The sequence below is a fragment of the Anticarsia gemmatalis genome, chromosome 23 (assembly GCF_050436995.1).
Source record: "Anticarsia gemmatalis isolate Benzon Research Colony breed Stoneville strain chromosome 23, ilAntGemm2 primary, whole genome shotgun sequence".
Lineage (NCBI taxonomy): Eukaryota > Metazoa > Arthropoda > Insecta > Lepidoptera > Erebidae > Anticarsia > Anticarsia gemmatalis.
Window position 1 is genome coordinate 318,925 of NC_134767.1, and position 53,302 is coordinate 372,226.

The 53,302-nt window shown below is 36.0% G+C and overlaps 3 protein-coding genes across 6 annotated transcripts; all 3 read left to right on the forward strand.

The window, feature by feature from the left end:
* Positions 1-1,079: 1,079 nt before the first annotated feature.
* Positions 1,080-26,032, forward strand: LOC142983257 (uncharacterized). 3 transcript variants are annotated; one of them, XM_076130177.1, is made up of 10 exons: positions 1,080-1,239; positions 13,650-15,362; positions 15,776-15,940; positions 16,639-16,837; positions 21,799-22,009; positions 22,361-22,488; positions 22,986-23,131; positions 23,660-23,750; positions 24,152-24,195; positions 25,169-26,032. In XM_076130177.1, the coding sequence occupies exons 1-9, from the start codon at positions 1,188-1,190 to the stop codon at positions 24,168-24,170; spliced, it is 2,724 nt and encodes a 907-aa protein (XP_075986292.1). In that variant the 5' UTR covers positions 1,080-1,187; the 3' UTR covers positions 24,171-24,195; positions 25,169-26,032. The 3 variants fall into 3 exon arrangements, 2 of the variants coding, with proteins under 2 accessions (XP_075986292.1, XP_075986291.1); XM_076130176.1 differs by lacking the exon at positions 24,152-24,195; XR_012960041.1 differs by lacking the exons at positions 1,080-1,239; positions 13,650-15,362; positions 15,776-15,940; ... (4 more) ...; positions 24,152-24,195; positions 25,169-26,032 and adding an exon at positions 18,291-21,465 and having other exon boundaries at positions 21,799-21,936.
* A 5,057-nt stretch (positions 26,033-31,089) lies between these two features.
* On the forward strand, positions 31,090-43,489 carry LOC142983234 (ATP-sensitive inward rectifier potassium channel 11-like). 2 transcript variants are annotated; one of them, XM_076130143.1, is made up of 10 exons: positions 31,090-31,962; positions 34,664-34,814; positions 35,272-35,463; positions 38,309-38,380; positions 39,478-39,588; positions 39,955-40,061; positions 40,407-40,556; positions 41,951-42,070; positions 42,368-42,469; positions 42,798-43,489. In XM_076130143.1, exons 1-10 carry the CDS (start codon positions 31,484-31,486, stop codon positions 42,919-42,921), a joined length of 1,608 nt encoding a protein of 535 aa, XP_075986258.1. In that variant the 5' UTR covers positions 31,090-31,483; the 3' UTR covers positions 42,922-43,489. The 2 variants fall into 2 exon arrangements, with proteins under 2 accessions (XP_075986258.1, XP_075986259.1); XM_076130144.1 differs by having other exon boundaries at positions 34,673-34,814.
* Positions 43,490-45,065: 1,576 nt separating this feature from the next.
* Positions 45,066-53,098, forward strand: LOC142983239 (G protein-activated inward rectifier potassium channel 3-like). The gene is made up of 9 exons (XM_076130150.1): positions 45,066-46,049; positions 47,143-47,269; positions 47,945-48,133; positions 48,736-48,807; positions 49,606-49,713; positions 50,003-50,109; positions 50,768-50,920; positions 51,404-51,523; positions 51,988-53,098. Exons 1-9 carry the CDS (start codon positions 45,505-45,507, stop codon positions 52,307-52,309), a joined length of 1,743 nt encoding a protein of 580 aa, XP_075986265.1. The 5' UTR covers positions 45,066-45,504; the 3' UTR covers positions 52,310-53,098.
* The last annotated feature ends 204 nt before the right edge of the window (positions 53,099-53,302 follow it).

Below are 53,302 nucleotides of genomic sequence, written 5' to 3' on the forward strand. Positions count from 1 at the left end.
ATGTTACATAATCAGGATTTAGACACATCAGAAACGGCGGCTTATGCGGCCTAAGGTAACCTTTTGCGTTGCTACTTTATTTAGACAATACCCAGAATAATTTTTACTAGTACCTATCCGCCTGCCATTTTGGCCACGTGCATTGATTATCCGTGTAAAATGTATCCTATTTATTAATCCAGGTTTGAAGCTATATATGATTTAAATATTATTAAAATACATCTTGTAGGTTTTTCGTGAAAGAGTAACAAACACCGGCCATTAAATACCGCATTCAGTAGGATAATCTACATAAATTTTGTCTGCCAAGGCCCTCTGCTAAGTTATTTAAAAAAAAAAATCCCAAACAATAAACATGTTATTCTGGTTTTTAGTGTTATTTAGTGTCGATTATAAGAAATTGGCTAGACGTATGTATCGGATATGTTTATGTCAAAGTCTAATGATAACGCTTGATAAGATGGCGGTACGAAGAAGTGCTGATAACCACTCTATCATTTGTTTATAAAGGTGAGCGGACATTTGAGCGTAATGTGCGTCGTTGATTTCAAAATGTTTGTTCCCTCGGCTGATATTTTTTTTACTGAAATGCAACTAATTGTGATCTTAATAGCTGTAAGGATACTGCTTACAGTTTGTACGTCACTCTCGCAATCTGGTAGGACGACAGACTAAATGTGAAGTGAAATGCAAGACCAAGGGTTAAACATGATTTTCTAGGCATGGATATTCATGGTAATATCTATATTCTAACTTATTAGATTACAAACAATCAATATGGATTTATAGTACTATATAAATAGTTTAACGATCAAGAACAGGACTTTTTGTCAAGAAATTTCATGTGTGAGGAAGCCTTATTCGTCTCATTTACTTATCCAAAAACTGTACACAATAATATCTAGCATTGCTTATTTAAAACCTAGAAACACATAAAAGAAACAACAAAACAAAAACTACAAACTATCTAACTACAAAACAACTTCAAACTGCAGACATCCACGTGGGCGCGAACGGCACTAAAATATAAATAGTCTCATCCGTTCCGCTACAGTGTACGAGCACGTTTATACGTTTATCAAAACATACGGTTTTGTAGCCAGTCCAGTAGTGTTGGTGAAAACATCGCGAGTGATACACGTATATGAATATTATTTAAATTATATACAAATGTTTTAGTGTTGAAAATGAAGCTTGTGTTATGTGTCATCGGTTTCGTGTTAGCGGCGAGTGTACAAGGTAAATAGAAGTATATACAATTCTTCTGTAAGTGTGTATGTCACTGAACTTCTCTTAAACGTCTGGACTGATTTTGATGAAATTTTTTGAGTGTGTTCAAGGGGATCTGAGAAAGGTTTAGATTCACAATTTTGTCCGCTGGACAATGTTTTTTTAATTATTTTTTATAAATTAAAGACGTGTAGACAGGACAACGTCTGTCGGGTCCGCTAGTAGAAATATATAATATTCTCGCGTCACAGTTTTCGTTGCCATACTCCTCCGAAACGGCTTGACCGATTCTCATGAAATTTTGTGAGCATATTGAGTAGGTCTGAGAATCGGCTAACATCTATTTTTCATACCCTTCAGTGACACTATTTTTTTTTAATTTATCTGGCAAAGCAACGATTTTCGGGTCAGCTAGTAAACATATATACTTATGTACTGATTTCAGTTTTTAGTATTTTGTAGCGTCATTCAAAGATATGAATGACATTTACTGTATTGTGTATAACATATTCAAATTAGTTCGAAAATGAGTTTTGTGACGAGCAAATTTGTAATGAAAATTACTCAGCGGTCGGTAAATGATTATGTTAAGTGGAGTTTCGAACGGACATTCCAAAGATGGGTGACCGAGGCGATTAGTAATGTTTGAGTTGAGCGTCTCCATGTTTTTAAGGGGATGCGCGCACGTTGTTTTTAATAAATAAGTTGGTAAGGTCAAAGACTGGTCAAAACATTGACTCTATAGTTTGACAACTTAGTAGAGACCCTTGACAATTTACATATATTGTTATGTGTATTGCTGTGTATTTCCAAAACAAAGTTAATATATTAGAATAGTATAGAATAATCAGGCCACCGTCGGCTGCACAAGTCTGCCGATCAGCAATATCTCTCTACTAAGTTGTTAGCTGAGCGTCTCCAAACTTCCAACCCTCGGTTTCTGAGGTACTGGCTTCAATCTTCTCTTACCCCTGATTTCTGGGTTCATTTAGCGGTAGTTTATCTATTCAATAGCGTTTAATATTATATCAAAAACGCAATTGAATAGATAAATTACCGCTGAATGTACCCAGAAATCGGGAGTAAGAGAGGGTTGAAGCCAGTTTTTGTCAATTGACAACAGCTAGCTGTGTCAAATACTGGTCAAAATATTGACAATAGATTCTAAAAATTTACGGTATAACCATATAGGTATACGGCTTTATCACCTGTAGATAACTATCGGTTAACTAAACAAGTGAAATATTGATACAATTCTCTTTACCTTTGCTGTTATTTTATCTATATCCGTAGGGGAAATCACCGTAAAAGTGATTTATCCTTAAAAAGACAACGTTTAAAAATATTTGAATTAAATATTTACTTATGATTGTCAAATTTACTGATGATAACATTATAATAGCCTACGTCGAAACGAGTAATAGGTGGCCAAAAGCATGATCGGGTTCTTTTGATTTTGAAGGTATGTAAAGTCTCCAGCCCGCATTTGACCAGCGTGTTGGGCTCAAGGCCTAACCCCTCCATCATTACGGGAGGAGACCCTTGCCATAAGGACAATTAATGGGTTAAATTTATTATATAAACTTGCTTTTGCCCGCGACTTCGTCTGCGTGGTTTGTGACTTAAGACAGAAATTTCATACAAACTTTCATCCCCTATTTTATCGCCTTAGAAGTGGAATTTATCAAAATCCTTTCTTAGCGGATGCCTACGTCATAACATCTACCTGCATGCCAAATTTCAGCCCGATCCGTCCAGTGGTTTGGGCTGTGCGTTGATAGATCACTATGTCAGTCAGTCACCATTGATTTTTATATATTTAGATAGTAATTTCATGACTGAATAAAATAACTTTAGAAAAGTTTCTCATCCGGGAATCGAACTCAAGTCAAACTGACTTCAAATCTACTGTTTTAGTCTAGTATAAACAAATAACAATTACATCATAACACATTAAGTTAGTAATTTATACAAGTAGGTATTAGTTATGAGCTAGGTATTAAACGTGACCTCGACTGAAATAGATCGTTTGAAGGAAGTCGACATGTTTTATAGGTTATCTAGCGTTTACACAACTATGAAAGAAGATGCAGGGATTTTTTCTTATTTTATCGTATGGTATATCAGTGACAGTCGAGTGGCTTGAGTTGTGCCTCCCACGCAAGTTGTCGGGGGTTCGTACCCGGGACAACACAGCAATGACTTTTGGAAGTTATGTGTGTATTAAAAATAATTATCACTTGTTCCAACGGTTAAGGAAAACATCGTGATGAAAAATTGCATGCCTGCATTCTTTGGAACAGTTCTTGAAGGTCTGCAAAGTCCCCCACCCACAATTGGTCAGCGTGGTGGACTCAAGGCATAACCCCTCCCTCGTTCCGGGAGGAGACTCTTGAACAGCAGTGGGACAGTACTTAATGGACTAAATTTATTATTTTATTGTATGGCTAGTGGTCAACCTAGTGTCAAAGTTTTTCATGCCGCCCGAAAGGTTTTTGACATAACTTTACGCTGGGTATCTTAATTGACAACAACCGTAGCGCAATTTTGTACAATCGGTACTATCGAGTATCGAGAATTTGACAAATAAATTGTATTGCAAAAAAATAGTTCTTACGACGCACGCTAGAGGCGCTGATAAAATTTTCATACAACATTTCTCGATAGACGGTTGTTGAGAGTCGATATTACCGAGAGCGACTTTTAACATGTCCTCCAAAGCACGGAGACTGTCATTTCAGCTTCAAATCCTGGGTCGAGTATTCTATTTTCCAGGAAAAATTCAGTTTTAGTTAAAATATTTGAGTAACTTAAAGTTTAGCAAAGTACCCGGAAAATGGCAATAAAGAAAACGTAGGTAGTGCCAAACACCTCTGTCTTTACCTCCTGTAGCAAGCGTGATGTTATGAAAACCTTCCAATTAATTATTTTAAACAATTAACTAATAAACAATAAACCACAATTTACATTTAAGTATACATCCTTAAGTTTCATATTTAGGCTAAACATTTTCCTGTTTAATGAGTCATCAAAATAGTTAATAATTATGAATAATTTATTGTTGTTTGTTAAATATATTGAATTTCTGAGAATATGTCTAACTCTAGGTGGTGACTAGTTTTGAGTAACTGTTAGTGAAAAACATAAGGCAAACCAAGGTAACTTGATTTATAGCGTTAATTTTCATGAAATATCCTACTAATATTATAAATGCGAAAGTTTGTGAGTTTGTGTGGATGTTTGTTACTCTTTCACGCAAATACTACTGAACCGATTACGATGAAATTTGGTATGTAGGTAGCTGAAGACCCAGAATAACACATAGACCTTTTTATCTAGGATTTCGCAAGGGATTGACACGGGAAGGGTTTCCACGCGGACGAAGTCGCGGGCGGCTTCTAGTATATTCATAATTCTGTACTAATTAGAACGCCTGTTTGCTACGCGTTACTGTAAAACCGTAAAACTGATTTTCATGTATATAGCTTACAATATCCATTGTTTTGAGGTCTGGGGTCTCATATAGGCTACATTTTTGTAAAAATCAACCTCTAAAATAGGGAAAGGGACTTTGAAAAGTTCAAATATAATCTTGCAACGCGATATTTCAAAAATTTAATTTCTTGAAGTTTCAAATGCAATAGAAAATAGCCTGTAGGAATATTTTAATTTATTTTATGTTTTTTTCTTTGTACATCTTTTTTATAATTGTATTTTTTTTTCTTTTAGTCAATTAGTCATAGTTTAGTTTAGTATAATTATTATTTCCCTCTTAAAATAGCCTAAGCAATAATGATTCGATTGGGAATCAAATCTATAACAGTCCTAACAATGGAAATAACCACTCGGAAGCGTTGACCACAGTAGCAGTAGCCGCAGTACTTGCGTGACAGTTGTAAACAGATCAATATAAGTTTATAGTGAGTCCCCAATCGTGCCCGGATGACACCGTTATACCAATCTAAATAATGTCTCACTCACGCAGCATAGTTCGCACTAGACTAGTGATTTAGTGCAACAAAAATTACTTATAGGTACGTAAATTCACCAGCTGTCCTGCATGACAAGATGTATGGGTGTGAATAAAGTTAGGGAAGTTTGTAGGGATCGTAGAAGGGGAATCTTTTGGTCTCTGCATACCACCTCTATGAGAAGATAGGGTATAGTTTGGATGTATGTACAAAAGATAACGCCTATTTTACCCCAAGGTGGAAAAAATCCGTGTAATATTGGCGAGCTTATTGTCCCACTAATATATCGGACTAATGAACCACTCTATTAATCTAGTTTTAAAGGGTATTTAACGTAAAAAAGGAATCTCCCGTTGATTGCTTAACTTTTAGGCGCAGCTCAAACTGGCCGTGGTCGCAAGTTTGCATTGATTCCTAAGTTATATACATAATATAGTAAAACCAAACAGCAAATAATAATATTGTCATAGAATTGAAGAAGCATTTCTTCAGTTTGCAAACCCTAAAATAAATCTAGATTCATTTGATTGCAAAGGAATGGTTTCTCGATGCAATGCATTTCAGCGTCTTTTCAGTAGCACGACACTACAATAGGAACCATCGAGTATCGAGAGTTTGAAATGTACTGCCGAAATAGTTTCTACGACGCTAGAGGCGCTGAACCGAATGTCATACAAAATTTTTCGATATCTAGCCGTTTGTCGGTAGTCGATAGTATTAGAGAATTGAGCTACTGATTACTTGCTATCCACTACTGTATCACTGGCATAAAGGCCCACTTGTACAGTGTGGACTGGACATTAGTGAGTCACACGTGTCGTGTAAGATCTACGACGTACTCTCATAATGCTTCGATCAATCTAGAAACACGTTGTGTACCACACATCACAACATATGTATGTACATACTATCTTCATAAACCTTTCAATGACAAATCTTGCTTTTACAAACATACATACAATGGACACAAAGTACTTAAAAGCGGTTTATATATGTATATAGAAATGAATCCCTATTTCCCTTGGTCACGCCATTACACGTGAACGGCTGGACCGATTTCACTAATTCTTTTATTATAAAGTTTCTTTGAAGTACGGGGATGGCTCTTAAGAAAAAAAAAACAATTATTTATAAAAATCAGCCGTTGGGCGAGACGAAATTTGTGGGGTCAGCTAGTTCCTGATAAAACGTAATTCTGAAATCATCAAGTTTGGTTCAAAATAAAGACTCAATACTAAATTATACTCTAAAATTGTAGACAAGCCCTTGATAGAACAGTGCAAACAATGATATAAAATAGAAAATAATATTAAATAGTGTAAATAAATGGTGACTACGCTATGAATGGTATTTTAAATGACTCATAAGATAAGATGGTTTTTATACTTATAGTTACTAGCGAACTTCGTATATTATTATAATATTTCATCACCTAATTCAGTCATTTCAGTTCAGTTTCAAAGGATTATTTTTGGATCTTTATGTTTACTTGGATCTTGAACTATCTCCTTACTAAATATTATCAAAATCAGTACAGAGACTTAGCATTGAAATACTATGTATTAGTCTTACAGACAAGTTTTGACATTGATAATACTAGTTTCTGCCCGCAGCTTCGTCCGTGTTGAAATAATTTGCTGGAGCAAAAGTATACATTTATGTTAAGGCGACATATTATTAGTTACCTAAGCAAAAAAAATTGTGATGATTCACCTGAATTATCTGCGATTATTAATAGTTCGACACAGGCCAATGATAATGAAGCATAAAAAAATACTCAAAATCCATTCAGTAATATTAGGTGAATGACTAACAATATTAATAGAATAAAATATGTATCTAAACCGTTTTACAAGTGCAGCTAAATAAATAGCGTTATGTATTTGTCAATATAAGTATAAAAATACAATGTAATTATGAGTAATGCTACAAGTTACACAACAATTAACGATTGCATTGTCTTACAAGAATATAACGTTTATTTTGTAAATAACTTTGAAATATTTATGAGTCAAGTCTTCATTGATTCTGTGGCGTGGTCGGTAGTGTATCTAACTGTTCGTCATAAGGTCTTGGGTTCAAATCCTGGGTTAGGCATAGTTCTTTTAGTCTTCTCTTATTTATATAAGAAAGTTTTTCGGTTGTAACCTGGAGTTTGGTACCGTAGCCGGTAAATGACAATCAGCTGGTCCACATGAGACTAACGTCGTTCATGACAATACCGGGTAACCGGGTGTGTATTTTATACGCAGGGTTAAACCGGCGTAATCTTCTATCTTAATCTAAAATCACGATATTTTCCAAAGTGGTAGGCAGAGACCAACGAACCTCAATTGGTACCGACTCTACGATGATTGCTTGCTTACTTCATTTTATTTTACCCTTGCTTCATACACATCCATATATCTTGTCATACAGGACTGCCGTTTGAAAGCGAAATGTGGGTGTATTTCGTTTTCCCAACTCAGTCGTGTTCAGTAGCTGACAAAATACAGCGATCGGCATCTGCTAGTGTGTGGGATGCATGGATCGGTCGCTGCATCTATCTTCCGAAAAGCGACTAAATCGCCGATGATCAAAGTATCTAGTTTGCCTCCCATAGTCTACTCCTTTGTAAATAACAAGCGTGATGTTATTGTTATTATTTCGTAAACAAATATGAAATAATTATGACTCAATACATTTTGCTTAGAATTAATTTAATTAGAAATACTAATTATAAGTATCGCTGAGGTTTTGTTCAGCTTACCAACTTTAATTATAGACATTGATGTGGTTTTTAATCCACGAATGTTCTAAGCTCTAATTGCTATTGTTCCACTCGGCTTTAAGAGTGACATAGGCGTGATACTAAGTAAAATAAAATGGTCTATATAAAGATTTAGGCACGATTCGCTACTACATGGGACATAATATTATTAACCGGGAAACATGGCTGTATTTCATATAGCCTTAGCCTAATATTATCACCTAGGCACAGTGGTTAAGGTGGTCGACATACCACTATTAATGGGTCGGGTAGTCGCAAATTCGATTTCCACGTTGGACAAAAAATTGTTTTAGTAGTTGATTCAGGCTGTAATTGATGTCTGTTCTTTGTATTATAGTATTCGTGATACAAGGACCATTTCAAGTGAGGTTAAGTTATAATTTATCATTGAACTAATAAATGAAGAAGGATATATAACCTCCTTAGAATATTAATATACTATCGCAAATATCTTAATATCACGTAATTCACTATCAGCGATAAGGGGTGATAACGACTGTTTTCGTCGACGGCTCGATTGATAACATCACAACGTGTTATCACCGCCTTTTGTCAAATAACTACTTTAAATTTCCGTTTAATAAAGATATATAAACGTTATGAGCTCAATGATATTTGTATTGTATAAAGCCTAATACAATAAATTCATGACTATAAAAAAACGCGCGTTTCACGCAATGATCGAAGGTTTGGTTCGAACCCGAGGCAACACACCAATGCCTTTTCGAAGTTATGCGTATATTACAAATAATTACCACTAGCTCCAACGGTGAAGGAAAACATCGTGATGAAACTTTGCATGCCTAAAAGTTCTTTTACACATTTCTTTAGGGCTTGCAAAGTCCACTTCGCAGTAGACCAGCGTGGTGGACTCAAGGCCTAAACCCTTCTTCAATTCGGGAGGACACCTTTGTCCAGCAGTGGGAAAGCCACGAGTTAAAATAGAAAAGAAATACATAGTTATAGTTATGTAGGTTTCAGGTCCGGTTATAGGTACTATAACCTCGTAATCCTACTAATATTATAAATGCGAAAGTTTCTGAGAATGTATGTTTGTACGTATGGATGTTTGTTACTCTTTCACGCAAATACCACTTAACCGATTACGATGAGATTTGGTATACAGCTAGCTGAAAGCACAGAATAACACATAGGCTACTTTTTACTTTACTTTACTTTTTTCCTGGAGTACCCGAGGGATCGACATTTACACGGTAAGGGTTTCCACGCGGACGATGTCACGGGCGGGCTCTAGTTTGGTTATATTATATACAAAAGTCCCCTGATAATTGCTGGTGTAAATCCGCGTTAAATTACCGACTAGTGGAACGGTAGCGTTGTGTCACTGTATGATATATTAATACGCATAATAAAATGTTATTTCTTTATCAGTGTTATCAAAAATAAACAGAATACGAGCGAATGTTGCGATAATCTTTTCTTTGTGCATTTAAATACATATTTGTTGAAAGGTTATTGACGGGAAGGACAGTCTGACTACTAAGTAGAAAGCGGGGATTCAGAATTTTTCTTTAAGAAAATTTTATTTTACATAATTACAAACATACATAAAATCACGCCTTTTTCCAAAATAGGTAGAAACTAGAGAACGCCTCTTGGCCCGATCTTTACAAACTTTTCTAGGCTTGTTACAAGTGCTATGCACCTGACTTTTTTGCAAGACATTTAACTCTTGTTTTTTCAAAGAATTCTTATTTAGAGTATTTTTTTTAAAGTCTAATGGCTAACTATTCTTAGGCCTTACTAATCAACAAATTCGAATCCCTCAAGGAACAAATATTTGTGCGATCCATTTATACTTGTTTCGGGTCTGGTTGTACTTTGTGTCCGTTGTTTGTATGTTTGTAAAAGTCCCTCAACACAGAAGCAATTCTTAGTTCGGGGATTTTCTTCTCCTTTTAGAAGTCGGTTAAGAACTGTTTAAATAAAACTTATGTATACAAGGTTTACTCACAATATTTTCCTTGAACATAAACTAGATAAATATAAATGAATCATTTTACTTATAGAATGTGATGGAGGCCCATAGCCAGTTGCGCTCACCGGTCGGTAAACGATCTGTGGGTTAAGCAAACCTTGGCACGGTCATTTGATAGATGGGTGACCGCCTAGAGGTATCTAAACTGGGCGTCTCCGTGCTTCGGAGGGCACGTAGAAAATTGGTGCCGGTTAAGATAACAGTTGTTAAGCCACGTCAAAAGCCTTCGGGCAGCTTGAACAACTTTGACACTAGTTTGACCACTAACTATACGATAAGAACATACAGAATGTAAGGAAATTTTGCTATTTACATGTTTAATTCGTCGCGCTATCTCGCTTGACATATGACCTGTGACGTCACGCTTGTTAGCTCTCACTCTAGGCTATTTAGGTCTTGAACTGATAACCTAGTAAATATTGATACATTTATCTGTGGTTAATTCCCCTATACTGTATACTATCACTTGCAAATGAAGATTAAACAAGTCTTCCAGAAAGGAAAAACCAAACGTATTTCTTAATGCTCAGTTATTTTTTTATAAGACACCGCATAAGAATTGCTCTTGTGTCGCGGGGACTTTTATAAACATACAAACAACGAACACAAAGCACAACTAGACCCGAAAAATTGTTCCCTGTGGGAATTGAAACCACGACATTTCGACGCAATGGAAGCGGCGGCGGCGTGGCGACCTAAACCATGGCGCCACGGAGGTTACTTTGTGTAAAAATGTGGTCTTCATGTGTGTGATTTAAACAACAAACATATATGATTGCAATATGACCTATAGGTAATCGTGTGTCTAGCATTCCAGCACTGTATCGAAAGTTCACGATTGCACTGAAAGATACTGATAAAATTAATTATGTTCTCATCACATTTACAACATTGTAACGGTAGAGAGTTTATAACTCACGTCTTTCAACCTTCAACAACTCATAAGTATCATGGTTTTTGTAGTTAAATAGAAAATGTTGCACAATACTACCCCACAGCTGACTATTTGCCTTTTTTCCTAATACGGGGGTCTGATCGTTGAGTACACCACTCTGGCCGAGTTGAGGACTATTTAACTCATAAAAATAGACTTACTTCCAGGCTGGCAACATTTTATTACGATTTTTTTACCGCCAGAAAAAGGGATAATTGGGTAGTTAACTAGGTTAACAAAAAAACGACTTGTACTCGTAAAAGGGACATCTAAAATTTATGGCTACGATTTTTTTTTTCATTTGACAGAAAGACTTGTTTACTAGCAATGAATATTTTTTCGGCACTCATTTGACACAAACGACAATACGATTACTAGTGCCGTCCCTACACTGTATTTCTATTTCTATACCAAAATGTGTTTTTTGACATTTTATAAACAGAAGCTGATTTGAATGGTAGTATAATATATTTTATTATACACATCACTTTGAAAAGTCAGTCCTCCTTTGAGAAGTCAGTATCTTAGAATTTTGCGTAGAAAGCAAATGCCTAAACTACTATCTCTTTTATCCATTAGTCTAGACTTGAGGAATAATTATAATTAATTAGTAATGCATCCGAGAAATTAATTGAACGTTGAGACAAAGGTCGGCGTTATCTTCATTATAATTAGCAAATACATGTGTATTTGATAACACTGCAAATTAAACCAGTCTGTGAAATTACTAGCAATTTCTATTACATGTTAAAGAAAGAAGGCTTATACATAGTTAACGGCCGCATAGTGTTTGATCTGAGCGTATACAGCTTTGCAAGACACGTAAAAGTTCTATCAGTCTATATCAGTTATTAAACTATGTTAAATCCGGCGGCAAATACAACAAGGAGATCGTGGCTAAGAAACAACAGCCGGCGTGGATCGATTTTTAAGGTTAAGATACGTTTGCCGATGTTATTCTGTGGAAGGGTTACCATATTATGCATACCGAGTTCTTCCGTGTTTTGGAAGGCACGTTATATTGTGGATTCTGGTATTCAGCTGCATTCGGTGAGACTGGAAGTCGACTCCAACATAGTAGGAAGAAAGGTTAGGCGGGGGCATTGGGTATTAATAGTCATCATGGTCTTGACTTATAATATTATGTATACAAGTCGCGAGTGATTCTTAGCAATAATACCCACCTTTACACACTCTATTGCGCATGAAACAACAATCGCGCATGAAAGAGTGCGCGTATAAATGACGTGCAAAGGGAAAGGAAGGACCACGCGCCGTGCTCATCTGTCAAGCCCGCGAAGAAAATCGCGAGCGAAGAGCGCGCTGCTTTCCCGCGCGTAACCCTGCACGCTCCTAAGAACATGCGATAGAGTGTGTGTGTAAGGGCGCATTCCTACTATGTCGTGACGACAGATAATCGTGTAGTTTTAAGTGGCGTGGCTTATATGTTTAAATGGAGGTGTTCACATATAGAACGACACGACTAACTGTCGTCTACGACATTTTTTGCGGTGACGACAGATTATCGTGACAGTGGGGACGGCTAGATACCACAGTCACTAAACGATTCAATTTTTTGACGGCAAACAATAGTTATAATGGGAACAGCTAGTCCAACGATAAATTAATCGTTACGACATAGTAGGAACGCGCCCTAAAGGTGGTTATTGTCCAAGTGGATCTACGGCACTCTGCGTAAACAATCTTCGTCATTCTCAGTCCAATTAACAGTAACAACGTACAAATTAATCAGTAAATTATTGTTTGATTATCGTCGAATGATCTAGATGCATAATCCATCGGCTTTCTTTTATCGATTACTTTCCGTGTTAAGGACAGATAAGAGCACTTTAATATTAGGAATAAAGAAAAATCGTGACTTTTCAAGACAAAGAAATCAATGTTCTTTTTAAAATGTTTTGGTTTTTGGTTATTGTTAGAATAATATCTATTTATCGGACATTATACTTAATTACTTGTTTAAATAAGATCCTAGCAAATACATAATAATTGTGGTAATTTTTAAGACTACTAATCACAAGATTTGATGCTTCGGTTGAGTATTCATTTTTGGTTCAGTGCTTACATAGGTATTTTTGTTTTCAAGGAGGCTTATAGTAGTGTTGATAGTATAGATACTGGCTAGGTACAAGTCTTCAGTACATTAAAAACCTATTTATTTTTTACTAGATGTACTCTTATCTATTGTCTGACAACTTCGTATATCTATACTAATAGCTGAAGAGTTTGTTTGTTTGTTTGTTTGAACGCGCTAATCTCAGGAACTACTGGTATGATTTTAAAAAATCTTTCAGTATTAGATAGTCCATTTATCGAGGAAGGCTATAGGCTATATATCATCACGCTACGACCGATAGCAATAGGAGCAGAGTACCAGTAAAAAATGTTACAAAAACGGGTAAAAATGTTACCCATTCTCTCTTATGTGACGCAAGCGAAGCTGCGCGGGTCAGCTAGTACAAAATAAAGAAGCTGTATCAATCAAGCCGTCTTCGTCTGCGGTTCGATGAAATGCCAAATTCTGAATTTGTGCAAAAACAATGTTCTCTACTAGTCTCTTCTGTGTTGATGAACTACAGCTTAGCTTACCAAATATGGTGAAATTAAGACAGATTTTATCATACACTCGCTATCTCGTTATCAATCGAAATCTCTATATGGAACAGGAATTTGAAAAGTATTACGTGTTTTTTCAAATTTTTAATACAAATGTTTTTGTTGCAGCGCAAGATGACTACTACGATGACTTGGGATACCAAGATCTTCAAGATGACACCATAGACGAACTAGTCAAAGCAGAAATACAAGAATTCAGACATGAAAACGAAGAACAGAGTGATGAAGATGTGTTCGACGACTTAGCTGATTATCAGATTGAAGATAACAGATCTGTAGGAGACAAGGGCGATGCACACAGTGAAGAGAAACAGGAGCCTATGCCTGATGATGCTCCTGAAATGAACCTCGATGATTTAGCCATACAACCGGTCAAAAATGACGATACTGCTGCTGATGATGCCGATGACGAGTTCTGGAACGATCTATTTGAAGATGGAGATGACGCATCTCTCTCTGAATCAGATGAAAAGAAAGAAACAGAGAATGATCCCGATGAGGGCATTTTTGAAGATGTAGTTGAAGCCGATGATATTAAACCTTTACCAGTACCTGAGAAACCGCAAGAAATGTCAGTAGAAATTCAGAAAGAAGATACGGAAGTAAAAGAAAACTCTGATGAGAAGTCATTGGATAAAGTGAGCGCAGAAAGTGCTGAGGTAGCTATAGATCAGCTAGAATTAGACAAAATCATCGAAGAAACTGGCAAACTTCTTGAAGAAAGTGACGATGATTTCAAGGCTGATTATGATTACGCGCTTGTTTCTGATGAGGATGAAAAGAGCGAAGAAGATGTGTTCTCAGAAAACAATGACGATGATGAAACTCCAGAACAAGTGTTGAGTGACCTCGATGCTGATCTCGACAAACTGTTCGAGACACTCGACAAACTAACCGATAGCGATTCAGCAGCGGCTGAGAGTAACGAGAAAGATGAATCAGCCAATGACGTCCAAGATTATGAAGAGAAATATAACCGACCATACAAAGAAAACAATATTCTGCAATTGAGAGAGGAAATGGAGGACAACCTATCAGAAATATTCAGTGAAAACGCCAAGGATGATGTTTCTGACGAAGACGATGATGATCAAAGTGTTGAATCAGATGCGGTGGTTAATGACAACCAAACTGGCTCCACAAAGGCTACAGCAGAAAACGCAGAAGCCGACCTTAAAGCCTACGATGATTTCGACTATTCAGAGGAAATGAAAAAGCTTTTCGATCTTGATGATGAAGAGATTGACAAAGCTGATGAAATTATGGATAAAATCTTGAAGCATTCTTACGGAGAAGACGGCTTGGTTGATAAGGACCAACCAAAGAATGATGATGCTGAGGTATTTTTGACTACCGCTAACACTGAAGGTTTGGAGGCTGCCGCTGTACCTAGTACAACGACCGAGGCAGTACCCGAGTTACAACCCGAGGTAGCAGCTACCACCGAGGACATAGAGGCTAAATCCGATACAACTACTAAAGTGGAGTCTACAACGAACATCGAGCCTTCAACAACGCAAGTTCCAGTTGAAACTACCAGTGAACCAGAGCTCTCCAATGTTAAATACGATCAGATAATGAGAGATTTCCGCGCTTCTCACAGCGATGACTTAGAAGTCCAATCGGATGCTAATACTCCTATACCAATTACTCTGTCTGTTGATAAACCTACTGTTATTACTTCGCCGAACTACCCGAATGCTTTCCCTGCGAACACGAAGGTGGACTGGATCCTTGAGGGTCCGGGAACTGGAATTGAGTTCAATGTCACTCATCTAGCTCTTAACGGAGTTAGGGACAGTTATCTACTTGTGAAACCAGGTAACTATCTTATACCTATTTAAGTTAGGTTCATTCGATTGAGCTGAATATAGGTGAATATATTTACAACCAAGCTCAGAACAAATACTCGTGTTCATCACACAAATATTTGTCCCGGGTGGGATTCGAACCAGCCGAACGCGGCGCTACGGATACTGCGGCGAGGTGACCACTTATAACACTGCGCTAAACGTGCAGTAGCTCGATTCTCTACTACTATCGACTACCGACAACCGACCTGTCATCGAGAAATTTTGTATGAAAACCAGATCAGCGCCTCTGACGGGTGTCGTAGCAACTTTTTTAGCAGTACATTCTAAATGTCAAAATTTCGATAGCTAGCCGGTTGTCGGTAGTCGATAGTGGTCGAGGTATAGTTTATAAGTTCTAAATATGTTGTTTTGTTTTGCCAGGTGGTGTGGACGCTAGCGGCACGGACGGTCTGGTATTCTCATTTACTCTGCGCTCTGAGCGTAGATACCGTTTCACGAACGTCAACCGTTTGTTCATGAGGTTCGACTCCGGGTCGGGGCTTTTCATGAACGGTTTTGGCGTCGTCGTCAGTGCCAGAATGCTTTGTAAGTAGCCTTACTAAAATTGTATGAAAGTAGTCGATGTAATTCGTTAAACTAATTACGGGAAAAATTATTACAGTCGAATTGAGAACCTCCTCCTCTTTTTGAAGTCAATTAAAAATAAACAATCTCGTCGCGTCTGTCTGTTCGCAAAATACTCAAAACCTCCTTAGCAATTTTTCAATCAATAAATAAAGTGATTTTAAAGGAAGACTAGAGGCTGCCCGCTACTTCATCCGCGTGGAACCCTTCTCGTGTTAATCCCGATCCTTCGGTACCTCCGAGATAAACAGTAGCCTATGTGTGACTCTGGATCTTCAGCTACGTATACATATACCCAATTTCATCGTAATCGGTTGAGTAGTATTTGCGTGAAAGAGTAACAAACATCCATACATACTCACAAACTTTCGCATTTATAATATTATAGTAGAATTAGTAGGATTTTATGTTCTTTACCAAGTTTAATGTCATTCGTGTATTATATAGTGTTTATTTATGTAATTGTTAATATAAAAATAGTATAAACGTTATTAATTATTAATATTATTATAGTCGCACTTGGCCAGCGTGGTGGACTCATGGCCTAACCCTTCCCCTTCGTTTGCGAGGTGACCCCTGTAGTGGGACAGTAATGGGTTAAAAAAATATATAGTCATGTAAAATCTAGTAATCTTAACAAAGGTGATGATATATTTCAGGGCCACTTCCAGAAATAGATGAAGACATGCCAGAACCGGAGCCAGTGCTGCGTCACCCCGAGGAGACGCTGACCCTCAGCCTCGCGGGCCTGACCCTGGCCCAGTTCGAAGACATCAGACCGGTGTTCAAGGAGCTCATCGCTGACATGGCTGAAGAGTACATCGTTGATAATAATATTAACCGGGGACTGAATACCACGTGAGTTATCTATACTAATATTATAAAGCTGAAGAGTTTGTTTGTTTGAACGCGCTAATCTCAGGAACTACACTTCCGATTTGAAAAATTCTGAGCGTTAGATAGCCCATTTATCGAAGAAGGCTACGGTTAATTAACATTACGCTAGGGCCATTAGGGGCGGAGTAGCAACGGAAAATCTTACAAAAACGGGGAAAATTATGACCCATTCTCTCTTATGTGACGCAAGTGAAGTTGTGCGGGTCAGCAATTATATATTAACAGCTTTAATGTGTAGTTCAAAAAATACAACTTTTTCTTCGACTTTTACAAACATACAAACAACGGACATAAAGCATAACCAGACTCGCACAATTATTTGTGGATCGCACAAATAATTGTCCCATGTGGGAAACGAACCCACGACCTCCCGACGCAATGGTAGCGGTGTGGTGACTTTCACCACTGCGCCACGGAGGCAGTAATTTTAAGATTACCTAAATATTACACTTTTCTAATAACTGGTTTAATATAATGACAGTAACTAATCAATATGACAATTAAATTACGTCGCAGTGTGACAAAACACTAGGTAATGTACAGGAATGTAATATTTCACATCGGTATTACAATTCAATGGCTGTGTCGATAACTTATCTATTTATTGCTTTATTAGATTAATATCGTACACAGTAACACTATCAAATATTACAGAAACAAATATTTCATTTTAACTTTAAATATAACTAGCTGACCCGCGCAACTTCGCTTGCGTCACATAAGAGAGAATGCGTCAAAATTTTCCCCGTTTTTGTAACATTTTTCGTTGCTACTCCGCTCCTAATGGCCGAAGCGTGATGTTATATAGCCTAAAGCCTTCCTCGATAAATGGTCTATCTAACACTGAAAGAATTTTTCAAATCGGACCAGTAGTTCCTGAGATTAGCGCGTTCAAACAAACAAACAAACAAACAAACAAACAAACAAACAAACAAACTCTTCAGCTTTATAATATTAGTATAGATAAAAGAAGTTTCGCAATTTTAAACAAATATTTTCGTAAATGTATAAAAAGATGTGAAGAAAACTTTTGAAATAGACATTGCAACTGATTTTCGACATTAGATTATGTTAATAAAAATAGTCCATTTAAAGTATCATAAAACAATGAGTAATAATTTTTTGATGCTCAAACAAGTGATTGTACTAACATTCACCTAAATAACCAAATAAAATCAATAAAAATATTTTTTATGCGAATTAAAACCACTTAAAATAAAATATAGTGTGTGTATCTTTATCATGCTCGCACTTTTAAACGTTCGCTGATAAAAATAAAATTTGTCAACGTGATAGTTAATATCGCGGACAAATCTTGTTCATTGTTACTTCTACTACAAGAAAAACACGAATAAGCCGCGGAAAAAATTACACTATAATAATAATAAGTTGTGCTATTCTTTCTTCTGTAGTAAAACAAAAACGACGATTGCGTAAATCATCCCTTAACGAAGTCGCTACATAAACAATGCCTAAATGGCTTTAAAATATTTCAAGGGGTTTTTTAAAGAGTGACGTACGTATAGATTTGGTTGTTTGAATCATAAAACACCGATATAATCTTAATCTCTTATCAACAAACGTACAAAGTAACACGTATTTGCTGTTAAAGACAAAGGAAATGACAAAATCTATCATAATCTTGCGCAAACAACACCAGTCTATCGTTCATACAATTTTATTATTATATTATTTATAGTTGTTTTCTATTGATTTGAAGTCATAACCTAGTCTAAGAGGACCTCGTGACTACTGTAAGAACAGCGGATCGATCTCTGAGGTTCTGCTACGCTTTCCGAGGTTATTCAGTGGATGGGTGCCCATATGCTGTCATTTTCGAATTAATCATTAAAGATCTTATGAATCTGAAAATCTGTTTCTACACGCAAATCTTAGAAGCTACGGAAACCTTTAAAAAAAATACTTTCTCAAAAAGAAATTAGCTACATACCTAAAAGCTCTTTTTTAATGAAAGTAAAACAGAGAATCGTCTAGTAGAAATGTATCGCATTGCAAAAAAAATAAAATAATAGAAGTACATGAATTTGAAGTTACAAAACTTTGGGTTATATTACGTTTATTACATCCGTATTGTTTACAATTACTGTTTTACCAAAACATTGTACCTACTTGGCTAATTTCCAAGCAAATCTAACTCATACAAGATTATTCAGTTACATCATGAACTTCTGCCTATTACATATACACAAAGCGTGAAGTTGTGTTCCGACAGCGACGTGGAACAATTTCTATTTATACTTGCGACTGACTCAGTTTACGGACTGACCTACATACTTTACACTGAACGTTTCGTTACACAAAATATACTAACACTAATTGTATCAATCGTAAAACATCTTCACATGTTCCTCTTTTAATACAAATCAAGTTCAGTGAAATAATTCTGCAGATTATTTTGTTGTTGATCGGCATCAGGCCCCGCGCATGCGTGCCTCGCCTTCACCTCGGAACATGCGCGCTACAAACGTCAAAGTCTATTTCAGTACAAGCTTACGTGACGAGCTTATAAAACCGCTTATAATAACCAAATAATATACAAAATATAATTTTAAATACATAAAATACGTGTAGTGTGTAAATCTAGTGGAACACAGCGACTATGTGCAACACAAACGAGACTTTAACTACCATAATATAAGTGTGATATTAGAAAATGCAGCAATGCGCCAACGAATCGATTCGAACGTTCCCTGATGCCAAATACAGAAACTAGTGTCAAATATATACACGATGGAGCCTCTGATAGACAGGAACAACTTCGCGATCAGCGCCATGGTGACGGTGGCCCTGCAGATACTGTTCTTCACCATCGCCGCGCTGTTCCAGAACGACAAGGTGACGGACTTCACCGGGGGAGCCAACTTCATCATCATAGCGCTGCTCACGTTTTTCCTCGGCCAAGGAGGCTCAACCCTCAAGAACTATGACAGCCGCCAGCTGATGGTGACAGCGTTCGTGTGCCTGTGGGGCGTGCGCCTCTCCGGCTACCTCATATACAGAATCTACCACATCGGCAGAGACAAGCAGTTCGAGGACCGCAAGAGCAACACGCTGCGGTTCGCGGTGTTCTACACGTTCCAGGCGGTCTGGGTGTACATAGTTAGCTTGCCAGTAATCATAATTAATTCTCCTCACCATTCCTTCCCTAAATCGCCGAAGACGATGACGACATTAGACTCCGCCGGAGCGGGCGTATTCGTGATAGGCCTCCTCATAGAGACGTACGCGGATCTACAGAAGTTCGCGTTTAGACAAGAGCCTGCGAACCAAGGACGGTGGTGCAATGATGGACTGTGGGGACTCTCCCGTCACCCCAACTACTTCGGCGAGGTCGTACTGTGGTGGGGAATATTTATAATATCACTGAACGTGATCAGCGGCCTCGAGTGGATCGCTATACTCTCACCATTGTTTACGACGGCCATCATTCTCTTTTTATCCGGAATACCGTTACTGGAGCGTTCGGCCGATGAGAAATACAGAGATAACCCAGATTATTTGTATTACAAAGCGTCGACGTCACCGCTGATACCGATACCTCCGGCTATCTACGTGGAAGTGCCGAAGTTCTTGAAGTGTGTGATGTGCTGCGAGTTCCCCATCTACGACTCGACCGGCGAGGAGTTTCCGGCGCCGACCATCGTCACGGAGACGACCAGTATCTCGATGGTGCAGTCGCAGACATAGCTAACAAGCGGGGCGCGCGACCACGCCGCCGCCCCCGACCAGCTCGCCAAGAACGCGACTAACAAACAATTGTGATACACAGCTGAAGACAGAGCGCAGAGATTGCCAAATTCATTGCCACTCAAACAAAACAACACAGTAGATATGAATCTTTACAATAGTTACATGGAAAACGTTAAGCGCAGCAAGCGAATAGCTTTAGGACTCATAGAGGAGACTAAGGACGTGTACAGCTCGGCGAATACTCCCAACGATATCGAGAAGAATATAGACTTAGCTGTACCTAGCACTAGTAAAGCCAAACGACCTACAGAGATAGTTAAGTACGGTAAAATTACTTTTAACACTACGGCGATACTGCATCATTATCCTCAGGTGTCTAATAACGAGCATTGTTCGAAGCAGCAATCTATAGCAACGAAGAAATCTGATTTAAATCTTCCGGAGCCTAAAGTAGATAATAATAAGAATGAGTCGACGCCTGAGGAGGTGGTGGACTGTAAGAAGGACAAAGACAATTACAACAACAATGAAACCAACAAGGTGAACGTCAGCGCTGACAACGCCGTGGAAGTATTGAATCAACCTGTCAAGTTCACTGAAGAGAAGCTTGTATGAGATTGGGAGTTAGCTTTTTTCTCGTTACATTTTAATTTGTGTAGAATTTGGCATAGATATTTGAAGCCTAAAAACCTGACATATCTTGATTAGTAATGATATTAAGACTGGCAATGAAGATGATTATGAGAACGTTAGATGTAATATTAATATAAGAGTAAAAACCTGATATAAAATAGATGGAATCCGTCTCACATAGGATAATTAGAATAACAAATAAGCACATTATGTATTTACTGAGGACTTAGGAGAAAATATAATGGGTGAGTTGTGACGTGAAGGCATATTTGATTAGGATTTAAATGTTATTTTGTTTCACTGAATCACAAATACGTAACATTTTCTTTTGACATTACACAATATACGACGCAGATTTCACTTTTGTTTTTGTCAATATTGCTTGATTATTTAAACTCTAAATATGTTTAAATATACAATAATATATCGACGGTGCAAGCAAGAAATTAATATAAAAGTTTTTTGCCCTTTGCAAAATCATTTTATGAAACAAGGTTCACGAATTGGATGGACACACCAGTCGCTTAATCAACATTTATTAATCAGTAATTAATCCTACATTTTCTATTTATTTCCAGGTTGGAAGTGACTCAAATCACGAGGGTGTCTGTGTGCAACATCCGCTGGCCGAACTACGAGACGTGCGTCGGCGTGACCTTCGGAGTGCCGCTGCACTATGAGGAGGAGCCGGAGGAAGCCAGGCTCAGCAGCGAGGAACTGGCCGACATGTGGCGCAACTACATCACTGAGGAACGATTCTCGTCCAGGTTAAGCGAGATGGGAATCACGGTTAGTGAATTTTTCTCTCACTAGTCTTCTCTGATAAACTATTTATTGCCTTTTTTAAACCGTTAAAATGCTAAGTAAAGAACATCAAATGTTTTTAAGTCTTACACTCATTCCCACAAAACTGTAAAACACGCTCGAAAGGAAATTTCAAGTCAGTCAGTCTGGTGACAGTAGACAAGGTCACAGTTCCCGGTCCCGGTTCCCGTTTTAGACTCCCGTTTTTACCCTTTGAGTACGAATATCTAAAAAAAAATTTAAAAGCAATTTTCTCGTAACAAGTGGTAGGTACTACAAATCAAGATTTCAGTTTTTAAAGCAATGAGTTAAATTTCGTTGTGTATCTGTTTCCAGGAGTACGCGATCCCCAACGACCGCACGATCCTCATGGTGTGGATGGTGATCGCCGGTGGAGTGCTCATCTCCATGGCTCTGCTCGCCTTCGCACTTTGGAGGTTCAGCTGCTTCGAGGATTACACCAGGTACAGCACCATAAAATCACATGTTCTTTGTATCTTTGATGTTTTTAAAATGTTTAAAGTAAAATAGACCCTATAGGCTATGTTATAATAGATGCCTAATTAGCAGGTGTAACAAAGCACATAAATGTAGATAGTATTTACCATTCAATAGGAAAAAGGAAAGATCTATTTATTTTCTTATTAAATGGTAAACGTAGAATTTTTAAACTAGACTTTGAGATGGTTGCAATTTTGTTCAAAAAAAACTAAGACTGACTTTTAAAGGGCACAACAAAAACCAATAAGGATGCAACTAAGAACTTATTAGTAGACACTAATGTACAAAATTATAAAATTTGCTGATCACAAAAGTCAAAAATTAAATTGTTAATAGGCTACAGTATGAAACTATGGAAGAGACTTTTGCCCAGCAGTGGGACAATACAGGCTTGTAATAATAATAACATTAAATAGGTAACTTTGCCATACAAAACTATAACAAATTATGATCGTTATAGGATGCAAGCGTTCAACGACGGTGACAGCGTACAGAACGAGAAGCGCAAGCTGGACCTGTACCCCACTCCCCACCAGAGCCTGCCCCCCCTCTACAGCGACAACGACTACAAGTGGGCTGACGACAAGTACGACGACTCGACCAGAGGTAAGCATGGAACAGATAAATGGCTGCGTTTGAACTAAAAATGAAGAAGAACCGGATTAGATTTTATCATAAGGTCATTTAGCGGTTTATCCTCGTAATGGACTTTTTTCTTGTTCAGAAAATAAGGTAGTCAGGTTTTCACTACAAAATGTCCAGGTCATGCCGAAATGATTCGTTTTTAAGGACTGAAAGACGCAGACGCTGAAAGAGTTTATCAATAACGATCCCATTTATGAAAATGTTTTCATTTTTACAGAATTTATGAAACTTTTTTTGACGGACAGTTGCGTTAGATGCGTTTAGTAACACTGAAAATAATGAGCTTATGTGAAATGGCCGCATAATTAATTAAGCTACAACCGATTCGGAAATCCTGCTTTCGGATCGCTAATGAGAAAATATAACTATGCTGATCGAATTTAACAGACTGTTTATAAAACACAATGTAACTTTAGTGTTCTTAATGATAAAAAACATTTAACAATATTTAAATATAATTTTAAAGCTTTTTGTTTTTTTGTTTTCCAGTGGATTTGGGAGGATTTGCCAACAAGAGTTACGTCCGAGATGACCTGTTTGAATTCGACTCGGACGAGGATGTTATGCCTGCACGCGATAGGTGAGTCTAATACCTTGAATTAGGGTTAATTTTCACTTGCGTTTGGTTGTTTTGGAACTATAGGAAAATAAAGGATGGTTAAATAAATTAGGCCTTTTAAAATACCTACGTATATTTTGAAGCTGCATTTTACAAACTCTTACATATTATATTTTCATTGTTATAAACAAATGATAAATGAATTATTTATGAATTAAATTCACTTTTTGAAAACGAAAATAAAATAAAGGATCGTTTTATTATATTTTGAAAAGTTACTTCTCATTTTTTTTATGTCAACCTAAAGGTGTAGAAATTATTATTAGAGATATTAACTTTTTGAAGTTTTGTTTCACGACAGCCAAACGTACTTGTATCATATTTTTCTTCATACTAATCCGGCTTAAAACCCAATATTACAGGTCCACTACAAACGTGTAGCCGGTCACTGTCAATATAACAATATGTATGTAGGCTTTATATTAAATGAAGTTAACTCAAAACTGCGATAAGTCGATTAATCGCTAGAATTGGAAAAACTCGCGATTTGATGTAACACATGCCTATAATGTAATGTGATTGACGGCAGAATGCAATACCATTATCATACATGCATTCATTTTGTTTACATTTATTCATGTATAGCTCTGAAACATAGTATTATATATCCAACAACTTAATAAAGAGACTTGCATGAAAGGTTCGCGGCTGGCGTAGTCGTACAATATTCAGAATTTAGACAATCATTCATCCGCATGCTTATGCAGCTGACGGTGGCCTGTTTAGCATAGCAATTTTATTTAGGAACACATAATAATTTATTATTATCTAGATAAATCGTGAAAGCCTAAACTCTTTACTATAATCTAAAAACCTAGTAAAGAGCCTTGGCATGTACAATTATGTGTGTTGTCTAAAATAAAGGAATTGCATAGGACTGCGCGTCGCAGAAGTTCTAAATCGTAAATATCGTATACCTCCGTTTTGTATAGCTGCGAACGTAACGCCAAAATTACGTATCGCACATTTCAGCGTTGCATTCAATCGCGGTTTTGAGTTTACACTTCACGTTAAAATAAATAGTGTGCGTCTGTAATAGTTTGTTTTATTTTCTGTGATGTTCGTTTTTATGGGTTGCAGTATTACATGTGCTTGTGTTCTATGAAATTTAAGTTCTTTGTAGATTTCGCAATAAAGTATTTAATGTGGCCTTTGCCTTTGTTTTTATTTGTACGTTTTTATAGTTTGACAACTTAGTAGAAAGGCGTTAACGTTACGTTGACGTAACGTTGACGATGCAGACGTTGGAGAAACGCCAACGCTCATATAACGCTAGTGGGATCGCGGCCTAAGTTATCAGACTATAATATTGAAATGAATTATGAATGATTTTGTTTGTAATAAGTTCTTAGTATTAATATGTATGTTTGTTATTCCAGGAGCGCCGTCGTCAGTCCCCGGGACGTGTACCAGGTGTGATTTGACGTAAAATATTCCAGAATATTATCTGTTTTAGACATATTGATGCGATAAAGTAAGCGTAAGCGATCGCGTAGAAGCATTTAATTCCAATGTTTTGAAAGGAGCGATAGACACGCGAAATAACTCTGAATCAAAAATATTTCGTTTATTTATAAACCTGAACTAAGCATGGATAAGTAAATCCGAGATTAGTCTTATCCTGAATAGATAATCTTCCAATGTGATTAAAAGTTACAAAATGTTAAAAATATATCGTGAAGATTTCGTCGCTTTGTACGAGGCGATGTACGAATGAATATGTCTAAGCAGATAATAATATTAGTATGATTTTATTGTACGTAGTTAGATTAAGTATAAACTGTTGATTTCATGTGATTTCAAATTATAATTATAAATACTATTAATAATATGAAAGGAATCGATTTATTATTATGACTTACAATGACAAAAAATAACTTTACATACATCAAATTATTACATTTTGTGTAATAATTATTTTGTGTTTAAATGAATAAAACCATAACAATAGTTTTATTGAAACTTTATAATCGGATTTATAATATTCCTGAAAGATCGAAGAAGTCACAAGACACATTATTATTATTAGTATTTATATTTGTAATAATGTAACAAAATAGATATTATTAACGTTGTATACTTAATAGACTTTAAATAATATATATTATTATTGTAAAGTACACTATACCAAGCTGTTGTGATTTTAATTTTATATTTTTAACTTCTGTTGTAAATTATTTCTAAATATTTTATATTTTTTGTTTTGATTTTTATTCATTAATAAAATAAATGGTTATTTTTTATTCGTTATTTTATTTTTATAAATCATTTTATAATTCCCCATTTAATTATTATTTAGAATTATTATTATTAAATACAATAACAATAATAAATTCAGATTTATAAATTGTGTTTTCAAGAGTTTATAATAGGGTTGTGACATGAAGAAAACTAAGGTAAATATTCTATATATTTCTCATTAATAATATAAATAAATAAGTGATTTTATCTCTCTCAAAACGTACATTATCGTACAGAGAATTTTACTTGAATCTCAAATGATTCTTTTAATTACTTCTAATGAAATTAACATGATTAATATAATTTTATGATAAAATCATAACATGCACTAAAAAAATATTCATTAATGTGTAATATGACAGCTCGAACTGACTTTTTCATTAAAAGGAGAGAAGAGTTTTAATGGGGCTTTAAATTTGAAAAAAATGTGAAAATAAGCTCACATGGTTTATGCAATAACTCATGTAAGGTTTTCGAACTTCGACGTAAGATGTCAGTACAGTGGTTTTTAGTTCGGAATATTCAGTTTCTTGAGGTGTGAAAGGAACTTTAAAAAGGCACTGACTTTTAAGGATTCATACTACAGTATTAGTATTTTGTTGAAAAACTTTGAAATAATTTTAATATTTTTTTATTTTTATCTTTGTATTTTATTTAACTTTCTACTACAATTTATATTTTATCCTATTATCTATTTAGAGTAAGTTAGAAACGTAATGCCTCACAAAATGCCCTGCAGTGAATAATAAATATATGCTATCATATATAAAATATATTATAATAATATTATTAATAATAGTAATAAATATATAATAGTATCAAATAATAATACAATGTCGTACGTCACCTTGTTACCTGAAAAATAATAATAGTTCCTTAGAATAATAGTAGATAGACTATTAAATATAATATATGAGATGTCCATATAATAGCTTAAATATAATTATAAATATATATTTTGAAAATAATCGACCAAATTGTAATATATCACGATATAATAATAATTCCCATAGGAAACTGTCGTAGTGATACTCGTTTCCCAATGTAACTGGAATCTATTTGGCGTTATCACCTTAATAATTGGTGAATAAGAATATAAATTAATAAGTGCGAAATATATAATATATAATAGTAGGGGTAAATAAGGAGTATTCCTTGAAAAATGCTGCCAATATGTACTGGACAAGTGTGACGGACTATATGGCCTTATATCTCTCATTGAGTGCAAATGCTAAGCCTAGAATGCCTGGAAATAGATAGGCTTAGTACTACGGTTATCTAGAATAAACTGAAAGATGTTTAAAAAATTCCCAACTCATAGTATCTAATGGGAATTTTCCCATACGATACGACTGACATATTTTGCCAAATAAATGTTGTGTTGTCAATTTTACATGCCAAATCCATTGTTATCATATTTTTAAGTGAAATCGATTTTATTAAATTTAACATTGAACGCTGCTAAAACTATAATAATGTGCTGTTGCATGCATCTACATATATCGTTTTGCCAAAAATTATAAAAAAACCATTGTCAGTATTGTTTCGTATTTCATACAAAACGAGTAACAAAATGTAAATTCAATAAATAATTGGTATTATACTAAAATAAATCCTATAATTTAGAAATGGTACTAAAGTGTTAGACCTAGAACGACTATTTATTAAATATTACTTTTAAATGTTAGAAAATATAATTCTTCTGTTCTTCCTTCTCTAGAAAATAATTAGACTAGTCCAAATAATATATTTGTGTTCAATAATAATATTGTTCTAACTATATAAAAACTTTCTAGAATAGGCCTCAGTGTTTTGTTTAGCTAAAATAATGTAGTGTTAAAATCTTCTAAGAGGTCGTGTGAATTTCACATGAATTTAATATAATATCATTGGAATTATATAGATTTGTATGGATTATTTATCAATCCTACAATGTTTATAAATGAACAACTCCATGTACTACAAAAGTATATTTGTGGGAATTCCCATTCGACTCGACTAATTATTGTATTATTTAAAAAAGCATATACTTATAATGTTAATAACTGAGAATTTTATTTCTGGCTGATTTGACTAATATTTTATTGTAAAAAAAATATTATAACAAGACCGGATGAAACACCAAAATCAATACTTTAAGAAAATTAGAAAACTTTACAAAGAATCATAATATTTCAAAATTGGCTTTAAAATATATGAACTACGACAAAAAGGTAATATTCCTACCATGGTCATTATTATGAACATTTGTAACAATTTAATTTTAAAAATATTTGCCGTAAAATGTACTTAACGAAAGTAAAAGTAAGGTCTGTTTCTCTTGAGATATTTTATTTGGAAAACAATCTGGGTACTATTTTTATAATATAAATCAAAGCAAAGAAAGTTAATGGTAAACTGACAAATGTTTGAATGCAAACACTTACAAAATCATTATTCAGATTTATTTTTAAATTAAAATAATTGAAATACTCTAAAACATAGGGCAAGATTGCTTACCAAATAAAAAAGTTAAGCAAGAAATAGACCAAACATAACTGGATTTTTCTACTGTGCATCTATCAACTTCAAAATTCTCATACATAGCAGTTGACGAAATGTGTGAGAAAAATCTGGATAAATCGATTCATAGTTACATATATTATATAGCAGTTGATATTGTACAGTAAGAAAAATCTGTTACAAAAACACGATGCTGGAATTTTAAACGAACGCCATTATTATTGATTGTATGTGACGTGTATTACACAGGCAATAAAATATTATGCCTATAAATTTATCTTTCACTTATTTACCTACCGATATTTAGACGATAAGTTCTATAGTCCAATAACTTAGTAAAGAGTCTTAGAAGCAAAATGCTTGCGCAGTTACACTAAATTCATAACTTAGAAATTCAGTATTCCATAGTCTTATACAGTTGACTGTGCTTTTTTGGTACGCTACTTTATTTTGGAAGTTTACTCAGAATTTATCTTTATAACTAAGATAAATCGTGCATCCCAAGACTATTCTAAGGTGTCGGATGGTAGCACTGAAAATTCTTCGGGTCTTGCCATACAATAGATCAAAACGTAGTCTTACGTGAGCGACGAACACTGCAATGCTGCATACAAAACGAAAGTGATGAAAACAAACTCTACATTGTATGCCTGTGTCTTACAAACCTGTCAGAGAAGAGACAGGATGGTTTTTCGTAAATTGACATAATCTTTAACACACGTGTTCGCACACACATTATATTCGCTGTTGTCGTATATGTCGCATAAAATAACTTTATATTTAAGAATTACTGACATTTGAGTGACATATCAGTTGCTCGATTGCCGAAATAGTGCTTTTTCCGCAGCTGCCATGATGTTACTACTAACAGGACTTTTGCCACCAAAATAGTGGCACTTGTCCCTCCACGAGACTACTTCCACTATTTAATCCTAGTGGCCACGTCACTGGTAAACGGGACTATACTCAGGCCGTTACAAACTTGCGATCCACGTCTTATCAAAGAATCATAGAAATTGTGACAATGTGTAAGTGCGAGCAAGAAACTTCGATAAAATTACATGACTTAGTTCGCACTTATGAAATGGCGTGAGTATAGTGAGCTTGACCCTTTCGTCTGTCCCATTAGTCCCATGAATTTTCTGCAACGCGACAACTGATGCCAAAACAGTGTCACTTATTAAGTGAAAATTTGGAAAAAATTGTGCCTGCCCTCCACGGGACTAGTGGGATAGACCCGTATTTTTTCCCCTTTTTATATGCAAACTAAATCCACATAGCATAGAATATTATATCATCATGAAAAGAACATTATATCAAACTATAACAACGACACATTTTTAAACAAATATAGAGTTATCTGTTAGCCCAAGATCTCTACAAAAATATCTAAATTACTCATATCGTATGGAAACGTAACAGCACATAATACGGTAGTCATATTTACGCAACGCTATAAGGCGGGTTTTCGCACCAATCAATTAAAAATGAAAATTAGTGTAGTCGTTGTCATAACAGGTAACCTAATTTCCGGCAAAAGTGATTGCCTAATTTCACCAATATAGTTAGAATAGTTTCTGATTAATAGTAAAAAAAAAAATAAGTATACCTAACTAACTGGTTATTTTTTTTCTTGTGTCGCGGGGAATTTTACAAACAAAGGACACAAAGTACAATCAGATCCGACAAATTACAATCCGAGTAGGAATCGAACCCACGACCTTTCGACGCAATGGTAGCGGCGTAGCGAAAACTGGTATTCTAAAATTCATAAAATCGCTTAGCTACCTACAGTCTATGGTCGTGAAGGGTGTATAAATCTCCTCACAATCCTTTAACCTTAGCAACTTCATATATTATGATCAGAGATGTCAAGCTCGTAAAACGTCATAATTTTTTTTGAACATTTTATACAGGTTTTTCTTACTACTTTAAACTGTTACCGAAAATTCACCCTGTATACTTGGTGACTAGAGCCACCTAAGACCGTTAGTCTCTGTGAATTATGCCATTTTCTATTGTTGCCGTATTGGGCTATTCTGCTTCTAGCCAACGTGCAGAAGAGTCATAGAAAGGCAAACGCTTTGAAAATAAGCTACTACTGATTAAGTGCTTTTACGCACACGCTATAACCTAAGACCTAAGAGCGCGAAAGAGCGTGTGTGTAAAGGCAACTAATGTTTACAAAAAACAACCCGATTGAGAAGTTTTTTAGTATATCAGATTTAGTTAAATAAACAAAATAAAATGTGAGTAATTGATGTAGCCAAAATGTATATATTTCATCTTTAATTGTCAAAATTAATTAGCCTGATGAAGAAATTTATATATCTCTTGCCAAATTAGTGTATATAGGCAGTACATCTGAAAACTGAATTGAATCACTATTAACTGATATAACATTAATACAGTTAAAATAAGGTATACACAAAAAATGGTACGAGAGAATTCGTGTGCTAGTTTCAAAAATACTAGTTACAGAATAGCCCGTTTGTACTCTCAACAAGGTCAGCGCAGATCTTGGGCTTACGGCGCTCACATCACAATTAGCGGCGCAGATAACGCGATAACACTGATAACACAGGACATTCGTACCAAATAACTCGCACTAAATACTGAAAAACCCGTTAAATTACGCGATTCTGCATAAAAAAATTGATTACGCAATTTGAATCATAAATTACGCGATTCTAAAATTGAAATCAATATTAAAACATTCAATAAAAAGTAAATGGTAAATTACGCGTTCGAAAAATGTTCTGACTTTAAATTATAAAAGTGAAAAGTGAAACTTAATTTTTGAATATTAAATTACGCGTGTGTGTAAAAGTGATTTTGTAAGAAACAGTGAGTGTAGTTTTAAAAATATAATGAATGTAAAGTGATATTACCTTTTAAGGATGTTACGAATATAATTAAAGAATCATAAATTACGCACAAAACTAACAAAAATGGAGGACTCACCAAAAGATTTAGAATACGAACAAATAGACCAATTGTATGACGAATGCTTATCTTACTTGGAGAATAATAAATTTCATCAAAATGAAGAACCGGATTATGAAGTAATTAAAGAAAAAATGGAAACTATTGAGGAAGAAACAAAACCAATATTTAGTTTAGAAAACGAAAAATCTCGAGGAAGCATTGATTCAGTGATATCTGAACCAAAATCTGAAAGGTTAAGAAAGTTATCACAACAGCTTCCGAAAATCATTATCACTCAAAGCACTACCAGTTTAAATGTGAATCAAGAGTACAAGTTCATACCAGTTGGGTTAAATAGCAATCGTGATTACAAAAGTGATCATGATTACAAAAGTGATCGGCGTGTTAGCAAAAGTGATCATGATTTGTTGAAAAGTGATCGAGTTGTGAAAGAGAAACAGTTGAACCATTTGCATGTGGAAAGGAAAAGACCTATTAGAAAGTAAGTTTAATTATATAGCTATAGAAATTCCTGCTTAAATCTATACTAATATTTTAAAGCTGAAGAGTTTGTTTGTTTGTTGCTAATCTCAGAAACTACGGGTCCGATTTGAAATAATCTTTCAGTCTTAGATAGCCCATTTATCGAGGAAGGTTATAGGACGACCAGTAGGAGCAGAGTACCAGTAAAAAATGTTACAAAAGCGAGGAAAAAATTTACCCATTCTCTCTTATGTGACGCAAGCGAAGTTGCGCGGGTCAGCTAGTTATAAATAAGTAGCTCTCTCTCTATCTATCTTTTCTTTATGACTAAAGCACTGAAATGATTTAGATAAAATTTCGTACAAAAAAAGTTTTACATTTGAAAAAGCACATAAGATAGTTTTTATACCGGAACCGGAACGGGAAATAAGCCACGTAACTAAAGAGTTGCGAGTAAGAACTAATCTTTACACTGACAACGTTATTGGTATTTGTAATTTAAAATACCAAAAGTACTTTGTTCTACCAGGGAGACAAACCCGAGACCTCGTAGTCAGTATTATACTCAGCCATCTAGAACGCAATGGGGGTCAATTGATACGAATATTGAAAAGGCCTTTAACCTCAGTTGTTTATTTAGAAATATGACATTATTTTTCCTTCATATTAGTTGTGTAGTGTAGTTAGTGCCAAAGTCATTCTAGCTATCAGCCTTTAATATGATACTAATCAAACTGTCACGATATCTTAATAAGTTCTAATAAAATACTACCGGTATGTCTGGCATTTTGTTTGGTTATAACAGCACTTGAGAAAAAAAAGACATAATTCGGTTTTTCATTGCAACATGTACCTACATTACATGTAGAATCGTAATAAAGACCAAAAATGTTTGTTTAGTATCTAATTAATGCACCGTACTTACATGCATCGCAAGAATAGTAGTGAAACTACACATTTTAAATACGAACCACGGAAATGAAGAGAATTGTAAGAAGAGATTGTGAAGAAAAAAGTATTGACAACCGACTAGCTGTTGCAAAATATTGTATGAAATTTTCATCAGCGCCTCTAGCGGACGTTGTAGAAACTATTTTTGCCGTATATTTTAAATTTCAAACTCTTGTTATGCGATGGTTCCGAATGTAGAGAATCGAGCTTCTGAACAATTGCGTTAAATCATAATGAACGACTTATAGGTGAAATTGTTACAACAGTCCTCTGCACTGGGTCCGAGTCATGATTGCTTTCTAAAACACCTTACTTTAACTTTTTAACATCAAACATAAGTAAGTTATAGTTAATCCTGTGGGTTAATTTCAGTGAAATGTATTGTAGGGCTTCGTAAATAAACGCCATTTTTGGTCTATTAAGGATATTACAATTTCACCAGTTTACCTTACCAATATTTTTCTATTACCAGTGAGGTGAACCAGACGAGAGCATTGTACTCCGCAATTCGTCCTGGACGTTTCCATTCTATTTCTGTACCAAACTTGACAGATAACAAATATTCCAATATTATCTCTGAGTGAAACTTTACTCAGTGATACCGGAATTATAAGATTATAATGTGACGCAGAACTCAAATATTATGTACTGTTTCTGCAGCTTTAAATTGTCTTTACTTATATTATGATGACACATTCATATAATGATGTAAATTCGTTATTTACGCTTAAATATAAAAAGGCTCTTTAGCCAAATTTAGGCTTTGCTAGGAGATGGCTTACTAATACTTACCTGAAATCAATCGGTGATGAATGAAGGCTTCCCATAGAGAGATGTTAAATTTCAAGCCTATTAAAAAAATTTCCTCACCATAATGACTAGTGATATATTGTCCTCCTAACCAATATCCAACTTTGGCGGCCAGTTTCATTGACACCGACCAACTGCGTAGGGCTTTTTTATAGTATTCAAGTGTGTGCACAATATACTATTCCTTCACTTTCACAATTCGATTGGACAGATAACCGATACGAACTGTGAAAGTCGGGCTTAGGTCCGATGGCTTTACGTACTCTATAAATGCTAGATAATGATACACATAGCCCATATTATTTCGAAGACTCTAACGAAGGCCGAATTTTTCAATCACCAACCACTTTAGCTAGCACTGTTATCACAGCTATTTACGTTAAGTATGTAGTACGATGTTGGCTGGCAGAATGACTAAGTTATGTCTCGTGTATTCGGCTTATAGAGATTAAAGAAGATTTAATTCGAGGCCAAAATCTGTACACATTATAGTATAATCGCACATGTAGTCATCTAATTTTAGATAGAAGAGGAAACTTGTAGTAAATAGAGCAGTAGTATTTAGTTACTATTTCACACTGTTGAGCCACTGTTACTATTTCATGAATACTTCAGAGATAATGGTTTGGACTATTAAAATGAAAACTTTCTTCCCGTCCTTCAACATAACAGATACATGGACAAGGACTTCGAATAAAACAAACAACATTATTTATTCTTCGCCTACACGTTTTTATAAGCTTTCAAGTTGTATTTCTCGCAGAGTAAAAATAAGTGCTTATTAGCGGAAATGTCAAAAATTGTCGCCTTATTCGCGTGATCCTTAAGGATCGGCATATACTTCTATTACTACATTAGTCTGGAGGCTCTTCAGTACTTCAACAAGACGAACCAACGCAAGCGTAGGGCACCAACATCTCCCTTTACATTTCTTTTAATGTAAAGGTTATTCTCTAAAGTGGTTTCAGTCACCCCGAGCGAACGAAGCAGGGCTACGCGTCGGAGTTCCCCAAGCGTCTCGTCTCCAAGACTGGCATGGAGAATGTGGCGCTCATATCAAACGTGCCTTTCGAGAAGATCCGTCTGCTCAATGATACCTTTCATACCTTGGTAAGTTACGTGATAACTGTGTTCCACAGTCGGATCAAAAACAAAATCATTTTTTCTACAAATAATATTCCCAAAGCCCCATTGTCTGGGAATATTTTGTTCTGTCAGGAGTCATTGACATTTTTTGGTGATCATCATTACCTGATGAATAAATTTTTGGGATTCTGGGAAATATTTTTATGTATTGGTTCCGTTTGACAAAGTATTACAGTAATTTTGTAATCAGTTTCATGAGCCCAGAAAGGCATTGGACCCTATTTTATTCACAAAACTTTTCTCACAAGACAAATATCCTTTAAGACATGAGAGCATACTAGACAGTAGTAGAGTCAACCAAAACACTATCATCATGGACAGTACCTACATAGGTCCTCAACAAAACAAGAAGCCTACCTACGTCCAGAGTCACCTGACCTTCAAAAAGATCTCTCTCATCAAACAAACCACTACCCCACAGATCAACTTACGCTGGCGTTGGATAGTGATCGGTACAATCATGGTGCACTTCGCGATCTGGTTGATCTTCGCCGTGTTCTGGTACATCACGGCGCTGGCTCACTACGACTTCGAGCCGGACCCTCCCAAGAGAACCTGTGTGACTGGCGGGAAGGATTTCGTTACTATATTCTTGGCTTCTGTTGAGGCTCAGGTTAGTGAACTTATTCATTTTACTAGAGGTTCGTCGGCATGTCGGTAGTATATCATCTGGTGTCTTTCAGCGGTCTCGGGTTCGAATCCTAGGTCGAGCCAATAAGTTACTCTCGAGTCTATCTGCTCAAAAACTCTCTTTTACTCCTTGAAGTTAGAAAGTTGACATCGAAGATCTCCGTGCTTTGGACTGGCGGCCATAGCCAAATAGTGGCTAGGAAATTATTCATTAATAGAGGAAATTGCTAAGTTTCTAACCAGTTCAGCATCTTGTACTTGAAAACTCTTTCATTTTGAAAAGAGATCCTTGTCATTCAGCTCGTAAAAGGGACAAATCTGTTCGTATATAGAAGAATGTAACACCCACATACAAAGTTATTTAGTACATCGTTATTATTATCCGGTATACGTATATACTGGTCTTAATGTGCGTAATCTGATTTGAACAAATTGGTAGTAATGGTAGTAGGCGAATCTCTTCAACTGTCTAAACTATCGTATAAAGTTCATGTCTGTTTGTATGTTTTGTCTTTAAAAATGGACAAAATAATGTCGTCATGAGATACCATTGTGTTGCTGCAGTCCGGTACAATAGGATTATTCCTTCTTCTTTTAAATAACTCCCGCACTCCTAAGATAACAAACATTAAAATGATAAGAAAATAATAATAATCGAATGGTGAATTAATGATGAATAGTGCTAGGGGTTGCGATTGAATGAAGGTTAAATAATAATTGCTCCGTGTGGGAATCGAGCTCACGATCTCTGGACGCAATGGTATTGGCGTGGTGACCTTATTAACCACCTCGCCACGGATGCAGAACTTTCAATCGGGATTAAGTCCCGTTACATAATTATATTATGGGTTTTAAAACCTGTTAGACTTTGAACTAAGTTGTTTGGTTTTTGCACTAGTAAACCGAGTGACACTGCGTGTGTAGTAATTTGTAAGGATTTGTTAACAGACGACGAATAAAGCGTGACCTATACAATAACATTGTGACCAGAGTTTGTACGTATGGTGCAATTTATAAAAAACTATTTTTATCCTGAAAGACGGTAAATTTAAGAATAATAAAATTTGATTGAAAGAAAAATATTCACGTAATGTCCAGTTAGTATGGGGAAAGAAAGTAAGGAAATCTTCGTATTACGATTCCTGCAAACTTCATTTGCTTTATGTTTCAGCCAGATGCACACATTCATAATATTGTCTGGTAAGCAAATAATTTTTTCCCTGTTTCCTCAAAAAAGAACCTTCACTTTTTTGAGGTAACAGGGAAATGTTTTGAGTGTTTTGAAAAGTCCTCGCTGATTGCCCAGATTTAAGGAACATGGTTACCATTGCAGTATTGGGCGCTTTTTGACTTACACCAATTACTATAAAAAAAAAATTGTTTAAATAAAGTCACATTCGGCTAGTTAAATTGAATAGAGCTACCGAAGTGTTCTTCAAAGGACATTTTACCGCTATATTCTTAAACACTACACCACACTATACACTCTCTAAGCGTGTGTAGGCGACAAACGTGCAACAAATATGATCGTCATTAGGACTTGAAATAGATTTAGACAAAGGATGCTGAGCAATCATAGCGAGGAAGTGTTCACGGGCGCAGGTACTTATGTACTAAACACATTTGACAAATTACTGATGCAGTTGTCTGTTGCACACGTATAATAAGCGCCAAGTAACTTTGTGTGCAAAACGTTACCATTGCGTCCGGAGGTCGTGGGTTCGATTCCAACACGGGACAATTATTTGTGCGATACACAAATAACTGTTTCGGGTCTGGTTTTACTTTGTGTCCATTGTTTGTATGTTTGTAAAAGTCCCCGCGGCACAAGAACAATTCTTAGTGCGGGAGTTGTCTTTTAAAAAAAGAAAAAATAATGTCTGCCTCCGTGGCGCAGTAGTTAAGGTCGCCTATGATTTTTCTCAGAGTCAGCTCTATCTCTTCACAATATCATAAAAATCGATTAAGCAGTTGAGACGTGAAAGTGTAACAGACAGACAGACAGACAGTCAGAGTTACTTTCGCATTTACAATTAGTAGAGACATTAAAAAAAATTAAAGCAGGCTGTGGACTGAGAGAGTGCTCAATTTTAACCAAAAAACTAGATTAAAACCAGTGGTAGTTACTAGTACTACAGTTATACGTGCTTTTTAACCACCGCTCAGCTCACATATGGCAAATCGGCCACCTCACTATAGACTTATTCACTGATCGTTTGCCGACCAGTAAACGCTATAACGTGTTTTCATTCAGTCTATACGTGTGAATGTATCTCAAAAATAGCTCATCTCTCACTGTAATAGACTAGTCGTGTTGCACTCACAAAGGCACCAAGCAATTTTGCTATCTACGCCTGAGACGTCTTAATTCCATAAAACAGGATGTCCAATAGTCCTTGATTGGTGCAATTTGACAAAAGATTGCTCTTAATGAATCCTGTTTGTGAATTAGAATGACTGAAGGGCAATGATGACGTGTGTTGCTACGAGTGGATAGGAGATAAATGGGGAATCTCACAAGGAGGTACAATTGTAAAACCATTAAAGTGACCGTATGAAACTAATGCCATTGCTGAAACGCCGCATAGGGTTGTTTCTGACATGGTATAAATGTCTACACAATGCTACAATTTAAAAACATCGTGGCTTAGACCCGTTGTGCATCTTAGTATTATGTATTATAAGTCTTTAAACATGTATAATATATTAATATCAGGATAATAATTTAATACCGTAACCCATAAAAATGGATCAATTTCTGCTACCTGATTGAAAAATACCTTCTGATTGCAAAATTTTGTGCTAAATTCATGATTTCCTTTTTACAGACAACAATCGGATTCGGCGATCGTGCAATAGATGAAGAATGTCCAGAGTCTATATTTCTATTTATCATGCAGGTAAGCAACACTAAGCTACGTTACTCTCGTAATTTACGAATACGTTAAACCATGGATTTTATGAGGTTTATGAAAACAATATGAAACTCACCATTCGTTGAAAAAAACATAAATTACCTAATTAATATAAATTGGTAAGAATCTCTGATAGAAGATAAGGTATTAGATACATTGCTGTCCAACCGTACATGAATCGTAGATTTGATTCCATAAAAACTAATACCTATTTACTTATCGATATACCTACCAAATGATGTTTTTTTTCCGTAGAAAGCTATGAAATAAAGTTTATGAATCGTATTTTGGCACATTTTTTTTAAACCATGACTCTCATGTCCAATGGGACATGAGAGTCATGGTTGCCCAGTAATGACTGGGCAACAGTCTTCTCCCAAACAAAGAAGGGGTTGGGACTTGAGTCCATCACGCTGAACAAATGTGTATTCACAATATTTTTATTCTTGCTAAATAAGTCATGTCCAAGTTTTGAATAATTGTAAATAGGTGTTAAATGTGTTATTTAAACTGCTACGGAAAAGTGAATTTGTAAAACCCAGCTGTTTAACCTAAGAATTATGTATGCACGGAACAATGACCGTTAGTTGTCGCATCGCACATAATATATCTACATTATTTAAATATTTACTATTCCGAAGGTCATTGCTTTGTTAGTTTATTTCAAGATGTTTGAATAGCTCTGAAAATTGTACTACTAGTAGTGACATCTAGTTCAATTTAGTTGCAACTGATTGAAGTTTGTTGTAGTAAGTCAGTATTAGATGGCGCTACTCATACTTTGATAATGAAGAAAGTGGTACATGAAAATTATTTCCACAATTACTTTCAAAGCATAAAAATAATAAATTATTTATTGATAACCACTCTATTTTGGAAAGGCATATTATATTTTATTTTCAGTAATTATGAGTATTGATAATTTATTTTATAAATGACACAATTTTTTTTAAACTACAAAGTTCCCAAAAAAATAGCATCTTATAAGCTGTGCTCAAAAAATCGAAATATTTTGCAATGACTTGTTTGTTTGAGGTTTGAACGAAAGAATCTAATTTTACAATCTTATTGTTTTCTTGCAGTTAATCCTGGGTACCGGTCTATCAGGAGTACTAACATGTGTGGTGTACGCCAAGTTAACTAGGCCTGAGAAACTCTCAAGAGATGGCGTTGGCTTCAGTAAGAAGGCTGTTGTAAGTTTAGTAAACTATTCTCTTGATTCTTAATTATCTTATAATATTACAGAAAGGGCAAAAGACAGCAGTTGCGAACCTATTAGTCTTTATAAGAAATCGACTAATTGGCCCCAACGTTATTAGTAATCGAATCGTGTCATAGAACATAAGTGCTGTGCTTGGCTATGCTTAAACTTTCTGTAGACTTATTGAAAACTATATCAGCTGCTTAAAAGTAAAGGAAAAGAGAGTGCACTTGAATATTGTCTACACTTGGTCGGTATAAACAAACGCCCTCAGTAGTATTACGCTGTCGTAGTCGAAATAATTCTAAAGCTTAGGTTTTATATTTAGAAAAGCTCTTCATACAACAAGATTTTTCAGATCAGTATGCGTGATGGTCGTCTCTGCTTGATGCTGCGCGCGTGGGACCTCAACTACGACCATATCATCAGTTCGGAGTTCACTGCACACTTTGTTAATACATATAGGTATATATTTAACATTCAAGTACGCCTGGACAATTGCAATTACTAAATAAACTTTTGTTTAAATGTACTAATAACATGTGTAAGCCCCATCCAAGCTATCACTCGTTTAACAACTAACGATCATGGCTAATTCAAATAGTGACCGAAACATTAAGGTAATTATAATTCACATACTTATAACTATTAAAAGTCAATGTGTAGGCTTAGGTTTAAATCCGCAACTACTCGCGTGATGATGCGACTAATAATACCATTTAGTTATCACTGCTATAATGTTTGAATGTAATCTCTATCATTAAACATAAGTCTTATTGTTCTACCAATACTTTTCCTCTCTTCTCCCAGGACCAAAGAAGGTGAAGTGATCCGCTACTACGCTCGCAGCTTGCGACTACAATCCCGTCAGTTCCTACTGTGGCCGGTCACGCTCGTCCACGTCATCGACCACACCAGTCCCTTGTACGGATATACTCCTGAACTAGTCGCGGGGAACAGGTAACCTAAATATCTTCATCAAACGGAGAATAATTAAAACTGGTTAATTCCGAGGTGCTATGTAAGACTGACGCCTTAAATGCCTGGAAAATGGCTTGTCCAAATATAGATGCTCCCACTAACCCTTCCTGCCGAAGACAGTGGGACGTGCCGCTCTGCGCCAAGGTAAGGCAGTCCCTTCTGGACAGCACTTCTAATGCCGCGGAGCGCGCGCGCCTTCTGGCTGTGGGTGATTGGGAATCGGGTTTATGGCTGCAGGCTCTCCCGTCGTCCAATGTAGGGACTATGTTGGACGACGCCACCTTCCGACTTGCTGCCTGCCTCCGTGTAGGGACCTTGTGTATCTCCGCACCGCTGTCATTGCGGTGTACTAGTCGACAACCTCGGACATCACGGCCTCTCCTGCAGTAGGAGCGCCGGCCGCATTTCACGTCATTGCAGCTTAAATGACATAATTCGTCGTGCTCTTGTCACCGCCGGCGTGCCAGCTGTTCTTGAACCTAATGGGCTGGCACGTGACGATGGCAAGAGACCTGATGGTATGTCGTTGCTACCTTGGAAGATGGGTAGGCCTTTGGTATGGGACGCAACTTGCGTCGATACCCTTGCGCCATCACATCTTCCTAGCACGTCGATTTGCTCCGGCGCTGCTGCTGCAGCTGCAGAGTTCCTCAAACGGCGCAAATATGCAAATCTTATTGGTGATTGCATATTTGAGCCGTTCGGAGTTGAGACGATGGGGTCGTGAGGTTTTTCCGAGTGCAAAAAAAACTTTCTTTGACATCTCCCGCCGAATAGTCAGCACGACACGTGACCAGAGCTTGGCTAACGTGGCTGGCCTTTATTTAGGGCAAAGAATAAGCATTGCCATTCAACGTGGCAATGCTGCCAGCCTTCTGGGCACGTTACCCGGGGACGGCGATGCGGAGATATTTTATGATGCCTTATTTTAATTTCATTTTTGTTTAATTCCTTTATTATTATTTTTTTTCGTTTGTACATATAAAATTATTATTTAATGTGTTAATTTAATGTTTAGTTTCGAATAAATTAAATCAGAACGGAGAATACGGACATCACGATAATAATTCTTTGTAGACATTCTTCACTCACTAGGTTATGATGAACCTACTATTGCGCTTGTGTCGCGGGGACTTTCACAACATACAAACAACGGGCACAAAGTACAACTAGACCCGAAACAATTATTTGTGGATCGCACAAATTAATTGACCCGTTTGGGAATCAAACCCACGATTTCCCGACGCAATGTTAGTGACGTCGCGACCTAGACCACTACGCCACGGAGGCAGTCTAAATTTTATCTTTTACTCGTATTTGTTGGTCCTTTTACTTTCTGCTTTTACAGTTAATACATTTTCTTTATATTCCAGTTACGAGATCACAGTAAGTCTAAAGGGAGCGTCTGCTTCAATGGGCACGTTCACTCAGAGTCAAACCTCGTACCTGCCTAAAGAAGTCATCTGGGGATACCGGTTCCCGCCTGTCGTTAAGTAAGTACTTACACAATTCGCACTATTACCTAAAAAAACAATATCAAAAATAAATATAAAGCTTCATGGGGTTAACATTTAAAATTTAAGGGGTTAAAATTTCTTTGTACTACCCATGTGACACCTATCTGTAGAAGTTAAAAGAATTACCACTGAGACTTATTTTTTTATTAAAATAAACAAACGTTATTTATTGAAGTATTATGAACGTGCATAGAAGCTAAATTAATTTAATTCGGATATTTCATGACAATTGAACTATGAAAGTGGTGAGTGTATATTACCTTCGTGTTTCAGATACGACTCTCACAAGCAGAAGTACGTGATAGATCACAAGAAGTTAGATACAGTGGAGCCTATCGACACTCCCAGCTGCTGTGCCAGAGATCTGTACAGAGCGTAAGTACGAACTTGCAATAGACTTACACCCTTATACCTAAATACTCCGAAAGCATCTTTTCACTAGGTTGACCAATAACCACATGAAAAACGAGAAAAGCAATTTAAAAATTTTGATTGAATAGAGAATAAAGAATATCTCCTCCTATTTTCTGGACCCAAGATGACACAGGCCTACAGTAACAGTGTTAGGTAAACCCTTAAAAAAAAAACTAGTAATATTATAGTGGTACCGATTTTCCTCTTGCATGTCCAAGAAAACAATATTTAACAACACTGTGACATGTAAATTTGTTTTTACATACAAATATTATTTATAACTTTTCAGGACTACCCCTATAAAGTCAGAGCCGCCCCCTACCCCTGGTACTCCGAGCAACTTCAGTGAAAAGGTGGCGTCCTTCCAGCTCGAACGATCCTCCTCGTTCAGGAAGAAATCACAGAAGGCATAATATATGCATCTCTTTTTAACATAGACTGTAAGATAAGGACAAAAATACTTTGTGCTACTTGTAGATGCCCATTTATTCATAAACACACTATAAACCTATTTTAGTTAAAAAGCTACAATAATATGTTTTCCCTTTTCATTTTGCCCAGGAATGAAAGAAACAAAACACTTTACAAGCTTTTCATAACTTCATATATTTTTATGAATAAGAGGGTAAGTTTTTAAAAGTTAGCAAATTTATAAGGCTATTTTATATTTTATTCTTGGCCTTTTTTGTTTTGAAAATTATTATGAATGTCTAAATGGGAGGATTATTATGGAAAATTATTATGAATCTCTCATAGGAGGGTTAAATGATTGGCTTTGCCCAGCAGCTGCAGTTGGATGTTAATGTGTAAACTATTAAAATATAAATAATAAAATGAGATTATTAGTTTAAATGTTACTATAAGATAGATAAAAATGTTTTATAATAAAAGTATTTTTTGTAGAAAATCATCAAGTCCTATATTTTGTTATTAGCATATCAGTATTATTTACAGTATTATGATAGTACAAAATAAACAATTATTTATGTAAGTTAATTTTTGTTTTATTGTAGTAACACCCAGTTAGATACAAAATTAACCAATTATTGATTGATTTAGGTCAAATACTTACACTTATAATTGTCAAAATGACAGTCTGATAATGAATTTTTACCAGTTAAAAATAAGTTCGATTCCCCTCGATGGTACTTCGATTTGATCCCTAAACTGTTAATTTTACAAAATTACTATGAACCGGCAAACGTAGTTTTTCCATATAAATTAAAAAAAAATGACATGAGGGGTATGAAAAATAAATGTTGGCCGATTCTCAGAAATACTTAATGTGCTCACAAAATTTCATGAGAATCGGTCAAGCCGTTTCGGAGGAGTACGGTAACTAACATTGTGGCATGGAAATAATCTAATATATAAAATTCTCGCGTCACAGTTTTCGTTGCCATACTCCTCCGAAACGGCTTGACCGATTATCATGAAATTTTGTGAAAAAATATGTAAATTTATATGGCAAGACAACGTTTGCCGGGTCAGCTAGTTATAATATAAGATGGTACTACTTAAGCATCAGCATATCTCTCAAACACATAGCTGCCAACTAGTCAACTTTTGTATAGTTTTCAGAGATTTGCAAACAAGATGTAATCTGTTCTTGACAAGATGGATGATGCGTGTAGACACATAGATACCAAATTATACAACATTTTATCATTAGAGAGCATATTCTTATCATAGTTTGTGCCTGACCATGGGGAGTGAAAGGTAAGTACGATATAATATTATTATTATAATAAAAAAGTACTCACTAATGTCCCACTGTGGGGCAAGGGTCTCCTCCTGTATTGATGGAGGGGTTACGCCTTTAGTCCACAACGCTGTCTAAGTGCGAGTTGGGGACTTTGCATACCGGCTGAGGCGACCAGTTTGATTAAAACCAACCAACTGTGCAGGACTTTGTAGTGTGCAAGTTTGTGCCAATACATAGGTACACTCTCTATTCCATTACTCTCATAGGCTGGTGAGACGAATAACCGACACGATCAGTGAGGAGTATTATGCACTCTTCGAGGTACGGAGCTTTACAATTACACGTTACTTACTCCGGGCGATCATTGAGAATTTTGTTTACAAAAATTATGGACAACTTTTTGGCTCGACCCGGAATTCAAACCTGAGACCTCTGCGCGGCAGTCGCATACACTACCGACTGCGCAATAGACAAAGTTAAAGAATGCCATCTAAGGCATTAACAAAATGTCGTCCATTAAATGTGGCCATAAGGGCTTTAAACTGACAGGTTGTAGGTGTTTTTTTTATATCTCTATAATTTTTTTTTTATAAAAAATTATAAAACATTACATAACATTATCGACATTATTCCCATCATCCTCGTGAGCATTGAACTTAGTAATTACTCAAACATAAGTAATTTGAGTAATTACTTATTTTTGAGTATTAGTACGCAATAGTTTTAAAGTCATAGAACTCAAATTCTAGGTCACAATCAGATCACAACAAGTACATATATTTGTTTCTTATCGCGGATAACATATTCTTATCTTCAAGATAATATACACAGAACAGTTACATACTCCTTGCTTTGTGCTGCGCTAGTGTTTTACTAAAAAGATAAATTAATACAACAATTTTAACTATTTTAAAACAATTGCATACAAAATGGGGATAAACGAGTAATTTGTGTTTGATTAAAGTTGTAAGTGACGGGAAAATTGATAATTTGTGAATAGATCTTGTGAATACTGATGATAAAAACGGTGATTTTAGTAGTTTGTTAAAGTGTGTATAAAAGTGTTATATTATGGTGACATACAGATTGTGAGATAAACCTAATCTTACGCTTTAAAGAACCAAAATTGACGGCTAAAAATAGGTCAAGCTTAATAAATCCGTTTACAAAAAACACTGTCGTTAAAAAAGTAATTCCCAATGCTTGTAATTTGAAAAACCAAAACATAAAGACACTTTAAATAACAAACAAGAAGAACAAAGAAAAATAAAACATAAAAAAAGACCTAAAGATGAACTACGATCATTCAGAAGCACCTCGCCGTGGTTCCCGAAGTCGGGCCCTAGAGCGATCCCTGAGCTACTCCGAAGCCATAGGCAACAACTCCGGTCGATCGTCCATAGAAATACCAAACATCGTCCACACAGATGTCTACTTCAACGAAGAACTAAAAAAACAATACAGGATCTCACAAACATACGTTGAAGGAAAAGAAATAGCATTTCCATCAGTCGTAACAAATGTTGATACAAAGAATTTTCTACAAGTCCCTACTATATATGATTCGCAGGAATCGTCCCATTATTCTAGTGAAGATGAACATATAGATGAAGGGATTATTATGACTATAGATGTGGAAGATGCGAAGACTTCGGATGATACGAGGCATGTATCTGATGCGTCAACTCGTGTGATGGCTAGTTCGAGCACGAATGATCATATATATGATAGAATTGAGACGGTGACTGAAGACAGTGTGATTGATGAGAGAGAGACTATTGCACCGCCGGGGTATTCTACGCCTTATAGTAGACGAAGGAAACGTAGTACTCATAGGTTAGTATTTTTAGACACTTTTGAAAATGATTGTTCTTGTGGCAGTCGGTGTTAGCGACTGCTAATCACAAGGTCTCGAGTTTGATTTCGGGTTAGGCAGAGTAGTTGAAGTCGAATTCTCAATCGTGGCACCACGAAATTTACAAAAATTACATACCCAGTGTAAAATAGTTCGTCACTAATAACATGGGACCAACAATACTATAGTACTGGTGAATAATATTTTCGTTAATAGATTCTTATAGCACACGTTTTAAATAATTTTGTATTTAGTACGTTACTGGACTTAAAAACTAGAAATTTAACTTTACGTTTGCTTGGATAGACTAAGAGTAAACATATCTAATTAGCTAATATTTGTCGCAAACGGAAATTGACTAAAGCAGTTCTCGCCTTAAAATACCAAACTATTTTTATCTCTGTACTATGGCGTATTGGTTAAGATGATTACCACTTAACCATTAAACACAGAATGCGTGGGTTTGATTCCCATTGCCTCAGATGTAATAGTCGTTTCTTGACTTATTGCCTGAGTATAACGTTTAAGCGCAAGAATGAATATTTATTTATTTAAAGAAATCCGTCTTATTTGGACAGTTATTTAAGTAATTCGTCATTACAACCCTGATTCATTCGACAGATGATAAAAATATCAAAGAATTTACGATAAGATACCAATAATATACACAATGATTGTGTCAAAGAAAAAAATATTGGTGATTCTATGAAATACGCTTAGATAATTCCTAGAAATGTTCAACATAGTAAATATTTTTCGCGTTCACGTAAATGTCAGTCCAATTTTTTTTAACTAAGAGCAAGCTACTATACGTCGTATAAATACATCGTTGATAAAAGTGGTCGTCTCTTTGCACGCCAATTGTTTTACTCTTGTCTTCGATTGCCATAATTCTCTATTCACTAGTTTTAAAGTTTCAATGCCCTGCCAAAATGCAGCATGTTAATACCTATCTTGCAACACCCATATCACGTAGTAGCAACTATTTATAATTTTACTATGAAATGAAAAATCCTAGATTTGCTACTGAGAGTGTGGCAATACCGCCCAATATCGTAAATAAATTTGTTTCAGACGCAGGCACGGCAGACCGATTCGCTCCAGACGCGTGGTGTTAAAGAACGGAGAAGAGAACGTGCCAGTCCGCAGTAACATACCGGCCAAGTCTATCAAGTATGCCAGGGATATTGTCAACACTGTTGTAAGTTTTATTAGTGTTCAACTAAATTGCTGTCGTACTGAAGGGCCTACCACGCTGCCACCAAGTGTGTGAGAAAGTAGACGAATTTAAATCCCGTCAAAAATATTATTAAGAAACTAGCTGACCCGGCAAACGTTATTTTGCCATATAAGTTTTTTTTTATGAGTGAACAACCCTTATCGCTTAGGGGTATGAAAAATAGATGTTGGCCGATTCTCAGACCTACTGAATACGCATATAACATTTTGTAAAAATCTGTAAAGCCGTTTCGAAAGGGGCACGGTAACTCACATTGTGACATGGAAATTTTATATAAAAGATATAGACTCGCGGTTTTCCACCAATTCATTAATGTCCAAAAGCCTTTGATTATAAATAAATGATTAAAGAATTAAGAGTAAAGAAAAGTATTAATAACTAATGACAAATGACCTTCTACAATTCTGAAATTAACATAACTTAAAAATTTATATTAAAAAGAATCTCCTCATCAGGGAGGTAGAGTTCCGCTCGCATAATTCCTTCGTTTTTATGTCCCATAAAAAGCTTACCCGTTAAATATTTTTCTCCAGTAATGTCTCTATTAGAATTTCTTGTTTGTCTCTGAAACTATTTATTTTTTTTTATTCAAGAGGTTTTTGTTCTATTGCTTATATCATTATTTGTAACTTCCAGATCAACAGCAAATGGCGCTTCATCCTCCTCATGATGGTGGTGGCCCACTTCGTGTTCTGGTTCGTGTTCGCGGCCATCTGGCTGGCGGTCGCCTCGTCATACCAGGATGACATAGGTGACGGGAAGGAGCACTGTGTGACAGGGACGCAAAGCTTTGCTGGACTGCTCATGATGTCAGTGGAAACACAGGTAAGTGACGAGCAGAGAAAAAAATAGCTGTATTGCTTCTACGGTTTATAAGCAAATAAAGACAAGACGTTCTTTTAAGGCATTGAGGCAATAGAGACGCCCATAGCCAGTTGCTCTCATCGGTTGGTAAACGATCTGTGGGTTAAGCAACCATTGTGGCATTTGAGCTGGGCGTCTCCGTGTTTCGGAGGGCACGTAAAAAGTCGGTCCCGGTTGTTGTCTACTAAGATAACAGTCCTAAAGCCATGTCAAAGGCCTTTCGGGCGGCCTAAACAACTTTGGCACTAGGTTGACCACTAACAACTAAACTAAACAAACAAAGGCGGGTTTGCGAAGTCCCCAATCTACGCTTGGCCAATGCGGTGAAGTCAAGGCTTAACCACTCTCTCGTTTGGTAGAAGACGCTTGCTTAGCTGTGAACAAGGTTAAAAAAAAACAAGAAAACTTTCTTATAAAGTTGCACTTTTAGGATTTTGTGAAAGTCGTTGCAGCGTTGCTGTAAGGCAATCCTTTGACTTCAAAAACACTAAACCCTGACAGTCGGAAACAATGATTGAACAGCTTAGTTTGGTGCCAGCCTAAAGTTTAATGAATGATTTTAGATGACAATCGGCTACGGTGTGAGATATCCCAACGAGGAGTGTCCTGAAGCTATCATCATCATGGTGTTTGAGGTAAATTATTCTTATTTGTTCATTACCAATGCGTATAAAGTTCTTATTCGTTATTTCAGCTCAAATCTCTTGCAAATCAAAAAGTCTGTAATCAGCCCTAAATTTTATCAAATTCGGTTCAGCTGTTGAGTCGTGACTGCGAGACAGATAGATAATGACCGGCACTTTCACATTTATGATGAAACACATAGTATTCATTATCCCTATACTAAAATAAACTTCCTGCAAATAAAACTGTACTGACATTTTACAGTATCACCTCAAAGTGTAAAATACAGTTTAAAATAAACCTCAAAAACACACAGGCTGCTGAAAAATCCCTGAATATCCCACAATGTGTGACAAAGAGGAACTTTGTGAGCTAACTTGATTACCCGCATGCGAGAACAATATGACACGCGAGTGAAACTTTCACAAAGGATTTGTTCCTGTTTAATTTTCAACCACCCTGTAGATATAGTGGTTCTAAAAGGGGTGCCGTTTTAAATAGGATTCTGCTTACTATCTGGTTTTGTTTTACTATTGGTCGAAATTTCAAAGTTTATGAGGATAATCTTTCATGCAAAAACTACGGGATGATTTTTAAAAGTTGTTACTTGACAAAACGAATTATTACTTTTCCGGGAAATCCTTCCGGTAGGCACAAAGTTACGGACTTTGTTGGAACCAATTCTACAATAAAGCTGTTTATTTTTAATCTTGATCATCAAGCATCATTTTTTTGTTAAACTTTGAAGAATGGTATATTTTTATATTTGGACTTCTTCTATAATTATTTAAATTATTGTTGTGTTTCAGATCGTAGCAGGCACAGCACTTTCTGGTGGTCTTTCAAGTTTGCTGTTCACGAAACTCATCAGACCAAATCGGCACGTGTCCTCAGTAGGTTTCAGTAAGAAAGCTACGGTAAGTATATCAACAGAACTTAGCAATATTTGCTCGTATAGATCGCATCAAGTGGCATTCCTTAACGACAAAGGCCCCCCATGGCCTATGCCACAACACTCATTGCAACGACACAATGAGAAATGTACGTCACTTATCTAATACGTATCTTGTGGCTTGTACTTGTGAATCTTCGTTAGAGCTATGCATCAATGTAAAGCAATGTTGTGACTTCACCTTATGGGAATAAGAGTCCGAATGTGCGGGCTTCGAATCCTCAACACACAAGGTTATTACGTTGATGTTGCAGGTATGTCGACGGGACGGTGAGCTGTGCTTGCAGTTCAGAGTGTGGGATCTTATGAACGTGCACTTGATTGGGAGCACCATTACAGCTTATATGCTGAAACCTATCAGGTGAACCAAAAAGAAAAACATGTCGTATGAAATTCAGCCACCAGATGAATGAAGAGATAAATTAAAGACGAAATTGAGTTTTCTTGAATCAAAGTTAGCTACCCAAAAACTTGTGTGAGATGCCACAAGTACTAATATATTAAAATAGTTCAATAGTTTCTGTTTATATTTTGAAAACCCTACTCTTGCTTGCACAAATAATAATTAATGTTGTTCATATTTTGTCGTACTAATATGGCACTAATGCCAATTAGACCGTAAAAACTAGAGATTTGTGATTTACACCAATATTGTTTCCATATTATCTATATCTATACTTTAATATTATAAAGCTGAAGAGTTTGTTTGTTTGTTTGTTTGAACGCGCTAATCTCGGGAACTACTGGTCCGATTTGAAAAATTCTTTCAGTGTTAGATAGCCCATTTATCGAGGAAGGCTATAGGCTATATATCATCACGCTACGATCAATAGGAGCAGAGTACCAGTGAAAAATGTTACAAAAACGGGGAAAATTATGATTCTCTTATGTGACGCAAGCGAAGTTGCGCGGGTCAGCTAGTGTTTTAATAAGACAAGGAGTTCTAAAAACCATTGGTGCCCTGAGTAGTTTAAAACTGTACCAAAATTGTCTTCATATTTATGCTTGTCTTCTTCCAGAACGATAGAAGGTGAGCAAGTACAGAATTACATCCACCAACTGGAGCTGAAAGAGGCGAGAGCGTTCTTGCTGTGGCCCATCACCGTGGTGCACGTTATTGACGCCAACAGCCCGCTCTACGACCTGTCTGCACAAGACATGATGGACTATAGGTAAGTGACGGTATAACGATACGACCTATGATATCCATACTAATACTTTTTGACTTTGTGTCCGTTGTTTGTATGTTTGTAAAGATCCCCGCGACACAAAAGCAAATTCTTAGTGCCAAAAAATGTTGTAATAAAAATGTAGACTAAAGTTTGTAAGTAATTCTGTTTGCCCGTCTGTTACGCTTTCGCGGCTCAACCGCTTAAGCCATGTCGATGAAATACAGTTGAGTTAAAGACTCGGGATCTTAAAAAAGTTGCGATATGCATTTGAAGATGGGGTATGTTTTCCTACATTTTATGTCACTCAACATCGTTGTTGCTTATTTAAGAATTGACTTTGTCACTTAAGAACGAATTTGTACCGCATGGATCATTGTTCTATCGTCGCGTCGTTTGGTCGAAGTTCGAATTAAATTCCAGCCAAGCAATAAGGTGCTTGTGTAAGGATTATATTTTCATTCCTTCCTACTTGTATGATTTCAGGTTCGAAATAGTAGTATGTCTGACGGGAGCTTCAAAGAACATGGGCACCACTACTCAGAGCAGAACGTCCTATTTATCCAAGGAAATTATCTGGGGATACAGATTCAAGAATGTTGTTCAGTAAGTACATGGCTATAGCCTTCTATAAATTCTTATCTTATTTTAAGCCCTTTTTATTCTGAAACCGTGACTAGCAAAGGAACTCTAGTATAGTATTATGTGAATATTTGGTAAGATAACTTTAATAATCTTTGTTGTGTGTTTGAATCCTACTAATGACACATGTTAACGATTTGCGTGCAAGTCCTCGGAACATCCCGATTAATAACAAGTAGAGAAATATGCGTAGTTAGCATACCTGAGTAATTTGTACACACGACAATGTACCCAAAAGTGTTAGTTAAAGTTCGCCAGTTTTACAATCGCAGCAGGTTTTAGGCATTTCTATGATTTTCACCAAAAACACCAAAGTTTAATTCTGTCAAAATAATAGCGCCATAGTCGTTTATATAAATGAATATAAAAACACTACTTTCAAAGAAACTCTAAATGTCTACATGACTAACAAGAGACACTTTTTTCAGTTACAGCAAAAAAGACGAAGCCTACAAAATCGACGTAGAAAACCTAGACACGGTCGAACAAGTGGATACTCCGCTCTGCAGCGCCAGCTACCTGAAGGAACTTGAAGAAGAGATCAAAACTTCCACCAACATATTGTCTTCTCCCAACATGTCTGTCTCCCCCACCGACATGAGCCTGCAAGAAGACTCCTCTACGCTGTCCAAGTTCGACTCGCTTCCTTCTTCCCCCACGCTGAACAGAAATGGCACGCAAAGAAGTTTCGGGTGGAACTTTAAACGGTTTTATCCTGAGAGGTATTTGACTAAGGAGTTGAAGGAATAGTATATTGCATTAATTAGATATTAAATTTAACAATATTTTTGTACATCTGGACTGTCCATTTGAGGCATTGCATAGCTGCTATCACTGTTTTCGGTTGAAGTGCCATCCGGGAAATAATTGTGTGATGAGTACGAGTATCAGTATCGTTTTAAACATTTTTAGTCAACGACTACTAAATAAGTAACTGAGTACGGATAATTGTGTTAAAACTTTTGAACTATATCTGAACTCAATTTCATTTCATTTAAGTAAGTATTTTTGACGCAAGAGGACGTTGTAATGCGCAAATCATTTTAATTCACCACTCTGGATATGTGATGGTTAGTTTATCAGAAGGAAATCTGACAAATATTTCGATACATTTGCTGTTACTTCGTTTATCAATACACATTTAATTATCTATTAGTCATGAAACTGGCCTGAAACTTAATTCAAATACTTCTTCAAATTGATAAATGGTTTAGTATACGATCATAAAATCGTATGTTTATTGCTTTGTTATAAAGAAAAACTAATTAAATTGCATTTATTTATAGTTTAAGTAATCGTTAATTAGTAAGTAAATCGAATACGATACAAACATAGCAAATTGCTCAATAGTATTTTATCAGTTGGTTTTTAAATAGAATTAAAAAAATGTTTGCAAAGCTTTCAGGAAATAGAAGTAAAACATAAATATAGAAATTTAAGTTAATGTATTGTAAAATACTAAGCATAAATTATTAGTTATTATATTATTAATGTAAGGAAGTAAATAAGAAATAAAATTTTATAAACAAAAAAATGTTATGTGAGAATACCTAGCTGTTTTATTTTTCAAAATATTTAACAACGATTTGAAAGCCACTATGCTGTACATAGTTTTTTCCCTTAGATAATAGTAATTAACATGCTACATTAAAGCAGCAATGTAATGAATAGTGACCATCAGTTTGATGTTCACTTGCTGTCAACTGAGATACGTGATAAGCTTGCTGATTTGAGTAAAATTTA

Excerpts from the sequence above, each read along its gene's own strand:
- LOC142983239 (XM_076130150.1), top strand. The coding sequence starts at position 45,505 with ATGAACTACGATCATTCAGAAGCACCTCGCCGTGGTTCCCGAAGTCGG. Across the intron at positions 48,134-48,735 it reads TGATGTCAGTGGAAACACAG|ATGACAATCGGCTACGGTGT; the intron begins GTAAGTGACGAG and ends GAATGATTTTAG. Across the intron at positions 51,524-51,987 it reads AGATTCAAGAATGTTGTTCA|TTACAGCAAAAAAGACGAAG; the intron begins GTAAGTACATGG and ends CACTTTTTTCAG.
- LOC142983234 (XM_076130143.1), top strand. The coding sequence starts at position 31,484 with ATGGAGGACTCACCAAAAGATTTAGAATACGAACAAATAGACCAATTG. Across the intron at positions 31,963-34,663 it reads AGGAAAAGACCTATTAGAAA|TGGTTTCAGTCACCCCGAGC; the intron begins GTAAGTTTAATT and ends TATTCTCTAAAG. Across the intron at positions 38,381-39,477 it reads TATTTCTATTTATCATGCAG|TTAATCCTGGGTACCGGTCT; the intron begins GTAAGCAACACT and ends GTTTTCTTGCAG.
- LOC142983257 (XM_076130176.1), top strand. The coding sequence starts at position 1,188 with ATGAAGCTTGTGTTATGTGTCATCGGTTTCGTGTTAGCGGCGAGTGTA. Across the intron at positions 15,941-16,638 it reads CGTCAGTGCCAGAATGCTTT|GGCCACTTCCAGAAATAGAT; the intron begins GTAAGTAGCCTT and ends GATATATTTCAG. Across the intron at positions 23,132-23,659 it reads GTACGACGACTCGACCAGAG|TGGATTTGGGAGGATTTGCC; the intron begins GTAAGCATGGAA and ends TTTGTTTTCCAG.